This window comes from Primulina eburnea, chromosome 6 (genome assembly GCF_022965805.1).
Source record: "Primulina eburnea isolate SZY01 chromosome 6, ASM2296580v1, whole genome shotgun sequence".
Taxonomy (NCBI): domain Eukaryota; kingdom Viridiplantae; phylum Streptophyta; class Magnoliopsida; order Lamiales; family Gesneriaceae; genus Primulina; species Primulina eburnea.
Genome location: NC_133106.1, coordinates 910,628 through 982,716, shown reverse-complemented (window position 1 = coordinate 982,716; position 72,089 = coordinate 910,628). Strand labels below are relative to the sequence as shown.

The 72,089-nt window shown below is 36.2% G+C and overlaps 2 protein-coding genes and 1 pseudogene across 2 annotated transcripts; 2 read left to right on the top strand and 1 right to left on the bottom strand.

Moving 5' to 3' along the window:
- The first annotated feature begins 7,009 nt into the window (after positions 1–7,009).
- LOC140833668 (uncharacterized) lies at positions 7,010–7,903 on the top strand (annotated as a pseudogene).
- Positions 7,904–33,475: 25,572 nt separating this feature from the next.
- Positions 33,476–40,069, top strand: LOC140833717 (DNA replication licensing factor MCM7-like). Its single transcript, XM_073198041.1, has 15 exons — positions 33,476–33,613; positions 33,704–33,771; positions 33,932–33,991; positions 34,086–34,309; positions 35,132–35,309; positions 35,421–35,543; positions 35,622–35,711; positions 36,199–36,341; positions 36,909–37,086; positions 37,370–37,561; positions 37,642–37,814; positions 38,018–38,221; positions 38,501–38,666; positions 38,993–39,214; positions 39,468–40,069. Exons 1-15 carry the CDS (start codon positions 33,583–33,585, stop codon positions 39,570–39,572), a joined length of 2,157 nt encoding a protein of 718 aa, XP_073054142.1. The 5' UTR covers positions 33,476–33,582; the 3' UTR covers positions 39,573–40,069.
- A 394-nt stretch (positions 40,070–40,463) lies between these two features.
- On the bottom strand, positions 40,464–42,501 carry LOC140833667 (uncharacterized). The gene is made up of 6 exons (XM_073197993.1): positions 42,350–42,501; positions 42,185–42,256; positions 41,607–41,624; positions 40,796–40,848; positions 40,558–40,695; positions 40,464–40,467 (listed from the first exon to the last, which is right to left on the bottom strand). Exons 1-6 carry the CDS (start codon positions 42,485–42,487, stop codon positions 40,464–40,466), a joined length of 423 nt encoding a protein of 140 aa, XP_073054094.1. The 5' UTR covers positions 42,488–42,501.
- Positions 42,502–72,089: the final 29,588 nt, after the last annotated feature.

The window sequence follows — 72,089 nt, the reverse complement described above, 5'->3', positions numbered from 1 at the left end:
TACATATTTTGAGAAAACTTTTAACTAAAAAAACGTAGATCTTTTTGATACGTTCGATTTGATATAAAATTAGAGTTATTTGGATTAAAAACGAGTGAGTTATGGTGTTTTTAGTATGACTGCTATTTTTAGATCCGAAATCTCATGTTTCGCTGTTCTTTCGAAAACTGCGATTTTTTGGTACATATTTTGAGACAACTTTTAACTACAAAAACGTAGATCTTTTTGATACGTTCAATTTGATATAAAATTCGAGTTATTTGAATTAAAAACGAGTGAGTTATGGTGTTTTTAGTATGACTGCTATTTTTAGATCCGAAAACTCATGTTTCGCTGTTCTTTCGAAAACTGCGATTTTTCGGTACATATTTTGAGAAAACTTTTAACCACAAAAACGTAGATCTTTTTGATACGTTCGATTTGATATAAAATTAGAGTTATTTGGATTAAAAACGAGTGAGTTATGGTGTTTTTAGTATGACTGCTATTTTTAGATCCGAAAACTCATGTTTCGCTGTTCTTTCGAAAACTGCGATTTTTCGGTACATATTTTGAGAAAACTTTTAACTACAAAAACGTAGATCTTTTCGATACGTTCGATTTGATATAAAATTCGAGTTATGTGGATTAAAAACGAGTGAGTTATGGTGTTTTTAGTATGACTGCTCAAATCGTGTTTCAAGGAAGTTATGAATTTTAATATGTTCTTGAAGTTTTTATGTTGCAGGCTTTGTTGGGGATCGACGAGTGATCCTTGCTGCATATAAGAAAGTTAGTAATGATATTTAGAGTATTTTTGAGGTTTTGATTCATGTCGTTAAGAGCTTGAATTATTAAGATGTCGTAAGAAATAAACTTTAATATAAATGACAATATTTTGGGTCGTATGAATTGTAGGGTGATTATAAAAGTTTAGTTCATTGTTATGGTGTCCTAGAATGGTCTCATAGGGATGAATCTTGATTCCTTATGTGTTAATTGGGAGAATAGACATGTCGCAAAATTTTCATAAAATAATTCGTCGAACAGAGCGGACACGGACCCGGACACGGAGGTAAGCACGGTGTCTGTGCCTTCTTATTTCATCACAACAATTTTTAAGCGCATAGACACGGACCATGATACGGACCTAGGGACGGGGTCCGTGTACCTTCAGATTTTAGGTATATTCTTTTATTATTTAAGGTTTGATTTGAGGTTTTATACCATGGTTTAATATGATGTTTTGCAGGGTTATGTCATGGGAAATTATAGAATGTTCTAAGAATTTATTTAGCTTGGAATTAAGCATGACATTTACGTTTAAGTTGTACAAGTTAAGTGTATGTATTCATATTAGTATGTTGCAGCAACGACCCGATTGACATCCAACGAATCCCTCAATGCAAAGTAAGTATGTATGACGTGCAAAGAAAATATTTGAAGTTTTTGAGGTATGCCAAATGTCTTGTGACCAAAAGTGAATGGGTTTGGAAGTCGGTGAACGTGGCCGAGGACCTCTCCACCCCGTTAAATTATGAACGGGTTTGAAGTTAGGATTGGAAAGCGTTAAATTATGAACGGGGAACAATCCGCCCGTTAAATTATGAACGGGTTAGATCGTGGTTGTGAAGCGTTAAATTATGAACGTGGATCAACTGACTTGTTAAATTATGAACAGGGATCTCATGTATGTGGCAGTGGATACGTCTCTGTCAGCCCAGTACTGTGGTTTGTCTGATCAGATATTTATTATGTTATGGGTCACTTGCTTTGAAACATCCTCTACACAAAATGATGAAGTTAAGTATGTTGAAGTATGAAAGCATGTTAAAGAAAAGTTTATGTGATGGCACGTCATATTATGTATGCAAATATGTTCAAAGTTTATGTAAAGAGCAAGTTTATGAAAGTTTAAGTTTATTATGTAAAGTTCAAGTTTGAAGTATGTACGATCTATTTTGAAGTTGTATGCGATTATATTATGTAGTACTCGTTATTCTCAGTTTATACGTGTTGAGTCTTTAGACTCACTAGACTTGATCGATGCAGGTGAGTATGCTGATGAGGAGACAGGAGGTGGCGACCAAGGGGCAGACTTGGACTGAGCGGAAGGCTAAACCCGAGGACCACTATGTTTATGTTTTATGAAAACTTTAAAAATATTATATTTTTATGTTGGTTGTGAGATAATTTGGAATAAGTACTTTGTTGGAAAATTTGAGTATGGGATGTTGATTTTAAATATTATTATGTTGAATGATAAGTAACGACTGTATGAATTTTATGTTTAAGAAAATTTTTAATTTTTCCGCAAATTTTGAAAAGTAGTAAAAGTACGGTTCGTTACACAAGAGCTTTCAAGTGAATCTGCATACATGCATTAATTTCATTCATATGGGGGATTGTTGGATAAGTGGTGAGTAGTGAATCAAAGGAAGTGAGAGTTGTCCCACATTAGAAAATGAGCCAAGTATATTCTTCTTTATTAGCTCTAAGTTTGAGCTAAAGGTTTAGACATGTCAAAACGGGCTGGCGGGACGGGCCAGCCTGTTATTCGCCGCAACCCGCCATCAGCGGGGCAGGCCTCTAAATGGCCAACCCAACCCAAACCACATTGGGCCGCGGGTTAGGCAGGCCGACCTGTTTATTTTTTTAAGAAAAAAATGCTACACAGTGTCACAGTAAACATAGAAAAAATATATATTTCAGTCAAATAGTTTCATAATATACTTAAAAACATTGAAATAAGAAATTAAGAAAGATTGCAACATAATCCATAAAAGGTAAAGTGCTTAAATCAAAATGAAAAAATTAAACAAATATTATAAAGTCAATTCTCATTAAATTCCATTCAATATTGATCTTCTACATTAGCACAGAGATTCAGATTTTACCAGAGTGAGTGATGGAGGCGAGGCGAAGGAGAAAAATAAGGAATAAATAAGATAAGAGGGTGATGGAGGCGCATGAGACTTATTTCAATTTTTATATAAAACTTAAAATATAAAATTCTACCCTAATTTGGCAAGCCATCTCGCCCCGTCTTGGCCCGTAATCCAAACGGGCTCAACCCGTTTGGCCGGCCTCCAAACGGTCTGCTATTTTATCAACCCAACCCACTCAATTTTATAGCAGGACGGGCCGACCCGACGGGCCTGACCCAATTTGACAAGTCTATAAAGGTTTGAGCCCCAAGAGGCACCAAAAGCTTTTGAAATGACGAAGACAGTGATAGGCTGAGTCTCGGTGAAACACACGTGCACGTGGCCAGCCGGCTCGGCCCGGTTCGGTGAGGTTTGGAAAATAATTTTTATTTTCGAACCAAAGATTGCATTTGGAAACTTTGTGTCCCTTTCGAACTAGTGGTACCGGTGACTCACTTATATCTTCCCTCCCTATGCAAGCATTCAATATTTTTTTCTATTCTTTGCATATATTTCCAAAACTTGAAAGTTCAAACATATATTGTTCGGTGACATCCAGAACTTGAGGTGCTGCAATTCTGGATCTGATTTTTTGTATCTTGGGGACGATTGTCAGTCCGTATAGCACTTACACGTGAAATTCGTCTTACAGAAAAAAAAAATGTTTTCCTTTCCTCAACTCATACAACTCGTTGTGCACCGAAGATCAAGAAGAAAGACTAGTAACAGAAAAATATTGAAGAATAAAAAATTAATAATATAATTCTTTTATATAATCTGCACTATATATTTTTTTTAATTGAATGACAATCTAAATTGTTTTTTTATATGTCTGTGGATTCGGGTATTTTATATGGTTATCCAAAACAGGTCAATGCAAAACAAGAACAGGCCAAATACTCAAGCAAGCGGTTAAAAGGCTGCAAGTTGACTCGATGAATAAAAATTTCCAGAGAATTTTCTCAGAAATTCAAGATTAAATTTATGTGAGTTGATGTTGTAAACTTGTGTGACCTGAAACTTTGTACATTGATTGTAGAGCACGTAAATCCATCTTCTTATTTTCTGTAATTTTTTATTCATGAAGTGAGTGGTTTATTCAAAATCACATGCACCATTTGAAACTTGAAGCTAAAGAAACCGGAAACATCTCGATCATATCTTGTTCGATTGAACTACTGAAAACACAACAGCCTCTTTCTCTAACCCCTCGCAATAGCCCAGAAGCCCTCGAAACTGTTAATATAAAATCTACATTAAAAAAAAATGCAATTGAAAATATATTTCAAACCGAATCGCACATAGATCCATATTATGCTATCGTTATTAAAAAAAAAAAAAAAAAAAAAAAAAAAAAAAAAAAAACTAATAATAATATATATATAATGACGGCGGCATTCAAACATAATTAATTCGATTTGTTGGTTCATTTTGGTTAAGTGGTGCGCATGCATGACATCTTGGGATGGTTGCATTGCATGCATACAATGATACATATTATATATTAATATAATAATTAAATTAAATATATATTTTCGAAGAGGCAAAGAAATATAAGTACTCTATTTATATTTTGGAAAACATATAAAATTCTATGTTAAAAAAAATAAAAATCGGGAAACACATATAATAGAATCATGTCGGTTGTTAGAGATATATAAAGGATTATAATATAACTTGATCCTAATTGTATAGAATATTATGCTCAAATGGCTAGTTTTTATTGATTAAGTCTCTTGTGAGATGTTTTTATAGATTTTTATTCATGAAATGAGTTAACCTTATCCATGTTTATGATAAAAAGTAATATTTTTTAATGGTAACCCAAATAAAATATTCGTCTTACAAAATTGACTTGGAAGACCGTCTCACAAAAATTTGTTAAAAAAATGAGTTTTGCACTCATTTAGAATCGATAAATAATTCAAACGAACTACGTAGCGAACATAATTATTTCTCGATTACCAATTAGGGCGAAAAAATGAAATCACATGCGTGTGATTTTGTGGAGATTGGCGGAAGGTAATTGACTTGGCCGAAACAAAGTCTCTTTTTAATAGTGAAATGCTGTATCGTTTCATGAAATGCCATGTATATTGATTCAAGGTTTTTCATCTTCTGTAAAAATGACTCTTTCATTTGCATTCAACACACCAATTTCTCTTCTTCTCCTTTCACTCTAAGTTAAGTTCTATATGCTAATTTTCAAGCATCACTTAAAATTCAAATTTTCAATATATAAAATCTTGAGTTTGGATATATTGGAATTTTGAAATTAAATTTGAGAGTTGTCTTCTAGTTTTGAGTTTGTTAGGCATTTGAGTTTAAATCTAAGTTTTGCAAGATTTAAACTCTTGGAATTTGATTTTTAAATTTAACGTACGTTTAGAATTCGAAATTAGAAAGTTTCTATAACATCTTGAAAGTATTATAAACATTTTCAAGTTCGCGTGGCTTTAAAATTTGTAGTGCTAATATTTTGAAGCCGTATTTGTTATATCTTGGAAAACGAATTGCCAACAACCGTGAGCATCGAACGAGGCAATATCATTTTAAGGAAAATAGTCAAACTCTTGCCTCGAATATTTTCTCATAGCCATTTGGTTCATCCATTTCTTTCCTAAGATTTCTCAAGACAAATAAAAAAATGCAAAAATTTGTGTGAGACGGTCTCACGGGTCGTATTTGTGAGACAGATCTCTTATTTGGATCATCCATGAGAAATTATTACTTTTGTGCTAAGAATATTATTTTTTATTGCGAATATCGGTAGAGTTGACCCGTCTCACAGATTAATATCCGTGAGACGGTCTCACATTAAACTCACTCAATAAAAAGACAAAAACTTGTGTGAGACGGTCTCACGGGTCGTATTTGTGAGACGGATCTTTTATTTGGATAATCATGAAAAAATATTACTTTTTAAGCTAAGAGTAGTACTTTTTATTGTGAATATGTGTAGGGTTGACCCGTCTCACATATTAAGATCTGTGATACGGTCTCACATGAGACCCACTCCAATAAAAAAATACCTACCAACAAAATTTTTGTGTTTTATTTTTATTTAGGCATGAGAAGTGTGTACATTTTAAAATTCTTCTTGAAAGTGGTTCCATATATATGGAGAGAAAGACCTCGATCATTATCAAAATTGTTTTTTTATGAAATTGGATGGAGATAACAAACAATATATTATTATTATTATTATTATTATTATTATTATTATTATTATTATTATTATTATTATTATTATTATTATTATTATCATTATTACAACAAACAATATATTCTGGTTTGCAGCCTGTTAGAAGGAATTAATAAAACTACATATTGATCAAGTCAAATTCTTTCGGATGTGATAATCGTAAACACGTTTAATCATGAGTTTAAAATATTCGACCATTTTTAGCTCAGGAAGAATAAATCAATTATCTTGTTTAAATTCTCATATATATTATAATTATATCATTTTCGATTAATCGATTCGATTGGTTACGGACCAACTCGAACGGCTAAAAAATTGACTAAACAATATACTTTCTAGTAACTGATATACTTTCTCCGAAAATAATAAAATCTTGAAAAAGAAAATCTAATTTTTTTAGGAAAAATAGTGACAAGTTAATCAAGTACTAGTACAAATTATCTGATAAATCAATCATGAAATAAAATAAAATAATTCAAAATCATTATTATAATCAACATGTCGGAAAAAAAGATATGATTCAAAATTTCCATTTGCAAGATCGAACCAAGTCTAAAACCCAATATTTTCAAAATGAAAATTAAAAATTACCAGCAAACTGAACAAAATCTTGAAATACATTGGTTTGTCGGAAAAAAAGAAGAAGAAGAAAAAGACGTCAGCCATCAGAATAACCACTAAAATATACATGAATATCGATGCATGAAATATAAATAAATATATTAAGATATGTATTTGAATGACGACCATGTCCTATGTCAACTCACTCAACGACCAAACCAGGTCGTGACATCCACTTTAACCTCCATATGCCTATTCTGATCATTATTCATCCTCTTATATATATATATATATATATATATATATATATATATATATACAAACCGATCATATGATCTTGTTCGAAAAGCTCTTCGTTTTCGGAGTTTAATGGAGTTGACGATGAATCCATCACAAACCGATCATATGATCAGTGACGGCAAGAAAAATGGCAGCAGCGATGTCATCCGGGAGACTTTCCATATACTCACCAACACCCTCCTCAGTCTTCTCCTCCCTCTCTCGTTCCTCCTCCTCGCCCGCGTCGCCGCCGCACAATATTTGCCTCTCCGTATCTAACTACGCCATTCAGCATTCCACTTGTTTACCATGCTTCCTTTTCTTGAACAAGACACACACGATTCTCCATCTGCTCGTCTCTGTGATCAGTGCATCCACTCTCGCCCAAGGACTTAAAGGAAAAATCACATTCCTGAGCCACAGCTCCTCGACACGACATCGTCTGTACGCCGCGTGGATTTTTCTCTGCATGTTACAACTATGTGTCGGGTTAGGTATTGAAGGGAGCATAGCCTCTGGTATATACGGTTCGAGTTTCGGTCAAGAAAAGGGTCTGCTCTGCAGAGTGGTGTTCTTCTTGGGTCTGCATGAAACGACGCTGTTTTGGTGGAGGACCGTGGTGAAGCCCGTGGTCGATGACACGGTGTTCGGATTTTACAGGGAGGAGGAAGGATGGTTGGTGAAGGTGGTGATGGGGGTGGGCTTCGGGTGTCTTTGGTGGTGGCGCGTGAGAGAGGAGGTGGAGGCGCTGGCGCTGGCGGCTGAGTTGAAGAGGGAGCTGATGATGGGGATTGGGGTGGCGGACTTTGTGGGATGGTGGCTGTATTACACAACGGTGACAATTGGAATGATTGGAATTGTGAAGGGGTTGATTGGGGTGTTGATGTTCTTGGCTTGTAATTGTAGGAGAAGGGAGAATTGCAAGCCAACTCCAAATGACGAAAAGGTCTGACTTTGGGAGTAGGTATCCATTTTAAGAAAAAATATTCAATTTTTTTAAAAATCAATTTGTTGAGATTCTTTACCTGGTCGTGGATACCAAAGAGACCCCGTTAGCCATAGAAATAGACAGCAAACTCAATACTTGTGGGGACCCGAACTTAATTCAATTCTTAATCACGGAATAATTAATCAATTATAATAAACAGGATCTAATTTTTTTTTTAAATACGAGAGTACGCAGCATATGAAATAAGTCTTAGCTCTTTTACAAGATCACTATTCAGATCTAAGTACAAGTCATGTACAATCATAAATCATAATAATTATTATTTCTTCACTACACCTCAGGTGATATAACAGATATACTCCTAAGTCCGGATCTCCACGCTAACTGTCTTCTCTCATCCTCTTCTCGACCCTGATCCAGCCCCACCTGTTGTCATGCACACATACAAAACAAGACAACAGCCGGATAACTCCGGTGAGAATAAATCTCAGTATAAACAATGTAAACATGCAATCATATAAAAACATATATAAAAGCATAATAAAGGTATCATTAACATGTAGCAATTCAACAAACATGAAAGATATAACCAATGTAAATCAACATGTCGTATCAGACTCAACTCAATCGACGCGTCGTCTCAGACTCGACTCAATTCTAATCTAGGGATCCCGGTGTCTGAATAATGATAAATATACCGAATCTCAGTCGATATGAATGAATCAATCCCTAAACGGCATCGATATAATTCATATATCCAGTGTCTGGCGAATCGGCCGCAGAATTGGCGAATCAGTCATGGGATAGGCGAATCAGCCAATGACCAGACGAATCAGTCGATGACTAGACGAATCATCCGATAACCAGAAGAATCAGCCAGTAACTAGGTGAATCAGCCAATTACTAAACAAGTTAGCAGTCAATACATGCAGTGGCTACAACTCAATAGACTCCAAACATCAATATCATCAATTACAAATATCAATGCAATAAACTAAGTATGTGATTTAGGGAGACTCGAGTCAAACCTCACTCAAGTTGTGCAATCTCAACTCAACATTAATTTATACCTTTCTTTCTGATACTCTGACTCGGTCGAAGTCTCGAACCCCAAGCCTGTCAATACTCTATCTGATAATAACAATATCGAGGGTACGATATCAATACACCATTCAATCAATACTGGATATAATCAGAATTAGATCAAATTCCGTTTCAACAACATAACGTCATAATTTCAATATATTCAGCACTACCATATTAGTCAGGTATCAATCTTAATATCTCATACTCGATAATATTTCAATCCTGATATCAATTCTCGATCAAGTCAACTCTAAAAATCATAACAATTTCATATGGTATTTGTTCCTCAATCCAGTTTCAATTATACGATTTCTAACATGCCAATAACATCATATCAGATTCTGACAATACCATAATTTCAAAACATATCAAAACATAGCAAAACTTACGTCCAGTTGTAGCCTACGTCGGTAGGAACACAATAACGAAGTCGGATTCAAAATCGAACGGACGGATTTCTCACAAAAGGCGTAAGGATTTTTCACTCTTCTTCAGAAACCTCTCTCGATTCTTTTGTTTCTGATTTCTGAAGGAACATATGTATATATATATATATATATATATATATATATATATATATATATATTATATATATATATATACACTTGGTGCATGTTAAAGCCATGTCGCTAAATCTTTGTGCTGCATGTCTCGCGCGTAGCATGCACAACGCCTCGCGCATATGCGCGCCCTCAATCGGCGCATATGCGCGAGGTCCTTCAAAATTCTTCACAACTCTCGGGTTACCTCGCACACATGCGCAGATTCGTGTCGCGTATATGCGCGAGGTTCTCTGCCCCCGTCGCGCATATGCGCGCATCTGTGCCGCGCATATGCGCGAGGCTACTCTTCCTCGCACATTTTCATGCATTTTCTCGTCTTTCACGATCCGATCCTTTCCGTCTATAACATATCAATTATCCCCCTAATCATTTCAGATTACGGTAATCAAATTCTCGGGCCTTACAATATTTGTTCTTCCAATGCGTACGTGGTCATTCTTAGATGAACTGATAAAGCATGTGAATAATTAAAGCATAGTTAATTATAATTGTTCGTGTCCGGATTAATATATGTTATATTGAAAGTGTTTTTCTCTATATTATTATATTAAATATGAAAATTGACATATATATATTGATGATTTAAAACCTAACATTTGAGCTTATCAATAAAATTATATACCTAGTCTGCCGAGGAAGCCAAAAAATTTATGCTTCATAACATGCGTATTCCATATCCTGCAAATTGTTATGTGTATGCTAACACAAATGTATCCCAACAATAAGCATACATATACAATGCTAGACAAATCAAGCCAACAGATAAATAACACATGTTTTGTATTAGTAAAAAATAGTTGATTTAATTATGTAAGCAATGAATTCATATTTTTTGTTTTATTTCCATAAACTTCACATATAGATATTCATCCATTTTTCATTCTCAAATCATACCAAAATAAAAAATCATAAATGATTTAGTGTGAAATTTCTTAATGACTGTTTATTCTTGGAAGTGATAGGATTAGTGGAGAGAATGTGAGTGTTAAATCAGAGTGTTCTGAGTAAAATACTGTGTATTCTCAATTTTCTTGTCTTCTTTGTTATTTATAAAGAAGTGATCTCCTTGAGATGTTTGGAGTGGATGTAGTCTAGTTTATGGATGAACCACTATGAATATTGTTGTCCATCATCGTTTCTTTCCTCTATATCCCAACAACTGATATCAGAGTGAGGTTCTCAAATACTATAGAAAGTTACCGTATGCTCTGTTATTGCAGTTTAGTCTGAACTTGTAGTGACCCGTTCCAGAATCACCTACTAATCAAGAACTAAGCATGCAACTTAACTTAATTAATAACAATCAGAGATAATAGCGGAAAAGGTCAACAAATGATAGATATACAACCCCATCGAAAATCCATAACAACTCAGAATGAAAAGAAAGTATACGGTACAACCATATCGAATCAAAGAGTACTGAATAAATAACTCCACCGGCTACTCAACGTCCTCCTCCTCCTCCTGAGCCATCCAACCTGAGGCCTGCCCCGTGGAAATGGGGTGTCCAAGATAAACAAAACCGAGGACGTGAGCGATAAGAACGCCCAGTACGAAAGCATGAGTATACAAACCTATATGAAATGCACATGCTATGATATGATACCAGGGTAGTCAAGAAACAGGAATCACAAAAGATCTCAAAATGCTCAGTCTAGAGGCGCCAAGTGGATAGTGCCGCGCGGTCCTACCTCTGGGTCACTGCATCCACTGCAAGAACAGACGTGGACCTAAAATGTCCCGGATCACCGAAGCCCTCCGGACCCGTCGGCCACTGTGTACTCTCGGTGTCCATGCGTCCACAAGACAAGACAGGGCTGAGCGGCCCCACAAGATATATAGCTTATCTCGAAAGAGATACAGCTCAACAATAAAGGCTATCTCGAAGGAGATACGGCTCAACATGAAATGCAACGTGCAGTAATAAACGTGACATAATAGCATGCATCATATGACATATATCAATGCACCACATAATCATGCAACACATATAAGAATGTATACTCAACCAGGATGTCTCGGATAGTACTTTCGTACCTCTATCACAGCAATCCTAATCCACTGGAATAACCAGACAACAGGTCTAGTCCAAGCCTATGCATCAAGTGAAAACCATCACTAAAACTTATCTACCAGACTTAACTAGATAATCCTGAGATAATACTGATACAATTCCAAACCTTCGTCCGTCGCTAGCCCACTGATGCCGCTAGCTCCCAACTAGAGCACAGCTCCGCTACAAGACCAGCAGCTCCCCGCTAGTGCCCGAACCTCGGAAAAAGACTAGAATCTCACAGAAACGACTGAAATGCTATGGAACTCTCTGAATTGGCGAGTCACAAATGAAGCCTCGCGCCTCTATTTATAGCTAATGTTCGGACGATCCGAACCATTTCGGAAGCTCCGATCCGGCACACTTCGGACGGTCCGAACTCTGATCGGACGATCCGATCCTTGCATGACTTCCACGAGTACAGCCACCTGTCTCGGACGATCCGAACCCCAATCGGATGATCCGAACCTTACCACGTGTCCAGAACCCTTCCACGTGTCCAGCCACCTGTCCCGGACGGTCCGACACTGGCTCGGACGATCCGAACTCATCGGACGATCCGAACTCATCGGACGATCCGCACTTGTTCGGTCCTTCCGATCCCACCGAAAATATAATTAATCCGATAATTAACTCAAATTAGGAATCGGGTTACTACATTCTCCCCCCCTTAAAAGATTTCGTCCTCGAAATCAAGTTTATAGGATGAACAAAACTGAAATAACAACATTGTTATTACATCTCAATTGTTGCCAAACACAACTGATAATTGGATTACAACGGAAAACATGCTTACATCCATAGTACAACTACAGTACAACTCAAAAGAGCTCTGGATGCTCCGAACGCATACGACTCTCTAGCTCCCAAGTGGCTTCTTCAGTGCCTCTACGCTGCCACTGAACTAAGACAAGAGGAATGATTTTATTCCGCAACACCTTATCTTTGCGATCGAGAATCTGAACTGGTCGCTCCACGTAAGACAAATCCGATTCAAGTTGAACTTCAGATGGATGTAAAATATGTGATTCATCTGCCACATATCGTCGCAAAAGGGATACGTGAAACACGTCATGAATCCCAGACAGATACGGAGGTAATGCTAACCTGTAAGCCAAATCTCCCACACATTCCAGAATCTCAAAAGGACCAATAAATCTCGGAGATAGCTTACCCTTGAGACCAAATCTCAAAATCCTGCGAAAAGGCGAAACTCGGAGAAACACTTTCTCACCTGGCTGAAAATAAAGAGGTCGCCGCTTGGTGTTCGCATAACTAGCCTGTCGATCCTGAGCGATCTTAATCCGTTTCTTGATTACTGCAACTATATCAATAGCCTGCTGGACTAACTCCGGTCCCTCAACATGTCGTTCCCCAACTTCGTCCCAGAATAATGGAGTACGACAACGTCGCCCATACAACGCCTCAAATGGTGCCATACCAATACTACGATGATAGCTGTTGTTGTACGCGAACTCAATCAAAGGCAAATGATCCTGCCAAGCGGGTCCGAAATCCATAACACAAGCTCGCAACATATCCTCAAGTGTACGGATAGTCCTCTCTGTTTGACCGTCGGTCTCTGGATGATAAGCCGTACTCAAACTTAGTGAAGTGCCCAATGCTGACTGGAAACTACCCCAAAATCGTGAGGTAAAACGAGGATCCCTGTCACTAACAATACTGACTGGCACTCCATGCAAACGTACAATCTCTTGAATGTACAAGCGAGCCATCCGATCGAAAGTGAAGTCACGGTTATAAGGCAGAAAATGAGCAGACTTGGTGAGTCGATCCACCACTACCCAAATAGCATCACTATTCCTCGAAGACAATGGCAAGTGAGTAATGAAATCCATCGTGATATGCTCCCACTTCCATTCAGGAATAGGTAGATTCAACAATAATCCTCCAGGTCGACGGTGCTCTGCCTTAACCTGCTGACAAACAAGACACTTGGAAACAAACTGATAAACACTGCGCTTCATCCCTTTCCACCAGAATCGTGTCCTCAAGTCTTTATACATCTTATTGCTTCCTGGATGGACACTCAACTTGCTTCGATGAGCCTGAGACAAGATCTTTTCCCTCAAATTATCATCCTCTGGTACTACAACCCGATTAGACAAACATAGAAGACCATTAGACTGATAATGGAAACCGCTATCTCCACCCGCTAACCGAGCTAATCTCTGAGTCTTCAGATCAGACATCTGAGCATCTCGAATCTGAGCGAACAAAACTGGCTCAGATAAAATGGTAGCAACACGAATGCTCTCCATACCTTTCCGATGTTTGAAGTTAAATCCCAACGAACAACAATCTTGAATAGTACTAATCATAGCACTGGTCTGAAGTGCAGAGGCTCTCACCTTACGACTAAGAGCATCGGCTGTGAGATTCGCAGAGCCTGGATGGTACTTGATCTCGCAGTCATAATCTTTCAGTAGATCCATCCAACGACGTTGTCTCATGTTCAACTCAGCCTGAGTGAACAGATACTTCAGACTCTTGTGATCAGTAAAGATTTCAAACTTAACCCCGTACAAGTAATGACGCCAGATCTTCAGTGCGAACACTATAGCTGCCAACTCTAGATCATGAATAGGGTACTTTTCCTCGTGAGATTTCAGCTGCCTGGAAGCGTAAGCGATCACATGACCATTCTGTGTCAACACACACCCTAAGCCTTGGAAAGAGGCATCGGTGTAAACACTGAAACCATCAGATCCTGACGGTAACGCCAAAACAGGTGCAGAAGTCAGAAGTCGACGAAGCTCTCTGAAACTATCTTCGCACTCAGATGACCACTCAAATGGAACATCCTTCCGAGTAAGTTGTGTCAAAGGTCTAGCTACCTGGGAGAAATTCACGATGAAGCGACGATAATACCCGGCCAGACCTAGAAAACTACGGATCTCGGCCACCGTCGTAGGACGTGACCAATTCAGCACTGCTTCAATCTTGTTGGGATCCACAGAAATTCCTTCCTTGGAAATCACATGACCAAGGAATACTACACGATCAATCCAGAACTCGCACTTACTCAGCTTAGCATACAATTGTTTCTCGCGAAGAATCTGCAACACAATCCTCAAGTGCTGGACATGCTCCTCCACACTGTGAGAATAAATCAAGATATCGTCGATGAAAACCACAACGAACTGATCTAGAAAATCACGAAAGACTCGGTTCATCAGATCCATGAATACCGCTGGCGCATTCGTCAATCCGAATGGCATAACTAGAAACTCGTAATGCCCGTATCGAGTACGAAATGCAGTCTTGGAAATATCATCATCTCTGACTCTCATCTGATGATAACCCGATCGCAAGTCAATCTTGGAGTAAACAGAGGTACCCTGAAGCTGATCGAACAAGTCATCGATACGAGGTAATGGATACTTGTTTTTGATCGTCACACGATTCAGCTGGCGATAATCAATACACAATCGCATCGATCCATCCTTCTTCTTGACAAACAAAACTGGAGCTTCCCAAGGTGAAACACTCGGACGAATATAACCTTTATCAAGAAGATCCTGTAATTGCTGCTTCAATTCTCTCATCTCTGACGGAGCAAGACGATAGGGGGCACGAGAAATCGGTGCAGTCCCTGGCATTAACTCAATGCCAAATTCCACCTCTCTAACCGGAGGAAAACCAGGAATCTCATCTGGAAAAACATCAGGAAATTCACAAACCACTGGAATATCCTCTATACCAACACTACCTGTGGATGTATCAATCGCATAGATGAGGTAGCCTTCCCCGCCCGCCTCTAAAGCACGACAGGCTTTCAGAGCAGATACCACTGGCATCGGAGGTCGCGCTCCCTCACCATAGAAAAACCAACTAGAGCTCTCAGTCGTACGGAACTGAACAAGCTTCTGGTAACAATCCACAGTAGCTCGGTAGGTAGTCAAAATGTCTATACCCAAAATACAATCAAAGTCTTCCATCTCCAGAATCATAAGATTCGCAGTCAATTTGTTACCCTCGAAATCTAAAGGACAACCCATCACTAGACGCTTGGCTAAAACCGAATGACCCATCGGGGTAGAAACAGAAAGAATAACGTCTAGAGAAACATACGGTAACTTATGACGCTTAACAAATCGTGCAGAAATGAATGAATGAGATGCTCCGGTATCTATAAGAACAAAAGCAGGAATACCGCATAAACAAAAAGTACCTGCTATGACTCTCCCGGTCTCATCTGCAGCCTGATCCTGGTTCAGCGCAAACACCTGACCTTGGGCACGAGGTCGAAGATTCGAACTACCCACTGCCTGACCCTGCCTCCTCTGCTGAACAGTCGTCTGAGATCCAGAACTGGATCCTGCTCCACCTCGCAACTGAGGACAATTCTTCTTAATATGCCCCATATCTCCGCACTGATAACAAGCTCCTGCGGCTGCTCGGCATTGCTCCGATGGATGGCTCTTCCCACAATGCGCACAAGATTCCTTCTTCTTACCAAAACGGAAAACACCGCTAGATCGAGATCCAGATCCAGAAGAAGACGAACCAGATTTCTTGAACGACTGAGATCGAGGTCTCAAAGTACTCGGAGGTCTAGAAGAAAGAATAGCCCTACCACGCTGGAGACTGATCTCTGCCTGGCGACACCGGTTCACTAACCCATCATAAGAAGTAGGATTATCACAGACAGTGACTCGGTCAAAGATCTCCTGGTTAAGACCCTGGAGAAAATGGTCATACTTGGCCTCAGAACTGCCACTGATATGAGGAGCGAAGGGTAACAACTCGAAGAATTTCTGCTGATACTCATCAACAGACATACTCCCCTGCTTAAGATTCAGGAGCTCAATCGTCTTCGCCTGGCGAAGGGCTAGAGGAAAATACAGCTGCATGAAAGCTGCACGGAAATCGGCCCAAGTCACCCTACCCTGGGACTGGACTATCGGCGCAGAAGTCGATCGCCACCACTTGCGCGCACGGCCCTCGAGAAGAAAGCTAAGGGTCTCTATCTTCTGCTCCTCGGTGCACTGAAATGCACGGAAACAACTCTCCATGCGCTCTAACCAGTCCTCAGCATCATCGGGAGTCTCTCCACCGACTAGAGGCTTAGGCCCCATCTGAATAAAACGATGCAAATCAAAACGCCTAGGACCATCCCGACGATGACGATGCTCACGATGACGCCTATGATCATCCTGGTCGCCCCAACGACCTACACTCCCCTGACTACTCTCATCACCAAAGTGGTCAGCCATCGCTACAAGATAGAATGGGGAAAAATGGTAAAATGGTCAACGAAAATCCCAAAACAGAATCTATATCCCAAAATCGTAAGCATGCTCTGATACCATAAATGTAGTGACCCGTTCCAGAATCACCTACTAATCAAGAACTAAGCATGCAACTTAACTTAATTAACAACAATCAGAGATAATAGCGGAAAAGGTCAACAAATGATAGATATACAACCCCATCGAAAATCCATAACAACTCAGAATGAAAAGAAAGTATACGGTACAACCATATCGAATCAAAGAGTACTGAATAAATAACTCCACCGGCTACTCAACGTCCTCCTCCTCCTCCTGAGCCATCCAACCTGAGGCCTGCCCCGTGGAAATGGGGTGTCCAAGATAAACAAAACCGAGACGTGAGCGATAAGAACGCCCAGTACAAAAGCATGAGTATACAAACCTATATGAAATGCACATGCTATGATATGATACCAGGGTAGTCAAGAAACAGGAATCACAAAAGATCTCAAAATGCTCAGTCTAGAGGCGCCAAGTGGATAGTGCCGCGCGGTCCTACCTCTGGGTCACTGCATCCACTGCAAGAACAGACGTGGACCTAAAATGTCCCGGATCACCGAAGCCCTCCGGACCCGTCGGCCACTGTGTACTCTCGGTGTCCATGCGTCCACAAGACAAGACAGGGCTGAGCGGCCCCACAAGATATATAGCTTATCTCGAAAGAGATACAGCTCAACAATAAAGGCTATCTCGAAGGAGATACGGCTCAACATGAAATGCAACGTGCAGTAATAAACGTGACATAATAGCATGCATCATATGACATATATCAATGCACCACATAATCATGCAACACATATAAGAATGTATACTCAACCAGGATATCTCGGATAGTACTTTCGTACCTCTATCACAGCAATCCTAATCCACTGGAATAACCAGACAACAGGTCTAGTCCAAGCCTATGCATCAAGTGAAAACCATCACTAAAACTTATCTACCAGACTTAACTAGATAATCCTGAGATAATACTGATACAATTCCAAACCTTCGTCCGTCGCTAGCCCACTGATGCCGCTAGCTCCCAACTAGAGCACAGCTCCGCTACAAGACCAGCAGCTCCCCGCTAGTGCCCGAACCTCGGAAAAAGACTAGAATCTCACAGAAACGACTGAAATGCTATGGAACTCTCTGAATTGGCGAGTCACAAATGAAGCCTCGCGCCTCTATTTATAGCTAATGTTGGGACGATCCGAACCATTTCGGAAGCTCCGATCCGGCACACTTCGGACGGTCCGAACTCTGATCGGACGATCCGATCCTTGCATGACTTCCACGAGTACAGCCACCTGTCTCGGACGATCCGAACCCCAATCGGATGATCCGAACCTTACCACGTGTCCAGAACCCTTCCACGTGTCCAGCCACCTGTCCCGGACGGTCCGACACTGGCTCGGACGATCCGAACTCATCGGACGATCCGAACTCATCGGACGATCCGCACTTGTTCGGTCCTTCCGATCCCACCGAAAATATAATTAATCCGATAATTAACTCAAATTAGGAATCGGGTTACTACAGAACTTCCACATTATCAAAGGTTTTTTTAGACAATATTAGAGAATTTGTTCTTTCGTGTTTAGGCTTTGACAATTAATTTGTTGGTAGCAGTCACAAAAGATTGAGGTACGTACAAGTAAGATAATTAGCATTATCAACTTTAGAAAAGTAAGATGCAAGATCTTTTTTTTGTCACGAAAATACACATACCGGTGTTCAGCGAGTCTAAACCAGATGATAAATCAAATGCCAGATGGAACTTTGAGCACGGGCAAGTCTTCTGGTACATCCGAAAATTAGTCGATGACAACGTGTACAATCACATTTGTAACGAGACACATGATCGTATGCTTTGGATGGAGTTGGAGACAATATATGCCTCCAAAAGTGGCAACAACAAACTATTTTATTTGAACAAACTACTTCAGGTTCGATACAAAGATAAACTCTGGTCGCAGATCATCTGAAGGAGATTCAAGGATTCATGGATGATTTATAAAGTATGGGCAAAAAACTTGATTACGAGGTGATAGATCTGATTGTTTTAGCTTCATTACCAGATTCTGGAGACTCTAAAGGTATCAATCACGAACACATCTCCAGGTGCGTTTTAAGTATAGATTTCATCGAGAGTGACATCTTGAATGAAGAGATGAGGCGAAGATCTCGACGTACCTCTGCCTCACAGTCAAATATTTTGGTTGTTGCTTCAAGGGGAAGAAGCGAGACCAAGAAAAACGCAAATCAGATGCCAAGAAGAAGCAAGTCCTTGGGGAGATATGCCAACATAAAGTGTTCTCATTGTGGATAAAACAGACATATTAAAAAATATTTTCGGCAATCGGAAAAAAAAACATGAAACCGATGAGCAAACAAACACCATTGACGAATTCAATGTTGTTCACGAGCTAAAGCAGGAGTCTGTAAACTTGGCAACTCATAGAGTGTTATCATTGTGGATAAACAGACACATTGAAAAATATTGTGAGCAATCGAAAAAAACACATGAAACCGATGATGAGTAAACAAACATTATTGACGAATTTAACGTTGTTCATGAGCTAAAGCAGGAGTATGTAAACTTGACAACTCAAGTAACTAATTGAATTATCAATAGTGGATCAACAGTCCACGTCACATCTCGAAGAGAATGCTTCAAGGGGACTTTGTTATGGTTAGGATGGAGATTAGCGATTTATCCAGAATCATGGGAAAGGAAGATGTGAGCTTGATGGCTCTACACTGGTCCTGAATAACATCAGACATGTGCCAGATATGCGTCTTAGGGGGTGTATTCAATGTAGGATATTTATTGACTTATAATGACTTTTGCAGATTTTAAAAGTCTAGATGTATTCAATTAAGACTTTTACATACTCTATAGAAATCTAGTGGTATTCAAAATAAACTTTTATAGAGTTTTAAAAAGCCAAGTGTTATTCAATATTGACTTTTATAAACTCTATAAAAGTCCGTAGATATTTAAATTTTTAATAGAATTTAAATAATTTCATGGAATTCATTAACATACAAACATTAAAGCCGAAGGTACAACAATAAATTGTCAAAAATTGTATTTGGTTCAATCCAAAGATTTGGATGGATTTTTAAAACTTCTAACTCATACACAAGCTATTTATTCTCTCTGTCGTTTCACATCACCTCTCTTCTTATCTTCTCTCCTCTCATCTATCTCTATCATTATTAAAAAATCATGGTTGTTCCGAGGCTATTCAATTATATCCACGCAATGCTAAATAATATGTTTTTCACATGTATATTTTCAATTAAAAAAACAAGGTTATAGATTAATCAATTGATGTATTTTAAAAAAATTACAAACATGCATACAAACCCAAATATATACACATGTAAGGATTAAATTATTTAACTTTTAAATAAGTAAATTATTTATTAATATAAATATTGAAAATTATTTCAAACTGAATATGTTATATATGTCAATTAATTATTATTTCAAAGAAATTAATAAAAAATAATATGTTATAATTACGTACAAAATTTATAAAATCCTATAAAAAAAATTCACAAAACTCAATAAAAAATATTGCAAAAAATTCTACATGAATCCACATAAAATTGTTCATAAATGTGTGAGATTCTGTAAAAGTCAATAAAAATCTATCAAATTCATAAAAGTCTATCATTTGAAAAAGTCATTAAAAATCGTCAAAGCTCTGGATTGAATACACCCCACTTAGTATGATATTAGTCAAAAGACTCTATGAAGAAAGTTTCTGGACAACCTTCCGGAAATGGGTATGTAAAATTTCAAGAGGATGACTTTTGGTGGAAAATGCATTAAAAATGTCGAAGTTGTATGCAGTTCAGGAAAACCATTATGAAAGTGTGAACTATGCGGGGGAAGAAACACGCATTGTCAACAAGCAAGTCCCGCCCTGTATAAAATAGGTTCTTATGAAGCAATACACGAACTGTTTTGTAAAGTCCGAAAAACCAATCTACGTAAATCACATGATGCAAACACAATAAATTGCATAATTGTTTTATTTAATTGATTTTAAATACTTACTTGATGCATATTATATGATTATATGATATGGTTGCATGATTAAATGATTATATGACATGATTTTGAAGGAATTTACCCGAATATTCGATAATAGGCTCGGGAAAATGAGACCGGAGACGACCAAGGAAAGAATAAATATTTGTCACTAAATATTTATTCTTTCCTTGGTCGTCTCCGGTTCAAGGCTTCTTAATACGATTAAAAATGATTTAAGTTTTTCTAAATATGATATAGTTCGAATTATTTTACGAGACGAACTTGATTGTACCTGGGAAGCAAGTTTTGGACAAACGAGGAGTTTTTCAAATATCAAAAATATTATTTCTGGAAACTAATTTTTATAAACATTTATTTTACAATTAAATAAGAGTTACTGAACCCAATTTAACTAAGTTGAGTAGGCCAAATTGCTCCTATACTTGGATGCCCAAAACCAAATCACATTAACATGCAAATTAAAATCTTTAAATAAAATACCTAGGCTATGAAACACACATATCAGCCGTTTTTCACAAATTATACACACACTAAATTCGGAAATATCAAGGAGGAAAAACTAGGGTTCTTCGTCCCCCGTTCGTTCATTCTCCTGCCCCCCTCGCTGACGATCGCGTATTCGAGCGTTCAAAGACACGTTTTCTAAACTCTTTTATGCATCATTCAAACCATAATATGCATGTTTTAATTTTTTTGCATGAAAAATATTTATGTTCGATGGTTTAACATTTTTTCAATTATTTTCAAAGTTTTGAACGTTTTTACGTATATATGAACATATTATGATTCCCAACAAGTACACTGCCAACTGATAGGCTCGTAATAGTTTGCATTTTTGTTGTCATATCTCTCATTGTTACCACTTTCAACGTGCTTAATTGACACATTTTTGTGTGATTTTAATGTAGGGTGAAGTTTTCTGTTCTTGCGATAAATTTGGGCTAAAAAGGGTGATTTTATATCATAATTAAAGTTGCCGATATGATCTTAGTGGAAGACGTGGAGCAGAAAAATTCAGAAGATGCTTTTGCATAAGGCGTGATCACGCCTTGTGACTACTCTTCTACTGCTTATGATTAGGTTTTATTTTTGAATATTGGTGTAACGTCTACTAGTTTTAAAAGTGCGGAATATTTATTTATTTTTTTTAAAAGCTCGCAATTACAAAATAACACTTAAAAATAATCATATTCATTTGCCAACAAGAATATCGCAGTTTAAAAATAATTAACGTTATACAAAATCAACGTAAACGTAAATGTGTAAAAATCGTAATATCATCAACATATAAAAATGTTTAACTCCTCTCAATCTCATAAATAAATATGCGGAAAAATAATGGTCCTCGGGTCGTGTCACCGCACATCCCGCCTGCCTACCCAGTCTTCGGCACCTCCGATCCCTTGATCAAAATGACACCTGCATCACACACGCCTAGTGAGTCTAAAGACTCAACACACATGTACCAGTAATAACAAGTACACATACGTAGCACACAGCAGTGAAAAATAACATAATCAACATACATTTCATGAGCTTAAAAACATGAACATAAGCGTGTCGTGTAAAATCGTAACTTGTCAAAACATGTCTCATCATGTTATCATATCATATGCGTAACTGTGACCTGTCAAAACATGGTAATAGCATGTATCATCGTATCAACATATACGTGTTAAAATCTTAATTTGAATTCCGTTCATTAGCTGTGACTTTCGTATTATCATGTCATCATGTCAGTCGATGGATCCATCTACGTGTAACCGCGGTACCTGGCGGCGAGGGACATCAGCGACGGCATTACCCGCCCACTGAGCCCGGGCCTTACATGTCATCGTGTCATCGTGTTAGTCACAACTAAATCACTTCCTTCAAAACGTGTCATCATGTTCATCACTTAATTGAAAGAATGCGTATACATAATTTTTCCTTTAAACCAAGCATGCACCATAATTATCATAATAGCGTAAAAATCATCAACGTGATGCATAAATATTTTAAAATATCATAAATTTGTGCTCAGGGCGCTGACAGGACCAAAATCTCACCCCGGGTGCAAAATGACCATTTTGCCCCTAGAAACCCAAAAATTATCGTTTCAACCTTGAACTTCTAAAATTGTCCCGAAGCTTACCAAACTCCTTAAAATATCCCAAAACATTTTTATAAGTGTTCTTAGATGTAAATCCCAAGCCAAAATCAGAACTTAACCGACACGTTTTAAAACTTGAAACGGAATCCCGGTTTCAAACCGAACCGACTCAAAACTCTACTAAATTCTTCCCAACCTTATACCATATCTTAACATATTAAAATGCTCCTAAAACCATGACATTTTCTCCCTAACACACGGCTAATCAATACTATAAATTTATTAACTTCTCGGTCCTATCCTATTTGTCCACCTCATGCACTTCCCTTGGCCACAACTCACGCCTATACCCTCAAATCGACGCACCACTCACGAGCCCACACACCAGGGACGTAGATCAGCATCTAAGGTACTCCACCGACTCAAACCTCCACTCCCATGCATGCCCCCACACCGCCATCTTACCCGCTAGAATCCCATCTCCTAACCCATGTTCCCTCGCTTCCACTTCACGTGTGCTGCTTCAAGGATCGAACCAGCAGAGCTAGGGTCCTCCAAGGACGTGGACCAGACCCACCAGGACTAGATCCACCGCTTGGCTCACCATAGCACCGATGGTTCTCCCCCTTACCCACAATACTAGCAAACCCGAACCCCCACCTCGATTCAACCCTTCGTCTCTACTACTCACAGCAAGCAACGTTCCGTGTTGTCTTCAGGATCACCCTCAATGCCTTTAACAATCTCTTAACAGCCGTAGGTCTCAGCCCCTTGCACAAACTAGGGAAAAACGTGAGTATAATGAAAAGAATGCATAATATGGATGAAAGTCGAAAATTTTCTTCATGATCTTGGACAGATCGAGTTCCTTCATGCATAATACATACAAATCAAATATATACAACATGAGTGATGCAGCAAAGGTGATACAAAGCATGCCTGGAATGATGCACAAACACGAGGCCGGAGGAAATTCTTTTTCAAGAACAAGAGCCAACCGATGGGGCCTAGCAGTAAATGATGAAACCAAGGAACTAATGAATTCTGAAAGGGTGTCGGCTGGTTGGTGGGGTAAAATTAGGTTTAGGGTTAATTGGGTGATTAGGGCCTAATTATATAGATAATAATTAGTGCATGGGCCATAAAAATACATTTTAAAAGTTAAAAAAAAAGGTTTTAAGCCCAACAAGCTTAAAAATAATCCCATTAAATCCAAACGCATTCCCGAAAAATATTTCGTATTGAAAAGATTTCGAAAATATTAGCTGAACCATTAAAAAGTCCCCCGATTCGATAAAGTTTGCGTACCGTTAAAAATTAAAATCCTGTGGGTAAAAATACCCAAAAAAATTCCCATTTTCGAAAAATAACTTAAAATGCTTTAAATTAATTTATAAAAATAAATCGTGTAATAAAATAATTTTCCTGAAAATTCTCCGGTCTCCGATCCTTGTTCGAGTGTGAAATGCACCTAGAAACCCTAATGCGTGAACTTTTAAAATTTCATGAATTAAATCCTATCATGAATGAATTATGCATAAAATGCATAAAATAATTTAAATCCATAATTTAAATAAAAATCCTAGATTGTATGAACTTTAAATAAACAATGAATTAAAACACAATTACTGAAATAAACATGCATTTAAAGCTTTAAAATAATTTAATAAAATACCAAAGAAATTTAATAACTTGCAGGCATGTGGTTCACGTGGACTTTCAAATTTTCTGGACATTACAATCTTCCCCCCTTAAATTGAATTTCGTCCCCGAAATTCGCTTATCCTCGATAATCAAAGAGTTTAGACCCTTAATTCTAGAATCTCAATAGTTCACGCTTCCGTTGCGCTACTTCGATAAAATAAGTGTTAAGCTGTCCTTACGGCTCCTCAATACTAATTAAATTTTGCCTACCAAAATTCTCGTTTGCGAATTGCAACTTAAAGCAACTTATAGTGACTTAGTTTTATTTCTCTATGTCCTTGAATTTGGACTTTTCTCAATATTCCCAATATTAGAAATGACCGTCCAAACTTATTGGATCTTACTTTCTTATACTATACCCAGGATGTTCATTGACCTACTACCTTAGCATTTAGGTAGTTCAACTTAGGAAACCTTAGTCCCAAGAGTTAATGACCGACTGCTATCCTCGGTGATACACTTAAAAGTTAAACCTTATCTTAACCTCATAATAAAATTAGCCTAAGATCATTGGATCAATTCTTTATATTACGGCATTAAACTTACGTAACTTAACTATTTACAAGTATACACCAAATATAAAATTGTTGCAAATCTTAAATTCGAGTAACGTTAATCCATAAAATCCAAAATATACAACACCGATCTTCTACCTAAATAATAGAACCATTCTAGTATCAATTACATACTTAAACTATTCCCTTTCAATTACAATATAATTGAGGCCTAAGTCTCTTAGACTTTCCTCCTTGAAACGAATGTTGCATTCTTACGTATCCCTAATTTTTAATTAATATTAGTGTATAAAACTTAATAAGTTATCACATGGTAGCCTTAGACTAACTCTAATAAATCAACTTCGCTTATAACCCCTAGAATTCTAGAACTCCCACATCAAGATTTTTATATTTCTTACTCGATAAAAATATTAACATTCGTCCATTGGTAACCTAAATTGAATACAACTAGTTCCATTTTGTTTTTATTTCACCCAAAATTTTCGTATTAACACATATCCCATAAATTTGAAATTCAAACTTACTCAACCCAATTAGTTTTGGATAACATAATTTCAACACACATATCCACTTAAATCTCAAGTTTCTTAATGACTTTCAAAAATTCCTTATGACGTGGTGTCTAACTCCCTTCTTACATACGTCTGCCGAGTAATCTAACCAACAATCGTACCCAATTTTCTAGGAAACTTTAACCCTATCACGGGTATAATTTTAACTCTTAAAATTATGATTAAAACTTATGCTACATCAAACCTTAAGTCCCCAAAATAAGTTATCTTACTGTCAAATCTTATAACTTAACTAATTGCTCAACTTTATCTTAAATTGTTGTCGCTCTAGATTCTTAATTTGCCACATCACTATTCCATTAACACTTAGATTTTCATGCCAAATATTGATTCATCCTACGATGCTTTGATTATTATTCCTTATAACATCATAACCCAGATGTTTCAAAGTTCTAAATATCCTTCCAGCCTAAATCACCAAAAATTTCTATCTTTTAAACCATTCAATTCTAACTTACTGCTAAATTAGTCCCCCAAATTTCTTAAAATTGCAACATTAATTCTTAATTTCTCAAAAACTATCCAATTTTTCCTAAATTCCCTAATAACCCAAAAGTTCTCGGTGTTCCTAATTCCATTTTATAGATTCCTCGTAACATAAATTTCAATAATTTTACGCTAATTATACCCAAAATCAATTCTCATAATCTCAAAAATTACTCATTTAGACCAAGTGTTCCTCAAAAATTCGAATTTAATCCTCAAAAATTTTGGAATTTGCAGTTTGCTCCTTAAAGTTCTCGAACTTTACAGTTTTGGCCCTACAATTCTTCGAAATTTGCATTATTGCCCCCATAAAATTTTCCACCTTTGCCTCATTAAACCTTTAAATTCTCGGAACTTAGAATTTAATCCCAAAAATCGATAAACCCGAAAATAGTCCCTAAGAATTTTATTCTAGCACTTAGGTCCTCAAATTATTGGTTATTACAATTAGGTCCTTAAGATTCTCAATTCATACAATTCAATTCTTAAATCCAACTAGGTAGAGCATGCATCCTAAATAAATTCTACGTTTTACACTTCCAAAGATCGTCGTAGTCTTCGAATCATTATCTTTACATGAAATCCTCAAAAATTAATTCAACTAGTAACCATGAACCATCAGTAATTTCTTAGAAGATCTACAAGTCCTAAGAGCATTCATAATCTTCAAGATTAACTTATGATCCAAAAAAATATAACATCAGTACTGCTAATCCAAAAATCAATATAGACAATCCATTTTCAACCTTTCCTAATGCCCAAACGCAAAATTCTTATTCACGTCCAATTCCACCACAAAGCCAGCATGCATGAAAATCATATAATTTCTCATTTCATGTCGCAACATGCAAAAAAAAATTTTAAAGCATCTAATCTCAAAATATAACAACATATACACATGCCTCGTAAAACGTATATCATGTAGACATGCAGGTGATAGCATTAAAACATTGAAAACATGTAAAATCATACAACTTACAGACTTGAGGCTTGAAGAATGAGCAGCAGAAGCTGGCGGTGGCACAACCCTATATAGGAACCTGGCTCTGATACCAACTGTAACGTCTACTAGTTTTAAAAGTGCGGAAATATTTATTTATTTTTTTAAAAGCTCGCAATTACAAAATAACACTTAAAAATAATCATATTCATTTGCCAACAAGAATATCGCAGTTTAAAAATAATTAACGTTATACAAAATCAACGTAAACGTAAATGTGTAAAAATCGTAATATCATCAACATATAAAAATGTTTAACTCCTCTCAATCTCATAAATAAATATGCGGAAAAATAATGGTCCTCGGGTCGTGTCACCGCACATCCCGCCTGCCTACCCAGTCTTCGGCACCTCCGATCCCTTGATCAAAATGACACCTGCATCACACACGCCTAGTGAGTCTAAAGACTCAACACACATGTACCAGTAATAACAAGTACACATACGTAGCACACAGCAGTGAAAAATAACATAATCAACATACATTTCATGAGCTTAAAAACATGAACATAAGCGTGTCGTGTAAAATCGTAACTTGTCAAAACATGTCTCATCATGTTATCATATCATATGCGTAACTGTGACCTGTCAAAACATGGTAATAGCATGTATCATCGTATCAACATATACGTGTTAAAATCTTAATTTGAATTCCGTTCATTAGCTGTGACTTTCGTATTATCATGTCATCATGTCAGTCGATGGATCCATCTACGTGTAACCGCGGTACCCGGCGGCGAGGGACATCAGCGACGGCATTACCCGCCCACTGAGCTCGGGCCTTACATGTCATAGTGTCATCGTGTTAGTCACAACTAAATCACTTCCTTCAAAACGTGTCATCATGTTCATCACTTAATTGAAAGAATGCGTATACATAATTTTTCCTTTAAACCAAGCATGCACCATAATTATCATAATAGCGTAAAAATCATCAACGTGATGCATAAACATTTTAAAATATCATAAATTTGTGCTCAGGGCGCTGACAGGACCAAAATCTCACCCCGGGTGCAAAATGACCATTTTGCCCCTAGAAACCCAAAAATTATCGTTTCAACCTTGAACTTCTAAAATTGTCCCGAAGCTTACCAAACTCCTTAAAATATCCCAAAACATTTTTATAAGTGTTCTTAGATGTAAATCCCAAGCCAAAATCAGAACTTAACCGACACGTTTTAAAACTTGAAACGGAATCCCGGTTTCAAACCGAACCGACTCAAAACTCTACTAAATTCTTCCCAACCTTATACCATATCTTAACATATTAAAATGCTCCTAAAACCATGACATTTTCTCCCTAACACACGGCTAATCAATACTATAAATTTATTAACTTCTCGGTCCTATTCTATTTGTCCACCTCATGCACTTCCCTTGGCCACAACTCACGCCTATACCCTCAAATCGACGCACCACTCACGAGCCCACACACCAGGGACGTAGATCAGCATCTAAGGTACTCCACCGACTCAAACCTCCACTCCCATGCATGCCCCCACACCGCCATCTTACCCGCTAGAATCCCATCTCTTAACCCATGTTCCCTCGCTTCCACTTCACGTGTGCTGCTTCAAGGATCGAACCAGCAGAGCTAGGGTCCTCCAAGGACGTGGACCAGACCCACCAGGACTAGATCCACCGCTTGGCTCACCATAGCACCGATGGTTCTCCCCCTTACCCACAATACTAGCAAACCCGAACCCCCACCTCGATTCAACCCTTCGTCTCTACTACTCACAGCAAGCAACGTTCCGTGTTGTCTTCAGGATCACCCTCAATGCCTTTAACAATCTCTTAACAGCCGTAGGTCTCAGCCCCTTGCACAAACTAGGGAAAAACGTGAGTATAATGAAAAGAATGCATAATATGGATGAAAGTCGAAAATTTTCTTCATGATCTTGGACAGATCGAGTTCCTTCATGCATAATACATACAAATCAAATATATACAACATGAGTGATGCAGCAAAGGTGATACAAAGCATGCCTGGAATGATGCACAAACACGAGGCCGGAGGAAATTCTTTTTCAAGAACAAGAGCCAACCGATGGGGCCTAGCAGTAAATGATGAAACCAAGGAACTAATGAATTCTGAAAGGGTGTCGGCTGGTTGGTGGGGTAAAATTAGGTTTAGGGTTAATTGGGTGATTAGGGCCTAATTATATAGATAATAATTAGTGCATGGGCCATAAAAATACATTTTAAAAGTTAAAAAAAAAGGTTTTAAGCCCAACAAGCTTAAAAATAATCCCATTAAATCCAAACGCATTCCCGAAAAATATTTCGTATTGAAAAGATTTCGAAAATATTAGCCGAACCATTAAAAAGTCCCCCGATTCGATAAAGTTTGCGTACCGTTAAAAATTAAAATCCTGTGGGTAAAAATACCCAAAAAAATTCCCATTTTCGAAAAATAACTTAAAATGCTTTAAATTAATTTATAAAAATAAATCGTGTAATAAAATAATTTTCCTGAAAATTCTCCGGTCTCCGATCCTTGTTCGAGTGTGAAATGCACCTAGAAACCCTAATGCGTGAACTTTTAAAATTTCATGAATTAAATCCTATCATGAATGAATTATGCATAAAATGCATAAAATAATTTAAATCCATAATTTAAATAAAAATCCTAGATTGTATGAACTTTAAATAAACAATGAATTAAAACACAATTACTGAAATAAACATGCATTTAAAGCTTTAAAATAATTTAATAAAATACCAAAGAAATTTAATAACTTGCAGGCATGTGGTTCACGTGGACTTTCAAATTTTCTGGACATTACAATTGGGCTTTTAGACTTTTGGGCCCATTAATCTTTTATTTTTTTGATGACCTACACCATCTACACATAAGGAGGCGGCAGATTATTTTTTACAAGAGACCATTCAACTCACCAATCACCACTCAACAATCACACGTGAAGAGTAGAAAAGAAAGTACAAAGATTTTCTCTCAACTTCTCTCCACAACTTAGGCTAAGTTTTATTTCTATTCAGGAGATATTTTTACTATTTCAATTTATCACTGTGAGGCTTTTGTGATTTAATTTAATATTCGTGTTTTATTCAAGTATTTGTTGATTTATATTTAATTCTATGAAAGTTGTATCTCGGTTAATCTGATAATTTAATTTGATATATAATTTTCTACTGCTAACCATAAATTCATTGATCCGTAATTGTCATGAATGATTGGTACATGAGTAGCATAGATTAGATGTATTGTGCTATCATAATATATTTAATCTAAATAAATCGACGGAACTAAATCTTTCAATTGCAGCTATCTCGGTTGTTAGATTTTAGAATTAACTGTTTTCACGAAACCAAAATGCTATTTTTAATTAATATGGAACGCTATCGTGCCCAGTTAATTATTGGTAAGTTTTGACTGGATGCTGGGTTTGGTCAATTAAATTAGGAAAACGCAAGAATTTTAGCGGCTATCCCTATAATTCTAAAGTTAATTGCTTGTAATTGCATGAATAAATATATGTTAGCCGATGAACAGTGATACAATTGAATAGTAGAAATCCCTTGAATCGAGCTTGGTAATATTAATTTACATTTAATTAGTTATTCATCTTGATTTGTTATTTCTTCTTGCATGTTAAATTAGTTCTAGTATTTTATTTAATTCATATCCAAAATCTCCCTTTTATTTGCATTTTACTCGAAAGAAATAAATCTCCCGTTCCCTGTGGATTCGACCCTGCTCATCACTACACTAATTTTATCTAGAGAGTAGGAATTTAATTTTGGTGGGTCAACGACAGCACACCACCAACATAGGGCGAGATATGGATAGAATAGGAACAATTTAAGAGGAAACAAGGGTTGTACAATAAGCTAAGTGCTGCACGTGAGTTGCAAGGAGAATCCTAGGGTTTTGGGATGGTTCACACACAATTCAAGGCGCGGCTCAGTGCATGGCTGCACAAGGCTCGGCTAGGTGGCTGGGCTGGACATGGTCAAGGGTATGGAAGAGTCCTAGCAGGGCTAGGACTTGAGTTCAGGCGCATGGGGAGAAGTCCATGCGAGTTGGGATTCTTCCCCCATGCTCGGGTAAGGAAGCTGCAGCCAAAGGGGCTCGCGGCTTGGGTCTAGTTCAATCAGGGTGGTCCATGAGGGTCTAGACAAGGTGTGGTCCATGCTGGCTCGAGGGTGGCTCGAGCAAAGAGCCCTAGTTGAAGTAGGAAACTCATAGGCGTATATGGAGGGCTTGCACGACTTGTTTCTGTGGCAGCAAGCTTGCAACGTGGTTCACGGGCTCGGGCTGGGTTCGGTTGGGTCGGAGCATGGTCCGAGGAATGTAATGGTCAGAGGTGATCATGGGTTAAGTGGGCACATGAGTTCTAAACCGAGTAGGAGTCCTAGGATGTCAAATAAGCTCTCGCGCATCTTCGGGTCTATGTTCAAGATGATTTACATGAGTTAGGGGCTGGTTCCTTGGGTCAGGGCTGGTCAAGAGATCTGGTCAGGGTTTGGCTCGAGGTGGCTCGGGCGTGGTTCGATAAAATTGAGAGATGGGTCGGTGGGCTCATGAAAGGGTCAAAAATCGAGTTTAATAGAAAATGCCTTGAACCGTGTGTCCACGGGGGTGGCTCACAACTCAAAAGGGTAGTTTAGGAAATAAAAATTCTATTTTTAAAATAAGGGAAGGAAATAATAAAGTTTGAATTAATTCGAGAACTAAATGTCTCACAAATAATTAAAAAAAAAATTAAATCGAAACCATGAACTTTAGCTTAGAAGTTTGTTTATAAATCTTGTTTTTCGAACGATTTTTTAATATGTATGAAAACGAAATAATTCTATATATTTTAGAGAAATAGAGTGTTATAATGTACTAATTACTAACAGCTTAGATATATTTGATGAGTATAGCTGTTAGCTCGATCTTGTAAAAAAAAAAACATTTTCAAGCGTTGATCAATCAGGTACGCATAAAAGATTTGTCTCAAGAAGAAATCCGAACATTTCATCAGTTTTTTGGATTTGAAAACGTGTTGATTTTCAAGAACGAGAATTTTGTGATAAGTTGAAAATCTCTTATGATAATCATCCATGCTTGAAACATATCTTAATGCATGAAAGTTGGATAGGATGGCCGTTACGTAAGGATTATTTTACCCCAAATTTTTAGAAAAATTTTCCCTAGAAGTTTAGAGTAGATCTCTTGTGAGACGGTCTTACGAATCTTTATCTTTGAGACGGGTCAACCATACCGATATTCACAATAAAAAGTAATACTCTTAGTATAAAAAGTAATATTTTTTTACGGATGACCCAAATAAGAGATCCGTCTCACAAAATACGACCCGTGAGACCGTCACACATAAATTTTTACCATATATATATATTTTTGTAATATGCATTAGAAACAACAATCCTATTTTAAAAATTAATTTTCTTTTTTTTGCCAAACTATTATCTTTTAGTTAAGGGTTAATAATGTTCTCCCATAGGTTTGTTATGTCAATAAAAAAATCTAATTACATATATCTTTTTGAGATTTGTGAGAAGAAACAAAAAAATCCCATTAACTTATACATTTACGAGCCTCCCCTCGTGTTTTTTCCTTTATCTTACATTCACCCCATAAAAAATTTAATATAAATACGAAGTCGAGGGTGTAAACTGATGAAAACAAGTCTGATAACATTTTTGTGCATTCAGAAAATTCTGAATTTATTTGTTAATCTTCACTGACGAAATATATATTAAGTATAACTGGATTTGTGTTTGTAAATATGAAAAAGAAAACTCAAGGATGCAAGTATAATTATCTTTGAAATTAGTACGTTTTCAATCAATCGACAAAAACTTGTGTAAGAAAGTTTCACGTGTCGTATTTTGTGAGACAGATCTCTTATTTGAATCATCCATGAAAAATAACAGGGTAAAATATTCGTTTTATAAAATTCAACGTGTGAGAAGATTTTACATGAGTGTTTATGTTTTTTAATTTGCCATGATATTTGCAAATCGTTTATAAGAAATTTCACCCGACCATAAATATTAACAAAAAGAAACCCCACAGGCAGATTGTCGGATGTTTGGAGTATTTTTTTCAAATGTTTGAGAAGGAAAATCATTTTTGAGAACCTCGAGGGTCAGATTGCGAAAACGAATACCCGCTCTCTCTTGTATGTAGGCCCCTGTTTCCCGCCAAAAATCCAATCACCTCTTCTGTTCCACTTCCTTTTTTGCCACCAATAGCAACCAACACAGCGAGACGCAGAAGGCGGCGCCATGGATGATCTCAACTTCAAGCAAGACATAGGTAATCTACCTCGACAATATTCATTACGCCTTTTTGTGTGTTCTAATCTGCACATATAGAGTTTACTGGATTTTGTGTTGTGTGTTCCAGAAACCGCGAAGGATTTTCTTTCCAACTTTGCAGATCCGAATGGTGAAGCCAAATACATCAACATCCTTGTGAGTTTCCATACTTTTGCTTCCTTTTTCTCTCTCATTATGGATTCGGGATACCAGACTATAATATGAGCTTAATGGTGGTTATTTGGTGCTTTAGATCTTCATATATTGTGTATTTTTTTTTAAAAAAAAATTATTTTGCTGATTTGTTGATTTCCAGCAAGATATAGCGAATCGCAGAGTCAAGGCCGTCCAGATCGAGCTAGAAGACCTAGCTAATGTGACGTTTCTTCCTTTTCAGTTTTATCAAATGCCAACAGTTTTGAAGTAAATCTTTTTTATTTAAGAATTTCATCGTATTTTTTTAAAATTAGTATAAGGACTTGGATGAGGAATTTCTGAGGCGGGTCACCGAAAACACACGGAGATATGTTGGAGTATTTGCGACTGCAATTGACCAGCTTATGCCGGTACCAACGGAGGTCTTTATGGATGACGACCAAGATATTTTGACGACTCAGAGATCTGAGGAAGGAACTGAAAATTCTGATCGATCTGATCCACAGCAAAAGATGCCTATGGAAATCAAGCGAATATTGTAAGATTTATCCAAGAAATTTGGATTTTTTAAATCTTATTTGATTGTCATAAAATGCTCGCTGTTTTGATTGTTCGAGTGATTCACTATTTATCGGAGAAAGTAGAAAGGAAAGGCAACATTATATTTCGTGTATTTCCTTTCCAGTAAAACCTATATCTATTATTGAAGCATTTGTTTAACTGGTCTTTCATATGGTGAGATAAAAGGAGATTAGAAGCACGGTCAATATAAGTTAAACGGGTATAGTACAACAAACAAAAATATGCTTGCACAACTATGTACTTACATCGCCCTTATTTTTTATATTTGTGATACCAGAGAAGTAAAAATTATTTATATTTTCTGCTGAATGAAATCCGACATCTAAAAATTACTAAACCAATTAACTAGTATTTATTGAGTTGATTGCATAGGAGAGGAATGCTTGGAAATGATTATTAGACTAGAGCGGTGATGGTTTAACCTTGAAGCCTAGTATTAAAAAACATAGGTTGATTAGGTTGCTTCATTAGATTGTTTTCCAGGGGCTAATATCCGTAGTTATTAGGAGTGGAAGGAGGCACTACACAAGAAAACCAATACTTTTTTATGGTTTATGGCACATGCTTCATCAAAGCATTTCGCCTTACCTCGTGTCGAGGCTCAAAGGCAGAGCCTCAACGGGCTCACTTCTTTTTGAAATTTAACAACTATGCTAATGTCACTGTCTCAAGTTTGATTCATTCCATGAACTAGAGGCAGTATAAGAATTGTCACGATTATCTGCTAAACTTCTTAAGAAAGGAAGGGAAAGCTAACAAATTATCTTCTGAAAACCAGTGAAGTTTACATTAAAGCATCCTCAAAAGGTCGGAATTTCACCATTAGGGAGGTCAAAGCTGCATATATCGGTCAGCTTGTAAGGACATCTGGTATTGTGACACGCTGTTCGGATGTCAAACCATTAATGCAGGTGGCCGTCTATACTTGTGAAGAGTGTGGATTCGAAATCTACCAGGTTTTGTATTTGCTATGTGCTTGACTTCATTCTTGACTTTGTATGCTCAATAAACTGTGGTTTTTCTCTTCAAAAAAAAATCATAATATTATGCGGTTTTATTTGACTCAGGAGGTCACTGCTCGAGTATTCATGCCTCTATTTGATTGTCCATCTGCTCAATGCAAAACAAATAGGGCAAAAGGAAATCTTATTCCCCAGCTCAGGGCATCAAAATTTTTGAAGTTTCAGGAGGTTAACACTTGCATTTAAGAGTGGCAATTCAATCAACACAATCCTGAGTTCCTTTTTCATAGATTAAATTAATTGCAGGCCAAACTTCAAGAGTTAGCTGAACATGTTCCAAAAGGGCACATTCCTCGGTCCATGACTGTTCATTTTAGGGGAGAGCTTACACGAAAGGTTGGTGATATCTGTAATCTTCTAAGTGTTTTTCGTAAACTGCATAAAATTGATGCATGTCTACAAGCTGAGGCGTGGAGTCTAGGACCTCGGGTTGTGGAATCTTGATGTCACAAACTCAAATGATTGTGCAAGCTTGGAAATTTTTCTTTTAAGAAAATCAGAAATTATAATGATTTACCCACTTGAAATAGTTTAGATATAACTAGACCTCTCTGATTTGTGTTTCAGTTTGAAACCTGACAATCAATATAGAAGATAAGATTTTTTTTTAGAATTATTGAAGATTAGATTTTACTAGTTACTAAAAGGCTCAAAGCATGCTAAGGTGCTCAATGTAAATGAGTAATGTTAAGTTCAATGTAAATGAGTAATGTTAAGTTTTTTCCTTTTTGTGTATAGTACCCAGCTAACTTTTTTCGTAGATATTAGAAATTTATATTTTCGGTCCTAGCCTTTCTACCTATGATCATTCTCGATATTGCAGGTGGCTCCAGGTGATATTGTTGAGTTGTCGGGGATATTTCTTCCAATGCCATACACTGGATTTAGGGCTATGCGAGCTGGATTAATTGCAGATACATACTTGGAAGCCATGTCTGTAACCCATTTCAAAAAAAAATATGAAGAGTAAGACATTTCACTATTTCTTACATGTGCTTTTTTTTTTGCTACATGGGAATAAAATGTCAATGAGATTCTCGACAAGGTTTAGCTAGTTAATTCTGTAGTTCTGGAGAGTGCCACAGCGTACTTACTGATTCATTATAAATGACTCTTATTTTGGTCTCTGGATCACAAAATTTTGTGATAAAGCTAAAGAAAACAAGTGTTAATAGATATAGAACGAGGATGCCTTGTCCTGCCATCTTGCCTTCACCGGGAGTAAAGTGAAATGTATTGGGTTTTATTATGCCCTTCGTCTCAGATTCCTTTTCTAGTGAAACTGGTGTAATCTATTTTTATATTTGGATAGAGTAGAGACAGAAGAGAACAGTACGACAAATGTACTCTGCTGGTAATACCCAGCCCCAAATTATCCTTTTCACCTTTCTTGTCACCCTGTTGAGAAAGATATCCTCAAGTTCCACGAGCAGGGTGACAATTCATTGTTAGGGTATTCTTTATGGTTACCTGTCCAATTGATTCGTGACAAAAAATTTATTAGTGAAACTAAATGATTGTTGCTGTTTGCAGGTATGAACTCAGAGGAGATGAGGAAGAGCAAATTGCTCGCTTAGCTGAGGATGGTGACATCTATAACAAATTGGCTCAGTCATTGGCGCCCGAGATATTTGGGCATGGAGATATTAAAAAGGCCCTTCTTCTTCTCCTAGTTGGTGCTCCACATCGAAAATTGAAGGATGGGATGAGGGTACTATTGATGTTTTTTTTTTGGCCTGACCTTTTTTACCCTTGAACAATCTGATTATGAAAGTTGATGCCCCTCTTTCTATTTGTTTCTGTTATATTGCTATTAACGCACACACCAGTGCCTTTTTTTATCTTCTGCCCGAGTCAAATGCATCAGTTCTTTGGACATGATTAAACGTACCTGTCTATCAGTTCCACCTTGGAAAGCATCTATCTTTCATTTGGGAATCTTATTTTGCTTCCCATGGTTTTGGCATAATAACATTCTCTTTATCTAAATGCAGATTAGAGGAGACCTACACATATGTTTGATGGGTGATCCAGGAGTTGCAAAAAGTCAGCTTCTCAAACACATAATTAATGTTGCCCCAAGGGGTGTTTATACAACTGGTAAAGGAAGTAGTGGAGTTGGTTTGACTGCTGCTGTTCAGAAGGATCCAGTGACAAATGAAATGGTTTTGGAAGGTGGTGCTCTGGTGAGAGCACTGATTGAAGGTGTCTTTTTCTATCTTCCGAAAGCAAATGGAGTATTGATAAGAACTGTTGCTTGCATCAGGTACTTGCGGATATGGGTATATGTGCCATTGATGAATTCGACAAGATGGATGAATCTGATCGTACGGCAATACATGAAGTAATGGAGCAACAAACTGTTAGTATTGCTAAGGCTGGCATCACTACATCTCTGAATGCACGGACTGCTGTCCTTGCTGCGGCTAATCCGGCCTGGTATACTTATCATAAACTCAATGTAACTGTTTTTGGTTTGTGTTTTAGTATGTCACACCACCAATCTCATTTGCATTTTTATACTTATCTGGACTATAATACAGATGCAAGGCTGGTTTAATTCGACCAAGTTACAACTAATTATTAATCAATAACTTTCATTGCCCGCTCTGATATTTTTCAGTTTCCATGTTTATGTTAAGGGGAAGATATGATCTTAGGAGAACACCAGCTGAGAATATCAATCTCCCCCCTGCTCTTCTGTCAAGGTTTGATCTCCTATGGTTGATCCTAGACCGAGCAGATATGGATACGGATCTTGAAATGGCTAGGCATGTTCTCCATGTTCACCAGGCGAAAGAATCTCCTGACCTTGGGTTCACTCCCCTTGAACCATCGGTCATCAGGTAAATCCATCAGCAAATATTTTCATTTTTATCACCCGAAAAAAATAAGAAATTAAATATTTATTTGGAAAAATTAATGCAATTATTTCTATCAGAACTCCAAGAATGTGGGGAGTAAGTTCTTTGGTTTTTGCATTGTTCTGTTGCTAAGGCTTTGCAAGAGAACCGTTCAGTAACATTAAATGCATGACATGGTCCTTGCCGCACAAATTCCATTTGATCGAAAACCTTTTAAGTGTAAACTGCACTTGTTTGAACTGAAAAATTTATCATTACTAGGGCATATATATCAGCTGCAAGAAAATTGTCCCCCGCAGTACCGAAGGAGCTGGAAGAATATATAGCCAGCGCATATTCAAGCATCAGGCAGGAGGAAGCAAAATCAAGTACCCCCCACTCTTATACAACTGTTAGAACTCTACTAAGCATTCTCAGGATATCGGGGGTGAGTACTTTTTCGATCATTCAATGTTTGATCAATTGAAACTCTTTAATCGTGCTGTACATTGGTCAACAGCATTCTCATGATAATATGATTTTTTTCAAGTGTCTTATTGATCAATCAATATTTCATTTGTAAAGAATTATTATATTTTTTGGACCCTCATTCAACAGCAGTAGAAGGCAATATACCGTGGCTGATATGTTTTCTGGATGGAATTGCAAATCTCAGAAGATAAAAATTCTCTTAATTTGGCCTTTTTAGATTAAGGTTGCATGACTATACTACAGAACTTTAAGTGGGATGGAAACTTATATTGATCTTTTTAGGCTTTAGCAAGGCTAAGATTCTCGGATTACGTCGCTCAGAGTGATGTCGATGAGGCACTTAGGTTAATGCAAATGTCAAAGTTCTCTTTGTATTCGGATGAACGCCAAAGATCAGGGTTGGATGCGATTTCTGATATATATTCAATCTTACGGGACGAAGCTACTCGGATTAACGAGATGAATATAAGCTACGCCCATGCGCTTAACTGGATTTCAAGAAAGGTTAGATTCTGAAAAAATTGAAATACATAGTCTCTCACAATTTTGGGAGTACCCATGTGAAAGCAGTACCAGATGAAGTTTATACACTGTTACTGAAATGTTGATTAACCCCTCTGAGTGGGGAATGCTAAGTAACTGAAGGGGGAAACGCACGCTGGTTATAAGACCTATGTGGGTCAAGTTTTTTTGCTTTTGTGATGACAATATATTCGTTTTTATCGCTAGTCATGAGACTTGCTCTTGGTTTTAACAGGGATACAGTGAAGCCCAGCTTAAAGAATGTTTAGAAGAATATGCAGCCTTAAATGTGTGGCAGATACATCCAAACACATTTAACATCCGTTTTATTGATGTTTAAGCAAGTTATGCCTGCCATCAAGCATTCCGCCCTAGCCGCATGATGGACTACTTTAACTAAACGGCTAGGTCAGGCATTACCAGCCTTATTGTTGGTTGGCAAGTGAAGTGAGACATCCTGTAATGACTGCATATCATCTCGATCTTCCTTGTAAACTTATAGACTTGACTATGCAACAATTGCAAAAAATCCACTGCTTTTACTCTTCATTGGAAGAAGATACATTTGCTTCAGTTTATTATTCTATATCTCTACCTGTAGAAGAAATTGCCATGCCTTTAACCTACAGAGGGAGAAAAAAGAACATAATTGCGCTGGGCACGTACACGAGGAATGCACAGATGAGCTTTATTATGGTTGTGATTCGACATTATTATGCTGCCCTTCTTCATCTCTCGTCAGAACTCGGTATGTCGGTGACAGATCTCTGAGATTAGAGGTAAAAAAAAAAAAAAAAGCGATTCATTTGTGTCACAGACATCTCTCAACAGTGTGAATATTGGAAATATTAATCGAATGAAAAAAATTCTCTAAATTTTCGAGAATATACATGAAAATTTCCGGAATCCATTATACAACCAATTTCCCTCTTCCCCCAAACGAACGAACTCGAATAAGTAGTATACCTGTCGATGATGATGCCAGATGCTATTGTGAATTGCTGCGATAACCGAAGTAACACGTACATGGGAAGGAGTATGCCACTAGCTTTAACAATAAGAAGCTGCACAGTTATTTCAAGAATTTTAATTTGGGTTTTTTGATAATGCATACCAATGAATTATACCAAGAAATGGTAGGGAATTACTGTAGGAAGTGACGATGGGTGACCCCTTGACCCTGTACCCGAGGCAAACACAGCAAATAAATGTCGGATCACAAGCCATGCGGTTAACTGCAAATTCAGCAAACAAAAAATAACATACACTCAATTTTAGAGTTAAAAAAATACTTGGGGAGTTAATATCAAAGTAAAAGGACTCACAATGACTCAATGAGAGCCACTGATCTGCAGCAAGCAGCACTTCTATCAGCTGCTGATGAACACTCCGCGTATTCAGTTTCAAGAATCTCTCCCACATTCTCTTGTTCTTGATTAATTCTTGGGATTTCCAAACTTCCCCTAACAGTATTTAAAACATCGACTTTACTTATTCTTCATAAATAATAAGCTCAGCAAATTCCATTTTAAACAAGAATCCGGCGCAGAGAATACTACGTACCTTATGGTTACTATCGTCGTGTCGATTAAGTGTGCCTTCTTCGGCTGTGATGTCAGCAAAGCCGTACCTTTTATGAGGCCAAAGAGGCCATCGCCTCAGGGTCCGGTCCTGGAGAGGTTCCAATATATATTTTGAGTCGATGACATTATGAAATAATATTTTTTTTAGCTCAATATTAAATAAAAATAAGAGTAATCTGATTATTTTTTGTTTATAATTGATCAAACTCGATATTTTCTTCAAGTTCGGTTTGAACAATTTAAATAATATCAAGAGACTTTGGGGAATTTGTTGAGTTTGGAGAAGTTAACGAGTTAATATTTAACTAACTTGATGAAGTATTGTATAGAATTTCAACAATTTTTAAGATGTTACAGTGTTTGGCAAAAATGAATGATTTATTCTTAAATACTTATATTAGCTATAAGATTTTGTTAACTATCCTAGTAACATTTGCATAAGTAGAAAGAAGCTTATTGAAGTTGAAGTTAATAAAGATTTATTTTCAATCAATAATGTCACAGAATAGACTAAATGAGTTAGCTATGTTAATTTGACAAATAAATTTTCCAAAAACTGGATTATACAAATTTGATATATATTTTTTTCCTCTAAAATAGCTAAACAATTAATATCTATGTAATTATTTCAAATATTTATTGACTTGTTTTTTCATGTAATATATTGTTGTTGTGTATCTATTGTATTTTTTATACACTAACTGAATTTTTGTATTATTTATAGTAACAAGAGAACTCATTATTAAATTTTCGCTTCAGGCCCTTTCGAACACAGGTACGGCTATGGATGTGTACCCCGGTTCGAACTTCTGCAACCAAATATCAAATTAGGACAAAATAAAATATTTGATGCTCGACATCTAAACTCTTTTCACTAATTTTTAATTACTATATTCAAAATATAATGAACCTCACAGGCAACAGAAACAACACAGGTAGACGAGAAAGAAGATAGATTCTAATGTCCCACTCACAGCTAAATGAAAAAAAGAGAATAGCCAAAGAAATGCTCCCGAGTTGCCTTCCTTCCAAAAAAAAAACTAATCCGTGGAATTGAAAATTAACTAAATCAGGAGAAAAGAGTTTTAAAAGAAGGTGAATACATAAATAAACATAATATTTATTTAATATATATATACACACTAAAATATATGAGTTATTTTTCAGACGAAAACCCTTCAGGAAGAGGCTCCAGCTTTCTCACACAGGGGCAAGAAACACACAGAAACAACAACTAAGGTGAAACAAATCCAAGATTTTTTATATTAAAAACAACAAGTAAATAATTAATATTGTTAATATGATCGACAGAATTAATATGGAAAATCCCAGTGATCATATTCTTGATTTGACACAACAAAATTTGCACCTGCAAGCAAATTTCACAAATAGTGTTTCGCTTTTCATTGCACCATCTCTGTATGCAATCTCTGTGAGCAAACTGAAAACAGAGCAAAACAAGAAACAATCATATTCAATATCATGAAGGACATAAATTTCCCAATAATAATAATTACTATCACGAAACACAAACCTTGACAGTTCCGGTGCAAGCGCAAGGAGCCTCCAAGCTTTTACAGCTTTCGGACTCTTCTTCATGGCATATTCTGCATATAGATTTTGCAGAACATGATCTTAAATCATCTATATTCACTAAAACATCAACACCCATGGTTTTCTTTCTGCTGTATTAGAATAAAAGAAGCAGTTGGAGAAAGAAGAAAAGTCTTCAGTTATTATTTCCTCAAAGAACAAAATGAGAGTTTGCTTACATTATATATCAGGAAAATGAGCTAAAACATAGCAGAAAGGTATGAGAACTAGAAACATAAAACGTGGTTCCTATAAGCGTGTTTCTCTGTTTGTTGCCTTTTATATGTATTGTTCAATATGCCCCCTCAAGATGGAACATGTATGTTGATGGTTCCCATCTTGGACAGCAGCATCTTGAACTGAGTTGGGAGCAAAGGTTTAGTAAGTAAGTCGGCAATTTGTAATGCGGAAGACACATGCAGAAGCTTAATGACTTTGGCTTGAAGTTTTTCTCGAACCAAATGACAATCAATCTCGATGTGCTTGGTTCGTTCGTGAAACACCGGGTTGGAGGCAATGTGCATTGCAGATTGGTTGTCACAGAAGAGAGTGGCTGGTTCAGCTTGTGCAATTTGCAGGTCCTTGAGGAGTGAAATGATCCACACAATCTCACAGGTAACACTAGCCATAGCTCGATATTCCGCTTCCGAAGATGATCGAGACACTGTATGTTGTTTCTTGGATTTCCAGGATACTAAAGAGTCTCCAAGGAACACACAAAAACCAGTAACAAATCTACGAGTATCAGGGCATGTTGCCCAATCCGAATCAGAGAAGGAATTAATTCGAAGATCATTAGAAGAAGCATAAAATAACCCCTGACCAACAGTGCCTTTGACATATCGAAGCACGTTGTATACAACAGCCAAATGTGCTGCTCTTGGTTTGGCAACATATTGACTTAATCTGTTAACTGCATAGGACAAATCTGGGCGAGTGATTGTGAGGTATAAGAGTCTACCAATCATTCTTCGATAATGAGAAGGATCTTCGAGTAAGTCACTGTCCTCTTGACTCAATTTGGAACCAAATTCCATAGGAGTGGTACGAGGCTTGCACCCAAGCATACCGGAGTCAGTGAGGAGTTGAAGAGCGTAATGACGATGTCAAATGGAAATGCCCCGAGTGGACCGTGCAACCTCAATCCCAAGAAAGTATTTGAGGTTGCCCAAATCTTTCAGTTTGAACTTGCCATTTAGAAAGACTTTTAAATTGACAGCTTCTTCTTCACTGTTGGTAGCAATGACAACGTCATCAACGTATACAAGTAAGGCTAGAAATATGCTGCCCCGAGCTCGAACAAACAATGAACTATCAGCAAGTGACTGAGTATATCCAATTTGAAGAAGAGTGGATGAGAATTTTTCAAACCACTGACGCGAGGCTTGCTTAAGGCCATACAATGACTTGTGCAATCTACACACCGGCTGTGATGGTAAAGACTCCCCCTGACATTGATATCCGGGAGACAATTCCATATACACTTCTTCATGAAGCGTACCATGGAGAAAAGCATTGTTGACGTCAAGTTGCATCAAAAACCATCCATGAGCAGCAGCTACAGCTAATAAGGTCTTGACAGTCACAAGTTTAGCAACGGGAGAAAACGTTTCAAAATAATTAATACCCTCTTGTTGTGTAAATCCTTTTGCAACAAGGCGAGCTTTATACCGTTCGAGCGAACCATCAGCTTGAAACTTGGCCTTGTATACCCATTTACAGCCAACTACACTTTTATGGGGAGGAAGAGAAACAATGGACCATGTGTCATTATGTTCGAGTGCTCGCAATTCTTCATCCATAGCCTGTCTCCATTCCGGCTGAACAACAGCTTGAGCAAAAGTTCGTGGTTCAATGATGGATGAAATGTTATGAATAAAGGCTCGATATTGTTGTGACAATCTATTTGGAGTAAGGACCGAGGATAAAGGATGAGCAGTAGAATGAGAGAGACCAGTGGATATGGAAAAATAACACTGGTAATCACGAAGGTGAGTGGGGGTGGTGAGAGTGCGACGTGAACGAGTAGACTCACGGTGAGCAACTGGGAGGTTTCTTTGAGTGGGTAAAATATTATCAGAGAATATTTCAGTGTCAACAGGAGTAGAGGAAATATCCTTGAAAGGAAATGATTGTTCATGGAATATAACATCCCGAGATATGTAAATCTCATTTGTGGTGAGATTGAGTAATTTGTAGCCTTTATATCCAGGAGGATACCCAAGGAAAACAGACTGAATAGCACGCGCAGCAAACTTAGTTCGGCTATGTGGGAGAGTAGAGCCAAAACAGAGACAACCGAAGACCTTTAGGTGGGAATAAGCTGGTGCCTTGTTATGAAGTAGTGCAAAAGGGGTTTTGTGGGATAGAAGAGGGGAAGGTGTTCGGTTGATGAGATATACAACAGTTGATATACAATCACTCCAATATACCAGTGGAATATTTGACTGAAACATCAATGATCGGGCCACGTTGAGGATATGTTGATGTTTTCGCTCAACAACAGAATTTTGTTGTGGTCGGTCAACACATGAGTGATAGGCGACAATGCCTTTGGATTTGAAAAAGTCAGTAAAGTTTAATTCAGGGGCATTGTCTGCACGAACAGACTTTATTTGTTTCCCAAACTGAGTGTGTATAAGGTTGCAAAAGGTGGGGAATACATGTGAGACATCAGATTTTGCTTTGAGCATATAAACCCAAGTAAAGCGAGAATGATCGTCCACTATCGTAAGAAAAAACTTATACCCTTCAATACTAATTTGGTGAAATGGCCCCCAAATATCAATATGAACAAGGTCAAATATAGATGCACACATAGATTTATTTGATGGAAATGACAATCTCTTTTGCTTGGAAAAATGACAAACTGAGCATGGGTGTAAGGTGTCATTTACAGGTGTGAGTTGCAAGTCAGATCCTAGTACAGATAATCGAGTAAAGGAAGGATGGCCTAGTCTACAATGCCACAAGGTAGTCTTATTAAAAGAAACATTAAAGATAGTGGAGGAGTTGTATGGTTCAAGGACATATAGATCTCCGACTCTTCTACCAATCCCAATCGTCTGCTTCATGTTTAAATCCTGAATATGACATAAAGATGATGAAAATGAGACAGAGCACTTCAAGCTGTCTGTGATGGAACTAACGGAGAGTAAATTAAAACGGAATTGTGGAACAAAAAGAACATTATGCAACACCAAATGCATTGATAAGTGTACAGTACCCATGTGTGAAACATGTATTGTGAGGCCATTAGGCATTGTGACTGTGGATCGAAAACTTGTATAGGAGTGGAAAGAAGACAACGAACAACATATATGATGCGTTGCTCCGGTGTCTAACACCCAGCTTTTCTGAGATAATGAACCAGGATCAAGGGACAAGGAATATATACCATTGAAGCACGAAACTGAAGGCTCATTGTGTTGTGGAGTCGTAATGGATCCAGAATTAGAATGAAGCTGAGAACTTAAGATTGCAATAAGCTGCTTGCATTGATCTTGATTCAGTGAAAGTTCCCCAGGGCTGGAAGCTAAGTCAGTAGTAACCCCCCGGGTCTGATTTGTATATGCTTTGCCCGGATGTTGTTTGCTCTTGTACTTAGAATGACTAGGTGGATAACCATGCAATTTATAGCACTTATCCACAGTATGCCCAATTCCATCACAGTGAGAGCATATAAGCTTGTCATATCTGTTTCCTTTGACATTTGAAAAAGACTTAACAGCCGCAACATTAGGTGAGCAAGTCACTGTTGGATTCGAATCAACTGGAAAAGGAATGTTCTCTTGTTGTATGGAGCGTTGTCTCTCCTCTTGCACAACCAATGAGAAGGTCTTTGAAATGATGGGAACATTATCCATCATCAGGATTTGTGCACGAATTTGAGCATAGGAATCATTCAAACCCATTAAGAATTGCATAACGCATTCCTGATTCTGAAAATTCATCCAGTCCTTCATTGAGCCACAATTGCACACCGAAACAGGTTGGAAGTCCTTCAACTCATCCCACAGTGTCCTTAGGCGAGTATAATAAGTGGTTACATCTAGTGATCCTTGGTGCAATCCACTCAACAGCTTCTTAATCTGAAAAATTCGCGGTGCATTGCTCTGGTGGAACCTATCGCGCAAATCAATCCAGATTTCATAGGCAGTCGGTATGTACATGAAGCTATCAGCTATTTCCTTAGCAACAGAATTAAGCAACCACGAAATCACCATGGAATTGCAGCGTAGCCAAGCGCTGTATAACAAATCATCCGGATGTGGACGTTGGATTGATTTATCCACGAAACCGAGCTTGTTTTTAGCTGTAAGCGCCATGGACATAGCTCGATTCCATGTGTTATAGTTACCTCCAGAGATTGGGTGCGATACGAGAATCAATCCAGGGTGATCTCCATTCTACAAAAAAAACGGACTACCGGAATCATCAATCGCAATTCGATTTCCCGATCCAGCCGCTGCCTGATTTGGAGCCTGATTTGCTTGATTTCCCTTCGCCATGAGGAGGCTACTGCTCTGATACCATATTAGAATAAAAGAAGCAGTTGGAGAAAGAAGAAAAGTCTTCTGTTATTATTTCCTCAAAGAACAAAATGAGAGTTCGCTTACATTATATATCAGGAAAATGAGCTAAAACATAGCAGAAAGGTATGAGAACTAGAAACATAAAACGTGGTTCCTATAAGCGTGTTTCTCTGTTTGTTGCCTTTTATATGTATTGTTCAATATGCTGAATTGTAACTTTTTCCCTGAACCAGGGGATTTGTGATTTCAAAAATTTGTTCTTGGAGAATGTTTCTGCCTTCTGGGGTAGCTCACCTTCGTGGGGTTCTTGGGGAGGGAGCTTAAATGATTAGAAAGCAAATGAACAGATTAGGATCTATTTATTGTATTATCATCATAAGTTGTGGAAAGGAGAAAAGGGACCCCAGGTTTTATGAAATAATAGAAGGGACCAATTAAAATATGATATTTCAAATTGGTAACATGATTTTGAATTGTGGATTGCTGACGGAAAGTGGGCCCAAATACCATTAAATAAATATTTTGTGAGACGATTTCACGAATTTTTATCTATAAGATATGTCAATCTTACTGATATTCACAATAAAAAGTAATACTCTTAGCAAAGTAATAATTTTTCATGGATAACCCAAATAAAATATTCGTCTCACAAAATAAGACCCGTAAGACCGTCTCACATAAATTTTTGTTAATACTATTGAGCCTCGATCTGGTCGGTCCATGTCCAAGCTAGTCAACGCGCATTCGGATAAACCAACATTTCGTTTTCGGGTAGACTTTTTATCAAATGAATATGTACACATTTATCTAGAAATAAATAAATAAATGAAATGGTTTGAATCCCGCAATAAATAACACTTTTTGTCAGTGTTATATTCGAAGAGAGATTTATGTCAAAAGAAAAAACAATTTGATTCTTGTATGGAAGGAGCATTTTTGTGAATTTTTCACGTGCTTGATTAGAGACAAAAAGATTTAGATAAACCATAAACTGTTAGAGTTTTTTACATATATAACATGCTGACATTTGTGTATATCCACTTCGCACACCTCAAGCGATTTGACTCGAGCAATACCAAAATGGGCCCAATTCAGACAGGGTCTAATCGGCACACTAAAACCAGAAACTTCATCAAATCCTTGTATAAGAAAACATGTGAGATAGAAAAGCCATAAAAACAGAATTGCATCAGATATCAAATAAATTAGCACATTAGTTCTACGTACTACAATATAGTATAATTGTTGATTAACAAAGATATAACAATTTGCACAAGATGATAGCAATTCCCAGATCACATGCAGCAAATCATGAAGCTTGAAATACACACAAGATTACGTGGTTCGGCCTTTCGGCTTACGTCCACGGGAGAACAACCTGAAAGCCTTTTATTTATCTCAAGCAATGTACAAAGCGGAAATTACAGAAGACTTCACACACACTCTTACACAGAAACTCTCTTTGTACAAGTCCCGATTCTCGTGTGTTTTCTATCAGTATTCTTCTCTCTTGTAAGTCAAGTTTCTTCTCTCTCTTGTGCTGATCCAGAATGAAGAGATAATTATATATCTCTTCTTGATCCAACCGCAAGCTTCCTTCCTTTACTGCTGGTCCCCCAAGGTTGGTTTAATTGTTGCAACCGACGTTAACTCCTTTCCCATCCTTGACTTATCTCAGTCACACAGAGACCTCACGTGCCTTACATTTGGGAGACACTTCCATTAACAATCTCCACCTTGTCATCCAAACACATGCTGTTCTCCAGTACTCTTTGGACTATTTAGACTCCACCACATTAACTCAAACTTAGCTTGCGGTAACGCCTTTGTCATCATGTCAGCAGGGTTCTCATATTTTGAGATTTTCTCTACCTTAACTTGACCCTTTGTCGTGATGTCCCTTAAAAAATGTAGTTTGATATAGATGTTCTTGCATCTCTCATGAAAAACTTGGTGTTTTGTAAAGTGTATCGCTCCTTGGTTATCACAGTGGACAGCTACCCACTGTTGTGTAATTCCAAGTTCCTCTAGTATGCCTTTGAGCCATATAGCCTCTTTTATTCCTTCTGTGAGTGCTATATACTCTGCTTCGGTTGTAGACAATGCAACAACTGGTTGGAGAGTATCTTTCTAGCTTATAGCAGTTCCATAGAGCATGAAGATGAATCCAGTGAGTGACTTCCTGGTGTCAAAGTTCCCTGCATAGTCTAAGTCCACGAATCCAACAAGTGGTTGTTTCTCATTCGTCTGTTGTCTGAACATCAGTCCCAAGTTTGAAGCTCCTTTCAAATATCTCACGGTCCATTTTAATGCCTCCCAATGTAATTCTCCTGGGTTGGCCATAAACCTTGATTCCATGCTCATAGCATATGCGAGATCTGGTCTGCTGCATACCATGCTATACATTATGCTCCCTACCCCATTTGCATATGGTTTGTTCTTCATGTTTTCCTATTCTTCCTTGCTGCTTGGGGAATGATCAGTAGATAATTTGAAGTGTTGGCCAGTCGGTGTACTTACTTGTTTTGATTCCAGCATCCTAGCTCTTTGGAGTACCTTCCTTATATATTGGCTTTGGTTTAGGAACAAGGTTGTGTTTCTCCTGTCCCTTTTGATGTTCATCCCAAGTATTCTTCTTGCTTCTCCTAGTTCCTTCATTTCAACTTCAGAGCTTAATTTTTCCTTGAGGGCTTGTAAGTCAGTTGGGCTTTTACTCGCTACAAGCATGTCATCCACATAGAGGAGCTGGAAGATCTTGGGTTGATTACTGTCATTCCTTATATATACACAGCTATCAAAGTTACTTCTCACAAATTGTATTTGTGTTATGAACTCATCAAACCGTCTATACCATTGTTTGGGACTTTGCTTGAGACCGTATAAAGATTTCTTTAAGAGACACACCTTTCCTTCATTTTCAGAGGTTCTGAATCCCTCCGGTTGTTCCATGAATATGGTTTCTTCCAATCTTCCGTGTAGGAATGCTGTATTAACATCAACTTGCTCTAATTCTAGATCAAATTAGTGACCAAAGCTAGCAAAATTCTGATGGAAGCATGTTTGACTACAGGGGAATAGATTTCGTTGAAATCAATACCTTCCACCTGCGTGTATCCCTTTGCCACTAACCTGGCTTTGTATTGTACTTCAGCCTTTCTCATTCCAAAGTCTTTAAGCTTGAATATCCACTTGCAACCCACAACTCTTTGCCCCTTTGGTCTGGCAACTAGCTCCCATGTTTTGTTCTTGCTTAATGAGTTCAATTCTTCATTCATAGCTTCACGCCACTTGTTCTTCTGTTGGCAAGTAATAGCTTCTCTATAAGAGGTTGGCTCTGATTGATCTATCTGCTCTGCTATATTTAGTGCAAATGAAATCATATCTGCTTGTCCAAATCGTTGAGGTGGTTTTATTTCTCCTTTCTTTATGTCCTTTGTCAGCATATAGGAGTCAATGTCTTTATCAGTTATTGATTCATTTTCTATTGGATCTTTGCCATGATCAGTATCCATAGGATCTTGGGGAGCTTCATTTGCATCTTCACAATTCTCCACCTCAAACTGTGTTTCCATGGGAAGTCGGCTTGATGGATTTGATGTGCCTTTATGTTGAATATATCCCATTTTGCTTTCATCAAATATTATATCCCTTGAAATGAAGCACCTGGGCCCTTTTTCTTCTAGATTCCACACCTTATATCCTTTCACTCCATTAGGATATCCAATGAAGATGCATTTTACTGCTCGAGGCTCAAGCTTGTCTCCTTTGATGTGAGCATAGGCCAGACAACCAAACACTGTTAGATTTGAGTAATCTGAAGGAGCACCTTTCCACATCTCCATAGGGGTCTTGAAGTTTACCGCACTTGAGGGGCAATTGTTGATCAAGTAACAGGCTATAGTCACAGCTTCCCCCCAAAAAACTTTTGGTAGACCAGCATTTAGCAGCACGAATCTAGTTCTTTCCAATAGGGTTCTATTCTTTCGTTCAGCTACCCCATTTTGTTGGGGTATTCCAGCAACTGTCTTATGCCTCAAGATACCCTTCTTTGCACATAGTTGATTAAACATATCAGAGCAGTATTCTAATCCATTATCAGTTCGAAGGTGCTTCAGTTTCATGTCCATTTGATTCTCATACAGTACTAGCCATTCCTTGAACTTGGTATATGCTTCATTCTTTGTCTTGAGTACATAGACTCAAAGTCTTCGGGAGTAGTCATCTATGATCGACATGAAATACCTCCCTCCAACATGAGTGGATGTCCTTGAGGGACCCTATATGTCCGAGTGAACATACTCAAATGGCCTAGAAGTAGTGTGTTTACCAGGCTCAAAGTTCATTCTCTTTGCTTTTCCTAGTACATAGAATTCACAAGTATCCATTCCTTTGATGTTGTCTCCACAAAGGAGTTTTTGTTTAGATAGTTCCATTATACCTCTTTAACTTACGTGGCCATTTCTCAAATGCCAAAGCCATGTTCTGTTTGTCTTATCCTCTGCCACAGCTGATCTTCCCAACACTATATTCCCTAGCAAGATGTACAGAGAATTCTTTCTTACAGCCTTCATAATCATCAATGATCCCTTGAGTACCTTCAATTTCCCATTCTCTGATTTGAAGGAGCAACCATTTGATTCTAGAGTTCCTAGGGAGATCAGATTCCTTTTGAGGTCTGGTACATATCTGACTTGTCGTAAGATTTTATAAGAGCCATCATCCATTTTAAGTCTGATGGAGCCTATACCTTTTACTTTGCATGATCTGTCATTTCCTATAATGACCACTCCCACATCTGTTTCATGAAGAGTTTCGAACCATGACTTTGTGGGACACATGTGGAATGTACATCCAGAGTCTAAAATCCATTCAGTTGATGTCCCTTGATCTGATATGGCCAATGCCTCTGCTGTGTCATATCCATCAGATGTCACAGAGACTTCACCATCTTTATAGCTTTTTCTTGATGACTCTTTCTTCTTTCGGGCAATTTCTTTTGATGTGTCCTTCCTTGTGACATAAGAAACACTTATATCTGATTTTACTCTTTTGGATCTTGATCGTAAAGTGTTCCTTCTTTGCTATCTTTTAGCAGGTCTCCCCCTTGTATTGAGGCTTTCTCCTTGCCCATTACCATAAGAGTTCATTCCTTTATGAAGTTCTTTGGCCCATATTGCTGATTGGACTTCCTACAATGAGATTGATTGCTCCCTGCCATAGAGAAGTGCATCCTTGAAGTTTTCATACGAAGTTGGGAGACAATTTAACAAGATTAATGCCTTGTCCTCTCCTTCTAATTTGACTTCAATGTTTTCCAAGTCATCCAAGATCTTGATGAATTCATCAATCTGCTCAGAGATGTTCTTCTCGTCAATGATCTTGAATGAATATAACTTTTGTTTCATGTACAACCTGTTGGCAAGGGATTTAGTCATGTAGAGTGATTCGAGTTTCGTCCACATGGCTGCTGCCGATACTTCTCTGGAGACCTCATGCAGAGGTTTGTCTCCGAGACAGAGAATGATTGTGCTTTGTGCCTTCGCAAGATTTTGGATCTTTTCTTTCGAATCACCCATCATGGCTTCAGGTATAACAATGCTTCCTCCAGACCTTGTTGTATTAAGATTGCTCGCATTTTGATTCTCCACAGGCCAAAATCGTTCTTCCTTGTGAACTTTTCGATGTCAGATTTCATCGATCCCATCTTCTTTATTGTTATTCGTGTCGTGGCTTCGATTCCCACAGACAGCGCCAATTGTTGATTAACAAAGATATAACAATTTGCACAAGATGATAGCAATTCCCAGATCACATGAGCAAATCATGAAGCTTGAAATATACACAAGATTACGTGGTTCGGCCTTTCGGATTACGTCCACGGGAGAACAACCCTGAAAGCTTTTTATTTATCTCAAGCAATGTACAAAGTGGAAATTACAGAAGACTTCACACACACACTCTCACATAGAAACTCTCTTTGTACAAGTCCCTATGCTCGTGTGTTTTCTATCAGTATTCTTCCCTCTTGTAATTCAAGTCTCTTCTCTCTCTTGTGCTGATCCAGAATGAAGAGATAATTATATATCTCTTCTTGATCCAACCGCCGCAAGCTTCCTTCCTTTACTGCTGGTCCCCCGAGGATGGTTTGTTGTTGCAACCGACATTAACTCCTTTCCCATCCTTGACTTATCTCAGTCACACAGAGACCTCACGTGCCTTATATTTGGGAGACACTTCCATTAACAATAATATAATGATTCACATAACTATTAAATATTTGTGTTGGTCCAATGAAAGCCCTTAGAATATTTCCAGCATGACAAAATAAAATTAATGGCATGCAGAGGATTGACAAGGTAATGGGCTTGTAATTAGCCATGACACCACGATGAAGCTTGTGCAAAGAAATTAGGAAACAATCGTCTAAAGATCACACAAAACATAGTGATTCCCCCACAATTGGCTTCATCACATGCTTAGCCTCAATTCGAGTCCATAGCCAACAATCAATGCTCGGGTCTAGTTCTAATTGGTAAGGTCGGCCTACGAGTGTAGATGGTTGAGACAAGGCAGGTTGGTTAAGTAACTGGGAGTGACGGGAGAGGAGCTAGATGGTAAGTTGCTAAGAGGTGTGGATGGTGGGTGAAGTAGTTGGAGTTGGATTTGTACCAATTGTAGTCGAGGGAGTTGACAAGGGTGAAGATGAGCTATGAGTTTTGAGATGGCGAAAGTGAGATAGGAGGTTTGACAAGTAATAAAGCAAGCTACAAAGTGTGGCGGACGAGGAGGTGGGAAGTCGAGGATGTGCTAATGATCTAGGGATGAGCTGATGAGTTTGGGAGCCAAGGATGGGCTAAGGAGTTAAGGATGAGATGAAGACGTGCTAAGGAGATAGGGTTGAACCTAGTATTTTGGGAGCCAAGGTGTACTAAGGAGCTAGGGATGAGCATGAGATTTGGGGAGGGGAGGAAGTTCGAAGGAGCTAGGGATGAACTGAGGAGGTGGAAAGTTGAGAAGGCGCTAAGGAGTTGTGAATTTATAAGTGTGAAATATATGACTAATGAAATTAACAAGGGTGGAGGCTCGCCTCTAGCATGAGAGATTCTAGATGTTGTCTCATCCCATGGGCGAGCTCTTCTCTATTTGGCTAGCCCTTGACAGAAGATGCGCTTGAGTTATACGCCCATGGTCCCCTACCAAACATATGTGGTCCCCATATTGTTTTCGTATAAATACTAGGTTTGAAGATTTCGTTTGGTATTTATTACTTTCATTTTCAGGGGTGTCATAGCTTCTCTCTTCATGTATTCACATATCTGACATGAGCGTCAAAGGGGTTACGTCAGAACACCCTCCCGTATCGCTTTCTAATAGTTTTTTCGTGTTTTCAGGTTCGTCTCGGGACAAGAGCAGGGGCACAGGTCAATTTTAAATCTCGATAAAAAAAAACCCAATTATTTTATTGAGTAACATAGAGAAAGGAGCAACATCAAACACAACTCAATATATCAATGCAAACACTTGAAAATATTTGAACTTTTAATTTTTAGCATCGTGTTCATAGCTTTCCCAGTCTACATTCAATTTCAAGATTTTATTTTCATCGTTCAAGTTTGTAAAAAGATGTTAATTACAATTTTTAATGGCATAATAATGTGTTCATATCTCTTGAAGATTTTCTTTCTTATTTTGCAGTAGATTCATTTGTTTTGTCGCTTCAAATCGAAGATATTAGAACAAACGTACCAATCAAGATTCACATCATTTAATAATTTCTAAGTTAAATTCGTGTATTTCACATTCAAAATTTGTATTTTGCTTATGTGGCATACGCCCACAAAATTCAAAGCAAACAATTCGAGTTTGGATATTAGATATACCACATCCATTCCATTGATATGTATATTTTTGTTCGGTTAGACTTTTTTACAATGCAAACTATGAAAGGCAAATTTATGTTGGGTTGATATTTGTGTTTTATGGAGTTAATCCCAAAACATCTTTTTAGCTGTTCCCATTATGAAAAATCACGAGAGCAGTGGAAATTGGAGCTTACATCCCAATTAGGATGCAACTTAAATAATCAACATATTTTTTTAAAAAAAAAATCGAAAAATAAATTTTTTATAGTAAGACCTAAAATCCATAAATCCAATTACAAGTTTAATATCAGTACTTAGTCAAGACTTTTATGTTCTAAATATATAATAGACCTGAATTATTTGTTTAAACCCCCTATTTTTTTTAAAATTACTAAATAACCTCCATAATTATCAAAAATTTCCAATTTATACTACGCCATGAAAATGGAAATACAATAACCTCCATAATTCTTAAAAATTCTCAATTTATACAGGGCCATGAAAATAATATCAGATCTGAGGTAAAATAGTTCAAACATGCAATATTATTATTTTGCCATTAAATGTTTGAGGAGGAGATTTTCTCAAATTATGGATCTATATATATGTTCGAGATTTATTATTTTCATGTTTTATTAAAATATTTTGGAATATTTAAAACAAGAAGATCTAACTCGGGTTAGATATCAAGAGGAACTAGGAACAAATCAAAGAACTCGGGTATTATACAAAATACTAGTTTTCTAAAAATAGTTGCATAAGTCTCTAAACTTCTTAGAGAAATCGAAAAGACAGTACAAAACTATGAAAGTAAGCTATACTATGAAATACCTAAATTGAAGAAATCTTTGAGAAACAAGAAAAAATTCTTGGAACTTTAAAAGATAATCAAACAAGAATCCAAACTCTTTAACAACACCCAAGTTCTAATAAAAAGATATCAGAACGAACGTTATCGCCATCTTTTGGCACCGAACCGTACACCAAAGAGAGAAGATCAAAGTAATGGAAAAGCCTTTAACCAACGACGAGAAAATGAGCATTCTAATAAAAAAATATCTCAGAAAAGATAACAATCCGATAACAATTATAGAGATGATTGGTCTTGATGATCTACAAGATCTTGCAAAGTTTTTTGCAAACTTAGAGGTAGTAGATCTAAAGATTAACATGACCGGGGTGAAACTATTTTATTAAATAGTATACCTCTACAAGAACCACCAAGAGAAAGTGTAGGATGATAAAGATAAAAAATTGTATATTAATTAAATGTTTTATAATATAAATATATAGTTTTTGTTTTATTAAATGCTTAAATATTATATGTTTTATAATAAATTGTATATAATATAAGTTGTTGTGTAATTATAAGTTTTTACTATTTTTACAGGTTCGATAAAACAAGAATAACCTTGGCGTTGCAAATGGGATTAAGATGATTCTTGGACCTGTAGAAAGTTGATTATAATATCTACAATATTGTTGACAAGCATGAGATAAAAATCCTCTCACAATTGGGATCAAATTAAGCAACAAAGAAAGTTACTAAAGGAGTGGCAGTTTTACCATGCTCTAGTATTTTGACCATATCTCTCAAATTACTTGGTCAAATATTTTGAAAAAAATACCACAACTAGACAACTCAATTATCCACATGTTTATTTTTATGTGAAGAAGCAAATTCGGAAAAGAAGCAAATTCGGAAAAGAAGATTTTCAAAAGTGATGTGTAATATAATATTAGTTTCTTGGAACACCAATGAAGACATATGTGTAAAAAATAATATTTTATTTGTCGTTGTCTCCCCAAATTTGGCTATAAATAGGGGTGCATTGTAATGTATTGAGATATCCCTCATTCTATGAACAAACCTTTGAGTTCATAATATTTCTCTCTATATTTTTCCTTTATTTCTTCATTTAAATATAATTAGCATGTTAATTTCATATTCAAAGTTTTACACTTTGAATAATGAATAGCTAACTTCCTAAAGTTGAGATGATAAGGTGAAACTCTTGGCATGATAATAAGGTTATTAAAAAGTAAGAATCTATGTTTTATATTATTTAATCATTATTTATTGTTTATGTTATATTTATTTCTTTAAGCATTTTTATACCCTACTTATAAGTGGGAGTTTTGATTTATTGTTGCTATATGTTACACTAAATTCTTGGAACCATTTAAATGTTAGTTTGGTATTACCAACCATTTAAAGTGAATGCCTTGATTTATTATATATAAATATATTATAATATTAAATTCTTGGAACCATTTAAATGTTAGTTTGGTTTTACCAACCATTTAACTTGGATTCCTTGATTTACTATATATAAATATATCATAATAATATTTTCTTGATGCCATTTAAATGTTAGTTTGGTTTTACCAACCATTTAAAGTGGGAACCTTGATTTAGTGTTTACAAATATATATATAGCACAATAATTTATTAAAATACCAAGAGTGGATCCTTTAATCTCAACTACTTAAATTAAAATTTGAACAATTAAAATTTACCCATTAAATATTCAAACAATTAAAATTAAAAAGAAACAAAAACAAAAACAAAACAAAAAGACATTGTAGTGGACTTGTAATTACCTTAGCTTCTCCGTGGATACGATATTCAGACTCACCGAATTATATTACTTGTGGACAACCTGCTCTTGGTAGTGCAACAATCAAAGTCGCAACAAGTTTTGGCGCCGTTTCCGGAGAAGTATAATTTAATTTCAAGTCTATTTAATTTCCTTTATAGTTTATTTTTCTTTATTTGAATTTTTATTGCTTTTGTGTGTTTTTATTCTTTTACATTTGCATTTGCATTTGCATGAGCATTTGGTCACGTACACTTAGTGGTCGACTCATTCGAAATAACCCTTTATTTTTACAAAACATGGCGGAGGAACCCATCCAAGAAAATGAAGATGAAATTCAATCTCAACATGATCATGATAGACGAAGAACACTTAGAGATCACATGAATCCTACACGTACTAGTGCACCTTCATGTCTAGTTTTTCCCCCTGATGCATCTCATTTTAATTTTAAGCCTGGTATTATCCAACTTTTACCCAATTTTCATGGCTTAGATTCTGAAAATCCATACATGCATTTACGAGAGTTTGAAGAAGTGTGCAACACATATAATGATCTAAATTGTAGCATGAACACCATTCGACTTAAGCTTTTTCCTTTTTCTTTAAAAGATAAAGCTAAAACTTGGCTACAAAATCTTAGATCGGGATCCATTCGAACTTGGGATGAAGTGCAACAACAATTTTTGAAAAAGTTTTTTCCATCTCATAGAACAAATTCTTTCAAAAGGCAAATCATCACTTTCACTCAAAAACAAGGAGAAACTTTTTATCAGTGTTGGGATAGATACAAAGAATTGCTTAATCTTTGTCCACATCATGGTTTTGAAATTTGGAGAGTTGTTTCTCAATTTTATGAAGGCTTACCACCTAAAGATAGGCAAATGGTTGAATTTATGTGTAATGGAACATTTGAAGATAAAGATCCAAACGAGGCAATTGAGTATCTCGATTCATTAGCTGAAAATGCTCAAAATTGGGACACTATAGGTACAATCGAACCCTCAAACAAGATTCAATCTCCTACATCTGGCGGAGGTATGTACACTCTGAAAGATGAACATGATCTTCAAGCTAGATTTACCTCTTTGGCAAGAAAAGTTGAGGCACTTGAATTGAAAAAGAATGGTCAATTAAAATCTGTTCAAGAAATTGTGTGTCACATCTGTGATACAAGTGATCATTTTACAAAAGATTGTCCCACTCTGCCCTATTTTAAAGAATGTCTCCATGAACAAGCCAATGTTTTGAACAATTTCAAAAGGTCAAATTTTGAACCATTTTCTCAAAATTACAATCCAGGTTGGCGAAATCATCCAAATTTTACTTGGAGAATGATAATGCTGCACAATTTTCACAACCACATTTCCAAAATCAACAAAATTTTCAAAATTATGTACCTTATGTTCCTCCACCTAAAAGAAATTTGGAAGATACATTGAATTCTTTCATTGCAAAGCAAGAGTCTATCAATACTCAAACTGCTCAAACCATGACAGATTTGAAAGATACTCTTGCTAAATTTGCATCTGCACTTAATGTTCATGAGAAAGGTAAATTTCCTTCACAACCTCTGCCTAATCCCAAGGATCATCATTCACAAACTGGAACTTCTGGAACTCAACCGATGGATCAGGTAAGATCTGTTATTACCCTTCGAAGTGGTAAGGTTGTGGAAAAATCCATTCTTGAACCTTGTGAAGATGATAATAAATCAACTTCAAAGGGTAAGGAAGTGGAACTCATAACTTCCGAAGAGGAGGTTAAACAGACAGTGTCACCACCATTCTCTCATGCATTGAAAAATACAAAAAAATCAAATTTGAATTATGATATATGATATTTTTAAACAAGTAAAAGTTAATATTCCTTTATTAGATGCAATAAAACAGGTACCATCATATGCTAAATTTTTGAAAGACTTGTGCATTGTGAAAAGAAAATTGAATGTGAAAAAGAAAGCATTTTTAGCCGAACAAGTAAGTGCAATCATTCAAAATAATAATACTTTGAAATACAAAGACCCTGGTTGTCCTACTATTTCATGTATTATTGGAGAACGAAAGATTAAAAAAGCCTTGCTTGATCTTGGAGCTAGTGTTAATTTACTTCCATATTCAGTTTATCAAGAACTCAATCTAGGCGAGTTAAAATCTACTTCGGTAACACTTTTACTTGCTGATAGATCTGTTAAATTGCCAAGAGGTATGGTAGAAGACGTGTTAGTCCAAGTTGACAACTTTGTATATCCTGTCGATTTCATAGTTTTAGATACACAACCTATCGAAGCTTGTAATGCAATTCCTGTAATTCTGGGTCGTCCATTTTTAGCAACTTCTAATGCTCTTATAAATTGCAGGAATGGAATAATGAAGTTGTCATTTGGTAACATGACCTTGGAGCTCAATGTTTTTAATCTTTGTAAGCAACCACATGACAAAGGAGATGAAAGTGAAGATGAAAATCTTATTGAAACTCTTGTGGAAGAAAACATTCAAGAAGGGAGTACTCGTGATCAATTAGATATTTGTTTAATTGAAACTGTTAAAGAAAATATTGAAATTGATCTTGATGATTTTATCAGGTATCACTCGTTACCAGGATCAGAGAAAGAATTTGATGCAAAATATGAGAACAAAGACGAACCACCCATATTGGAGTTAAAACCCTTGCTAGAAGAATTGAAGTATGCATTTCTTGGAGAAGATGAAACATATCCGATGGTAATTTCTTCCAAACTAGAAAGTGATCAAGAAGGTAAATTAGTTGATATGCTTAAAAGACATAAATATGCAATTGGTTGGACACTAAAAGATCTCAAGGGCATTAATCCACTAATTTGCACACGCAAAATTCATTTAGAAGAAAATGATAAAACATCTTAACAACCATAAAGGAGATTAAATCCACACATGAAAGATGTTGTGAAAACTGAAGTTCTCAAACTACTTGATGTTGGGATTATCTACCCTATTTCTGATAGTAAGTGGGTAAGCCCAACACAAGTAGTTCCGAAAAAATCTTGCATCACAGTGATAAAAAAATGAAAAAGGTGAATTGTTAACAAGTCGAGTCCCATCTAGTTGGCGGATGTGTATTGATTATAGAAAATTAAATGACGCCACTAGAAAAGATCATTTTCCATTACCATTTTTGGATCAAATTTTAGAAAGAGTAGCAGTTCATCCACACTACTGTTTTCTTGATGGATATTCAGGTTATTATCAAATTCTCATTGCACTCGAAGATTAAGATAAAACTACATTCACATGTCCTTTTGGAACATTTGCATTTAGAAGGATGCCATTTGGATTATGCAATGCCCCAGCAACATTTCAAAGATGTATGCTAAGAATTTTTTGCGACATGATTGAAAATTGTTTGGAAATTTTCATGGATGATTTAACTGTCTTTGGGAATACATTTGATAATTGTTTTGAAAATTTGGAAAAAGTTTTAAAAAGATGCGAGGAAAAAGTTCTTATTTTAAATTGGGAAAAATGTCATTACATGATTACTTCTGGAATTGTTTTGGGACATGTCGTGTCATCTCATGGAATTGAAGTTGATAAAGCAGAAGTTGATGTCATTGCCAATTTACCCTCTCCAAAAACCATTAAAGAAATTCGCTCATTTTTGGGACATGCTGGATTTTATAGGAGGTTTATAAAGGACTTTAGTTTAATCTCTAAACCCATTTGTAACTTCTTAACAAAAGACACTGCATTTGAGTGGACTCAAGAATGTCAAAATGCTTTTGATAAAATCATTCGACATTTAACATCAGCTCCTATCATGCAACCTCCTGATTGGTCTTTACCATTTGAAATCATGTGTGATGCGAGTGATTATGCAGTCGGTGCAGTATTGGGTCAAAGAAGAAACGGTAAGCCTTATGTGATATATTATACAAGTAGAACTTTAAACAATGCTCAAATGAATTACTTCGCAACTGAAAAAGAACTACTTGCTGTAATATTTGCATTAGATAAATTTCGTTCTTATTTGATTGGATCAACGACTATTGTGTTTACTGATCATTCTGCTATTAGATATTTGTTGACCAAACAGGATGCAAAGCCACGACTGATACGATGGATTTTGTTGCTCCAAGAATTTGACATTGTGATCAAAGATAAAAAAGGAACCGAGAATGTCGTAGCCGATCATTTATCGAGACTAGTAACAAGGTCATCTTGTGAAATGACACCAATTAACGATAATTTTCCTGATGAACATCTATTTTCAGTTACTACTACACATTGGTTTGCTAACATAGTAAATTTTCTTGTGACAGGAAAAATGCCACCGCAATGGAGTTCTCAAGATAAAAGAAAATTTTTGAATGAGGTAAAAAACTTTTATTGGGATGATCCGTATCTGTTCAAGTATTGTCCGGATCAAATTTTTCGACGTTGCATACCCGAAAATGAGGTAAGTAGTGTCATTAAATTTTGTCATTCAGAAGCATGCGGAGGACATTTTTCTTCAAAGAAAACGGCTGCAAAAATCTTACAGTGTGGATTTTATTGGCCCACTTTGTTTAAAGACACTCACGAAATCTGCAAGATCAGTGAAAATTGTCAAAAATTGGGTGCGATTTCAAAAAGAAACATGATGCCTTTTAATCCTATCATTGAAATTGAAATTTTTGACTGTTGGGGAATTGATTTTATGTGACCTTTTTCACCATCGTTTGGATATTTGTATATTTTAGTTGCAGTTGATTATGTTTCCAAATGGATATATGCAATTTCATTTCGAACAAATGATCATAAAATCGTCATCAAATTTTTAAAAGAAAATATTTTTAGTAGATTTGGAATTCCTCGAGCCATGATAAGTGATGGGGGAACTCACTTTGTTAATAAACCGTTTGCTTCATTAGTGAAAAAATATGGTATTACTCATAAAGTAACTACTCATGATCATCCCCAAACAAATGGACAAGTTGAATTAGCTAATAGGGAGATAAAGCAAATTTTGGAAAAAACTGTTAACTCAAGTAGAAAAGATTGGTCTCTGCGACTTAATGATGCACTTTGGGCATATCGAACAACTTTTAAACATCATTGAATATGTCTCCCTATAGGTTGATTTATGAAAAACATTGTCATTTGCCTGTGGAATTGGAACATAAAGCTTATTGGGCGATCAAAACTTTAAATTCAAGCATGGATGATGCCAACAAATTGCGTAAATTGCAACTTAATGAACTTGATGAACTCAGAAATGACGCGTATGAGAATTCAAGGATTTATAAAGCAAAAATCAAATCATTTCATGATAAAACAATTCTTAGAAAATCTTTTGAGATTGGTAAAAAAGTTTTGCTTTATAATTCTCGACTTCACATATTCCCAGGAAAATTACGATCAAGATGGACATGCCCATATGTTGTAAGTATGTGTATCCTTATGGAGCTGTGGATATTGAAAATCCTAAAAATGGTGATGTTTTTAAAGTGAATGGACAAAGGCTTAAACCATTCTTGGAAAATGAAATCTTTCAAGAAGAGTTTATTTCCCTTTCTGATACTTAAATTTTTATGTTGCATTTAATTTTGTTTGTTTTTATTTCAGGTTTTCTTAATCTTTTTATTTTCCCGGTTAAATGGCGGATAATAGTACTCCGTGACTCTCATAGTCGGTTAAATCAGTTTCCCACAATTGCTGATACAAAAATAAAAAAAATCATTTCTTTTCTTTTCAAAATGGATGAAATTCTCTCAAAAATTTGTAAATATTTTCCCTCTGTTTCTGAAAATGTTCTAAGAAAAATTTATGCAGGAAGGTGTGAAAGATTGAGATTGCTAATGCAAAAAGGAATTCCAGAAGATATTCGTCTTGTAATAGAAGCTAAGGTCCGATTAGGAGGAGAAGTTCCACAATCATTGCTCATTCGGTATTTGCCTGGATTAGGAAAAAGCACTTATGCGAAAAAACGATGGGCCAAAAGTTTAGGGGTTTGTCATAAGTGTGCGAGATGGACTTGTGACAAACGATGCAGATCTTTGGGATGTGTTTCCAATAACAGAGAAGATAAAATTGGTTTCATTAAGAATGGGCTGAGTAAGGAGCCTTTAGATAACATCTTATTGACTCTTGAGACGCATTCTAGTGGACATGTGCATATTGAACTTCTCCGTTTATGGAAACAATTCCAAGATGAGCGTCATAGTCTTGGGAATACGACTAAAAAAGACCCTGTTTGCCAATTTATAAGAAAATTGATTGGGAAGCATATCCTCGACTCATAGAAGGCGTTGAAGCCGTTTCTGGACGTAAAACCAGAGGAACATTGTGAGCCACAATCACACTACTGTTTATATGCATGTGTGTCATTATTGTTTTTACTATTTATTCTGTTTACAGCTGTCACCCATAGTTTTATCATGATAACATATTATCCCAATAAAATCTCTCATCTTTCTCTCTATTTTCGCAGAAAAAAAAGAAAGTAAAAACATGGCTGGATCCTCTGCAAAAACATTGAAAAATATTTGTGTATTTTGTGGGTCGAGTCCTGAAAAAAATGAAGTGTTTGTAGAAGCAGCGAATAATCTTGGAAAGATATTGGCTGAGAGAAAAATTCACTTGGTATATGGGGGAGGTAATATTGGGTTAATGGGATCTGTTTCAACATCTGCTCATCTTGGAGGTAGTCAGGTATTGGGTATTATTCCTACAGCTTTAGCTGAAGGAAATATTACAGGTGTTACGATTGGGGAAGAATTAAAAGTTTCTTCTATGTATGAAAGAATCACCAAAATGATTGAAAATTCTGATGCTTTTATCGCACTACCAGGTGGTTTTGGTACATTAGAAGAAATTTTTCACACTGTTTCTTGGGCACAACTTAATATCCATAATAAACCTGTGGGCTTGTTGAATATCAATAATTATTATGACAGTTTGTTGACATTTCTTGATAAAGCTGTGGAACAGAATTTCATTTCAGAAAATTCACGACGGATGATCATCTGTGCTTCGACTGCCGACCAATTAATTGATGATTTGGAAGCTTTTGTTCATAAGCCTGATCCGATGATAGAAAATATCAATTGGTCGCAATCAAGCAGTAAGAAAAGGAAGTTGGAGCATTGATTCAAACGTCGTGGATTGGTTTGCGTTTGTTTCAGTTTGTTATCTTCAATAAAATTCCAGGTGATATCTCTTTCATTATGTACTCTTTATTAATAGTTATTTTGACATTAGGGACAATATCATATTCTGACTGGGGGGAGAAAACTTAAAAAAATAAAATTTTAAAAAAAAAATTAAAAATAAAAACTTAAAAATAAAAATAAAAAATATATATTATTTTAAAATAAAATCATGTTTATTGTTTGTATCTTAGTAATTTTTGCAAAAATGTCATACATTACATGTTTGAAAGGTTTAGATTAGAAATTGTAATAATCTATTTAAGTATGTTTAAATTTTTATTTGAAAAAAAAAATCAATTTTAATATTTTGATCACTCTAAAAATATGATTTATGAAATCTTTTTGAATGATTAACCATTATAATAAAATCAGTTATTAAAGTATGTGGCCATGATATACCTGATAAGAGTGCCTAAAATTTTTAAACTCACACATATTTTGTGAGTGAGTGGAGAGGATTGAGAAAACAGCTTGCGAGCCTTTATTGATCATCAGAGAGGCTATCTATTGTTTAGATCTTGTGTTCTTATTTTTTTTAAAAAAAATTGATATTTCCTGAAAAAAAAAAAGAAAAGAAGAAAAAAAAAGAAAGATGTTGAAGATCTATGTAATTTTTAAGTTACATGCTACGGCCCATTTATCTCTCATAAAAATACAAATTAAAAAAAAAAGAAAAAAAAAAGAAAGAAAGAGAGAAATACATTGTACAAATTAAATAAATATGTGGTCAAAAAGCATAAATTTAGTCTGATTTCATGATGTAAAAAAAAATCAGGAAAAAAAAATATATAATAAGAACAACTGGATTTTAAATCAATGGATTTTCTATCTTTTGATTAGTTTGGCTCGTTTGTCTGTCTGCATTCTGTAAACCATTTTCCTGAGCGTTTGTCTGTATTCCAACTCCATGAGAGAAATCATTCCCATAAATTGAAACACTTATTAACCTGTGAGAATATGGAGTTGAGACTCTTATTAGGAATTTCTGAAGACCATGTACATTTAACTACCTGAAAACAAGCTTTGAATTCATCAGTTCGGATTATTTCATAAATTATAATTATAATGATCTTGATATAACTTTGACAGTTTTCAAATTTAATTTAAACACTTAGATAGTTTTGATTACATTTCTATTTAAATTAATCAATATGTTTTGTATTGCTATTAACGCTTAAATTGCTAGGGACTAGCAATAAGCTGGTTGGGGAGTGTGATAAAGATAAAAATTTGTATATTAATTAAATGTTTTATAATATAAATATATAGTTTTTGTTTTATTAAATGCTTAAATATTATATGTTTTATAATAAATTGTATAAAATATAAGTTGTTGTGTAATTATAAGTTTTTACTATTTTTACAGGTTCGATAAAACAAGAATAACCTTGGCGTTGCAAATGGGAATAAGATGATTCTTGGACCTGTAGAAAGTTGATTATAATATCTACAATATTGTTGACAAGCATGAGATAAAAATCTTCTCACAATTGGGATCAAATTAAGCAACAAAGAAAGTTACCAAAGGAGTGGCAGTTTTACCATGCTCTAGTATTTTGACCATATATCTCAAATTACTTGGTCAAATATTCTGAAAAAATACCACAACTAGACAACTCAATTATCCACATGTTTCTTTTTATGTGAAGAAGCAAATTCGGAAAATAAGATTTTCAAAAGTGATGTGTAATATAATATTAATTTCTTGGAACACCAATGAAGACTTATGTGTAAAAAATAATATTTTATTTGTGGTTGTCTCCCCAAATTTGGCTATAAATAGGGGTGCATTGTAATGTATTGAGATATCCCTCATTCTATGAACAAACCTTTGAGTTCATAATATTTCTCTCTATATTTTTCCTTTATTTTTTCATTTAAATATAATTATCATGTTAATTTCATATTCAAAGTTTTACACTTTGAATAATGAATAGCTAACTTCCTAAAGTTGAGATGATAAAGTGAAACTCTTGGCATGATAATAAGGTTATTAAAAGGTAAGAATCTATGTTTTATATTATTTAATCATTATTTATTGTTTATGTTATATTTATTTCTTTAATCATTTTTATACCCTACTTATAAGTGGGAGTTTTGATTTATTGTTGCTATATGTTACACTAAATTCTTGAAACCATTTAAATGTTAGTTTGGTATTACCAACCATTTAAAGTGGATGCCTTGATTTATTATATATAAATATATTATAATATTAAATTCTTGGAACCATTTAAATGTTAGTTTGGTTTTACCAACCATTTAACTTGGATTCCTTGATTTACTATATATAAATATATCATAATAATATTTTCTTGGTACCATTTAAATGTTAGTTTGGTTTTACCAACCATTTAAAGTGGGAACCTTGATTTAGTGTTTACAAATATATATAGCACAATAAATACTTGACCACATTTATAAGTTTTGGTATATATTATATATTTATGAGATAATAATTTATAACATAATATAAATATGATTATTTAATATATTGGAACCATTTTATTAAGTGGATTTCAATATTGTTCGTTAATGTTAACTTTATTAAAATACCAAGAGTGGATCATTTAATCTCAACTACTTAAATTAAAATTTGAACAATTAAAATTTACCCATTAAATATTCAAACAATTAAAATTAAAAAGAAACAAAAACAAAAACAAAACAAAAAGACATTGTAGTGGACTTGTAATTACCTTAGCTTCCCTGTGGATACGATATTCGGACTCACCGATTATATTACTTGTGGACAACCTGCTCTTGGGAGTGCAACAATCACTCCCAAGGACTGCGCAGGAGGCTAAACCCGAGGACCGCCTACGTTTTTAAGAATTTATGCATGTTAATTCAAATACTCTGAATTAACATTTGCTAATAAGATTTGCTAATGCGCCCCAGATATTTTAAAGAAAAATGGATAATCTATTTAAAGATTATTTCAATTTTATGATTATCTATATAGATGATATTTTAATATCATCTAAACATATGGATAAACATATTAAACACTTATATATTTTCTCTGTAGTTTGTAAAAAAAACGACTAATTCTATCTGAAAAGAATACAATCATATATACAAGGAAAACTGAATTCCTGGAGTAGAAATCGATGATTCATGAATAATTCTGCAAGAACATATAGTGAAAAAATGTGCATACTTTTTCATATGAACTAAAAAAAAAACAACTTCAAATTTTTTAAGGAGTTGTTAACTTTGTTGGAATGTTACGGGGAAATGTTTATTCTATTATTAAAGAAATATGCAAAATTCATATAAAAAGAAGAACACATTAGGAGACTTAGTCAACTAAAATAAATTTGTAATAATCTTCCAAAAATAGTTATTCTTCAAGATAAAAATGATCTAATATTATATACAGATGTCAATAATCACTGGTGGGCATGCGGTTTTTATAAAGATTGATATATGTGATTTTTACGTGTTTTTATTTCGTTATTTTGAGTCCGTAATTGCATAATTTTATTTTGTTGTGTCTGTATTTTATCCATTTAGTTTATAATTTATATTTTTGAGTCACTCCTTAATTATGTTGATTATTTTACAGAAAAATTACAAAAACAAAAAGATGGAACCAAACACAGCTGAAAAAATAAAAATCTGGACAGAATTGTCCGCGCTCGAGCGGCCATTTTCGACTGCTCGAGCGCGAGACGCGCGCAAGAAATATCAATTAGGCTATCGGGAAAGAAAATCCATGGAAAGAGTGGAGCCCACCGATTTTGACTTGAAAAGAGCCGACTTTGACTTTGAGATTTTGCGCTCACGTGAAAAGCTATGAATTGAAGAAAGAGAATTGCAATTGAGGGGGCCCACTTAACTTGCAATTTAATTGGGCCGTACGAAAAGAAATCTGAAGGTCGCGCACGAATAAAATACGAAGGGGAGACAGAAAATAAATGAGGAGGAGGCGCCGCGATTTGGAGGAGAAGAGCACTGTAGCAGGCGATAGCTCAACGGAACCGGAACAAGAACTCAACAACGTTTTCTCTTTATCTCCTTTAATATTCGTTGGGATTTAAGGGGATCCTACCCCAAACTGTTATTTAGTTAATTTATATTTTGATTTGTACTTTGTTCTTGATTGTACTACGATTTTCATTGTGTCGTTCGAGCGTAGCTAACTTTAACGACATTTTTATATCACGAGTGAGTTCGAGAGAATAACTAGTGATAGGATCGAGTAGTATAATCCGCGGATCTACAATTTGCATAGACATATGAAATTGGATACGTGCCGATAGTTATAGTCCTTAGGGTCGAAAACTAGGGGGTTTCATAAATCGAAATGCGATTCACTCTTGGTAAATAATTAAAGACATTTAATTACTCTACTGAGTAGAATTAGTTTGGCATAGCTCGAGAGAGTGTGTTCAATTGAATAGGAAATCCTGTCGGAAGCGTAGATCACGATCGAACGAATTAATTAATTAATAAGGGGTAGGTGAACCAGAATTCCCAACAAATTCATTTATTATTGAAATTTAATCAATTGATCGAGCATTCATATTTTATCATTAAATTCTTGAACTTGTTTATTTAGTTTTATTAAGTTTTATTAGTTATAAAATAATCACTCAAATTTCGTTGCTAAAGTTTTAATAACTAGAATAATAATTGTTAAACACAGTCTTCAGTGGAACGATACTCGTACTCACGTACACTATATTATAACTTGACATCGTGCACTTGCGATTAATTTTGAGCATACAAAATCATATTTTTATTGAGGATTTTACTGTGCAAGTTTTGCTCGATCAAGTTTTTGGCGCCGTTACCGGGGACTGAAATTGACAAATTTTTCTTGTTGTTATTTTCTTTAGTTATTATAATTTTTTTTGTTATTTATTTTATTTCATTCCTGCGTAATCTCCCTTTTTCTATTTTCTTTTTGCAATACTTTGAGATGTTTCATCGAAAAGTATTCACAAGATTTGCCCAACAACGCAGAGAGCCTTTTTATGCAGCATGGGAGAGATTCGATTATTTAGCAAACAATTTCCTGTATCATGATTTTTCTAACTATTCTCTTCTTAAACTTTTCCTTAATGGTTTGGATGCAGTAACATGAAGATGGGTGATCGACGGAGCACTAACAACAGGCAGTCCACTATTTTACCGAGATGATGAAGAAATGATACTTTTGTTGGGTGATATGGCGGACTTTGACTACCATAGGTATTGGGGTCTTTCACCACAGTGTTGGAGTCATCAATACACACAAGATCATTACCCAGAGTTTATAGACCAACCATTTGAGTTTCAAAATGATGAGAGAGAGAGCCATGAACTGATCACGACTCAACTAGAAGATACCGGGAATAGGTATGTGGCACTGACTGAGGCAGCTATAGAAAATCAAATTAATTCTCTGCGCAACCTTGAGGAGCAAATAGAGAATATCAAGAAATCCATCTTTCAGAGTCGCCGAGAACATGAAATGAAGCGAGATACTCAATCGGTGATCGCTCCGGTTTGGTTTGATGATGATGACTCAAACAACCAAGATAGTGAGAATGAGTTGGATAAGACTGAAAATCTAGAGTTGTTTGAACCTTCGCTGATATGTGAGCCTCAGTCGGAAGAGATTTTTGAAGAATTTTCTGATAAAGGAGTGCCGACACTGTGTTTCTCATCTCATGCCTATTATTCAGAGTTGTGTGTTGCTGAGGCGACGAGCTTAATGTGTCTATATCTAGCCAGACTTGAGGGCATATGGAATCCAGACCCAGATGTGGTGTCATATGACACTTACTTTGGGCATCAGCCGCTCTTTGATAAGGACTTCGGAGGGTCAAGCCGACAACTAGAAATCAGGCGCTACTTGGGAGGTGAGCATACTGGAGGACGTGGGAGATTGATGGCCTTAGGAGCTCGTACAATAGGAGATGATTGATGTCTACAACTACTACAGTATAATCAACCAGGGGAGTTTTTATTTTATTTTTATTAAATTTTAATTATTATTATTATTATTATTATTTTTATGCATGCATTTAGTTGTTTGGTTTTATTTATTTATTTAATTTTTCTATGTCGTCGAGTGCAATGGGGACATTGCACGACTTTAGTATGAGGGGGTGAGGTAGGTATTTTCTTTTAGTTATTTGGTGTCATTTGAAAAAAAAATAAAAAAAAATAAAAAAAAAATAAAATAAAAAATAAGAAAAAAAAGTTGGATGACGAAATTTGACCAATGATGAATGCGAATTGATGATAAACATGCTCATTGATCTTGTTTCTTCATTAGTTTTAGACACCCCTGTTGTTGAAGCATGAAATTTTTGCTTGGATGTTGAATATTTTTAAACACATGTTGTAACTAGTGAATTTTGTGAACAGTAGTGAAATTTTGAATTTTTGTGGGGAATTTGAGAAGCATGAGGTGTGAGTTGAACTTGAGTGCATGTCTATGAAATGAATTACTAACCAGTGGCACAATAATGAATTAGATAATTTTTTTTTTTTGGATTTGAATATGGAGTACATAGTGAAAATTGTGCACTTAAAAAAAAAAGGAGATGTAAGGTGAGGGGGAGCCAAATAAAGGAATGAAATCCTATTCCTAGGCTAAAAAGTTGGATATGTAAGGAGACGAGGAATGTCGGATAAAAAAATCTGACAAGTGCATAATGAAAATGAGCTGTGTATTCCCGTCTTTTAATCAATTGATTAAATTTGATAATAATTGAATCCTATTGCGCAAATATGAAGTCCTAATTAGTTGTGTTTACTGGTTAGCAATGAGTGGAGACTGGAGCATGAAAGTGAACTTGCATTTAACATGTAAATCGAGTTATCTTGCAAATTTTAGGAATGAATCTACTTGAAAGACACGATACTGGAAACAACATTGCACTCACACACGTTCACGTTCAACGCAGAAAAATTAGTGTGGAAATTTCAAGGGGTGTGCGATGACTTGTGTTGTACGTTGATCAATGGAAAATATACTTAAGATTTGTTGATGCATGAGTTGAGCCATTACATATCATTGAATTAGTTTTCATTTTATTTTATTTATTTGATTTTTGTTTTTGTTTTTAGTTTTTGTTGTGTCTTGTCACCTATTTTGCTCGAGGGCGAGCAAAAGGTTAGTATGAAGGGGTTGATATATGTGATTTTTACGTGTTTTTATTTCGTTATTTTGAGTCGGTAATTGCATAATTTTATTTTGTTGTGTCTGTATTTTATCCATTTAGTTTATAATTTATATTTTTGAGTCACTCCTTAATTATGTTGATTATTTTACAGAAAAATTACAAAAACAAAAAGATGGAATCAAACACAGCTGAAAAAATAAAAATCTGGACAGAATTGTCCGCGCTCGAGCGGCCATTTTCGACTGCTCGAGCGCGAGACGCGCGCAAGAAATATCAATTAGGCTATCGGGAAAGAAAATCCATGGAAAGAGTGGAGCCCACCGATTTTGACTGGAAAAGAGCCGACTTGACTTTGAGATTTTGGGCTCACGTGAAAAGCTATGAATTGA

What these genes read in the sequence shown, in the direction of transcription:
- LOC140833667 (XM_073197993.1), bottom strand. Translation starts at nt 42,487, where the DNA reads ATGGGTGTTGATGTTTTAGTGAATATAGATGATTTAAGATCATGTTCT. An exon ending in CTTGCACCGGAACTGTCAAG is followed by an intron (nt 42,257 to 42,349) that starts GTTTGTGTTTCG and finishes CTCTGTTTTCAG; the next exon opens with TTTGCTCACAGAGATTGCAT. An exon ending in ACGACGATAGTAACCATAAG is followed by an intron (nt 40,696 to 40,795) that starts GTACGTAGTATT and finishes AAATACTGTTAG; the next exon opens with GGGAAGTTTGGAAATCCCAA.
- LOC140833717 (XM_073198041.1), top strand. Translation starts at nt 33,583, where the DNA reads ATGGATGATCTCAACTTCAAGCAAGACATAG. An exon ending in CAACTTCAAGCAAGACATAG is followed by an intron (nt 33,614 to 33,703) that starts GTAATCTACCTC and finishes TGTGTGTTCCAG; the next exon opens with AAACCGCGAAGGATTTTCTT. An exon ending in GGGGAGAGCTTACACGAAAG is followed by an intron (nt 35,712 to 36,198) that starts GTTGGTGATATC and finishes TCGATATTGCAG; the next exon opens with GTGGCTCCAGGTGATATTGT.